Genomic DNA, 72,089 nt, shown 5'->3' with positions numbered 1-72,089 from the left:
GTTTATTTTCTCGCATTCTGGACTATATTATGGGCCCCTGTGGGGGCACATATTTTTCTGCTTTGTTTTGCAGGTAGGGGGTTTTGTGAGGTAAAAGGCCCACTACCCAGGCCAGTGACACATAGGATTAGCGTGGATGCTCATGTTGACTCCCGTAGCGCTTGCTATGATCGAGCTTGACATGGGGTACCACAATTGGGCGAGGTTCTTTCATGGAACACTGTGTCTGGCACGCTTGTTGCCTCAAACACTTTGTACCCCATGGGAACTGTAGACCCCAGTGACCATTAGGGACCACTTGTCCGTGTCTAGACTACATACCCGTGAGATTGGGATGGGACAGGAAACTTGGCCTTCATCATACCCGGATTTCTGCAATTCAATAAAAGGCGTCGAACCTTTGATCCTGGGACATTCGACTTATACAGAAGTTCTACATCTGTTATCTATCAGAATCAACGTCGAACCTCTGAATCTAGAAGGTTCGGCCTTATTTGACTTATGCAAAGGTTATCTATCAGAATCAACGTCGAACCTCTGAATCTGGAGGGTTTGACCATCCTTGACTTATGCACAAGCTATTTATCCAGAAAGCAACATCGAACCTCTGAATCTGGAGGATTCAACCATATCTTATTGACCATGAGAAGCTGTTATCCAAGAGGCCTTGATCCTTGATCATGATTTATGATACATTTGCATCTTCATTAACATTTTTGCATTCATGCATGTGCATCCATGGTTACCAAGACTCTTACCACTCTTCCTCTCCATCAGATCAGTCAAGACGATTCCTCCACACCGATATCTGACAAGAGCTCACAGAAGAAGAATCATGGAGAACTATGAACAAGATCAAACTGCTATTAGAGAAGAGATGGATCAAATGAAAGGCAAGGTTGATGCTATTTTGGAAGCCCTCCAAGCTTTGAGAAATGAAAGGATTCCTGTTGCACAAGAGATTCCTGTTAGTGCTAATCAAGCTGCTGCTTGTCAACCTGATGTCATTCCACCTTCTACTAATCCACTTGAGTTCCAACCAAGGACTAATGCTATTATTGGGATGTCATTTAGCTTCATGACTACTGATACTCTTGGAGCTTCAAACCAAGGAGGACCTATGCCTGTAACTTTTGGAGTGCCAACTATGACTGGGCCTACTTGCCCATTTCCTATTCCACCTCCTCATTCAGAGATTCCTTATCCCGCTTTCTGTGGTCCTCAGTTTGCTAATTCAGAAATGCACCCAATACCAACTGTTGAAAGAGCTCAACCCGTTGAGAGATCTGCTGAGAGGTATCAAATTCTTGAGGAGAGGATTCGAGCTGTTGAAGGTTTTAGTGTCTATGGAATGGATGCCGAAGAGATGTGTCTAGTTCCTAATCTGGTTATTCCGCCCAAGTTCAAGACTCCCGACTTTCAGAAGTACAAGGGTTTAAGTTGTCCAAAGAGCCATATCATCATGTACTGTCGTAAGATGGCTTCTCACATCCACAATGACTCATTGCTCATCCATTGCTTTCAAGATAGCTTGTCTGGGGCATCTTTGAACTGGTATATGAACCTGGAGCGTAATAGGATCCGATATTGGAAGGATTTGTCTGATGCCTTTCTCAAGCAATATCAATACAACATTGACATGGCACCGACTAGGTTGCAACTACAGAATCAATTGCAAAGGACCAATGAGACATTAAAAGAATATGCCCAAAGGTGGAGAGAAATGGCTGCTCAGGTTAATCCACCACTTTCTGAATCCGAACTAGTTGATATGTTCATGAATACTCTTCAGGGGCACTATTATGAAAGGATGGTGGGTAGTGTTTCTTCTGGTTTCTCCGATCTAGTCAGGATTGGTGAGAGAATTGAGAATGGCTTGAAAATTGGTAAGATCCAGAATCCCGCCAATGCTGCTGCTGCTAATCAATATGGGTACAAGAAGCCTCAAGGTAATTTCATTAAGAAGAAAGAAGGCGATACTAGTGTTGTTTCTGCTCAAGATCAAGCTCTTTGCTATCAAGTGACCGCCGCCGCTCCTCAAGCTTATGTGGCACCTGTTGGTCAACAACCTTGGGTCCCTTATCAACAACAAGGTTTCCAACAACAAGGTTATCAACAAAGACAAGGTCAACAGAGGCAGAATAGGCCAAAAAGGGTGTATGATCGTGTACCAATGTCTTATAGCCAACTTCTTGCTCGCTTGCTCGATCTCAAACTGGTTCAATTAGCGGAAGCTAGGCCTCCTCCCGATCCTCTCCCTCCAAATTACAAGATTAATGCCAAGTGTGAATTCCACTCAGGAGGATCTGGTCACACTACTGAAGAATGCAGAGTTCTCAAAGACAAGGTTCAGGATTTGCTTGATGCAAAAGAGATTGAGTTTGCACTTGTGGCACCTAATGTGATCAACAATCCCATGCCACCTCACAATGGGGCTTCCACCAGTGGACCATGAAGACTTTTTGTTTGTCAGAGAACTTTTCATTTGCATTAGAATAAGGCCAATCTTACCATTGTTAAATTTCTCAAGCACTTTGAATTGTATTACTTTTGTTGTTATCAAGTATTTCTCATTGTAAGAAACTCATTTTGTTTGAATAAATAAAAATAATGTAATATACATGTTTTTCTCAAATCATTTCATCTTTGTCATTATGTTCATTGATATTCAACTCATTTGTCTTAAGCAACTAAAAAAGGAGAATGATGAAAATAAAAAACACATGAACCACTAATTGTACGCTTTTGGAACAAAGATCCTGCTGACGATGTACAGGCATTGTTTCAATTCCCAAACACCAGAGTTATAAGGGAGTGAAACCCTCGTCAACCCCTTTGAGCCTAAGGAGTAGTAGTTTCTTTTCAAAAAGTACAAAACCCTCAATCTTAACCAGGGGCAGGGTAGTCTTCAGTTAGTGCGACCGAGCGCTCAACTTTCAGGTATTCCATCAGAGGATCAATCATATCTCAGATCTCACAACAAAAAAAGAAGAGCACAATCCACAATGGATGTCTCCCATTCACTAAGAAGAAGGCAGTCACAACCTTTTCATCAAGTCAATCACCAAAGTCATACAACTTGTTCCCGAACGAGACAAAAAAAAAAGAATGAAAAGAAAGTTATGAATCATGATAAAAAGAAAAAAAGAAACAATAGCCCGCTAAGTCAAGAGAAAAAAAGAAAAGCTTTGAAGCAATTGACTTAGGCAAAAATTAGGGCATATCCCGCTGGACAACGAAAACCAAAATCAAAAGAAACTTTCTGTCCAGGCAAAAGTTAGGGAAAGCAAAAGACAAAGCAAAAGAGAAATCCTCCAAGGGACAAGTTGTTGTGATCATCAACAAAAGCACCAAAGGGTGGCTGCCACCTCCATCAAAGCTATAAAGGATCCTCATCCATCATAATCCTTCCCGAAAGGTGAATACTCGTGTCGAACTAGCTGAACGTAGGACTGGAGAACATCACGAAGAAGGGGTGGGTTAAGTAGAACTTGAGCCTTTATCCTTTGTTTCTTAAACCATGAACCCGGCCACGTTACAACCCTCACAAGTCCTAATTGAAGCAGGATTCGTTCCAAAAGCATACAAACTGTAAAATCATGTCAAACTGACTCCTATTGTTGCTGTGTCATTTGTGTTAGTATCAGTACAACATTGTGACAAATAAAAACTTTTCTTTGAGATTAACATGTGCATTGCATTCTCATTATTTTTTTTAAAACAAAATTGTCTCTAAACTTGAAAGTAAGTACTTGATACCAAGGAAAGTTCAACATTGAAATTCCATCGAGTAATCTTACAAAGGCAAAGGTTGGTCATCCACTAAGAAAATACCTGAAACATCCATTAGGTGGAAGAGTTCCTTTTAACCTGGGGCATCCATTCCATGATCTACACTGGGGCAGACCATCGCAAATCTCCATGATTCAAGCATTATCAAAGTTCTATCTCAAGAGATCATACACGCTGGGGCAAGCTAGTAACAATTCATCTCTTCATCTTCAATCAAGTGTCAGATATCGAGACAAGTGTCGATGAGTCAAGCTAAACACCTCACCTTCACAAGGGCTATCCTTCAAGCTATGACATTTCTACAAAGGCACTCTCCATCCATCCCTGGTACCTTGGAAACAAATCATTACATTCATAGTCATGCATGCATCATGCATATCATTGCATTCTCATTGACATTTCTCCCACAATAATCCAATCATCAACAAATCAGGGGCATCCACTCTACCTTGATTCTCAAACAGAGTGTCAGAACTCCACCTAATATATCCCCCACACAAAGCAGAAACCCTGATCAATCAGTACACTGCATATAGAGTTCATTGCATTGCATCTCCAAAAGTGCATAAAACAAATCAAGCATTGCATATAAAGCATAAGCCAAGTTACTCATCAGATGAGGTCCCTACAAAGCATTCAAGTCGATATTCCACTGGATCACTCAGAGTTACCATTGTGGTGTCATCTCCCAAGGTCAATCATGTTAATCTTTCTTCAACCCAGAGTTGATGTTTTTGTGTTCAACCCAGAGTTGACTTTCCTTTCATCTTTTAACCCCGAGTTAATTATCTCTTCCCACTCAACCCAGAGTTGACGGTTATCCCTTTTTCAACCCAGAGTTGATGTTTTTGCGTTCAACCCAGAGTTGATTTCCTTTCATCTTTTAACTCCGAGGTAATTATCTTTTCCCTCTCACCCAGAGTTGACGGATATTTCTTATCTTTTGTCCTTTCCCACTCAACCCAGAGTTGACGGTTATCTTTTGTTCAATCCAGAATTGATGAGTCCTTTTCCCTCTCACCCAGAGTTGAAGAATATTTCTTATCTTTTGCCCTTTCCCACTCAACCCAGAGTTGACGGTTATCTTTTGTTCAATCCAGAATTGATGAGTCCTTTTCCCTCTCACCCAGAGTTGATGGTTATCTGTTGTCCTTTCCCACTCAACCCATCAACACACGAGGCATACCGAAACGCGCAAAAATATTCTTTTTCAAAAACTTGATCACGGTTTTACTGTTGGCTTTAGGTGAAGCAATCGCTTCCACCCACTTTGACACATAGTCGACCGCAACCAAAATGTACTCATTAGAAAAAGATGATGGAAATGGCCCGACAAAGTCAATACCCCAACAATCAAACACTTCCACCTCTTGGAAGCTTTGTACGAGCATTTCCTCACGTCGACCAATTCCACCACTCCGCTGACAATTGTCACAACTCGACACATGATGATAAGCGTCTTTAAACAACGTGGGCCACCAAAAACCCGACTAAAGGGCTTTGGTTACCGTACGCAATCCATATAGTGGCCACCATATGGTGAATTGAGACAATGCCACAAAATGCTTTGAGATTCTTCACTTGTGACACATCTCCTCAAGAGATTGTCACTACTCAACTTGAATAGATAAGGCTCATCCCACACGTAAAAGTTAGCATCGGATAAGAACTTTCGTTTTTGGTTCCAAGTTAGATCTTCGGGAATCCACCCGGTTGCTTTATGGTTAGCCATGTCCGCGAACCAAGTTCTAACTTGGACCTTAAACAGTTTCTCATCCGGAAATTCTTTTTTCACCTCACATTTTTGTTACCTCGGTATTCACTAACCGAGATAAATGATTAGCTACCACATTTTGGGACCCTTTTTTGTCTCTTACTTCAAGATCAAACTCTTGAAGCAAGAGAATTCACCTAATTAGCCTTTGTTTCGAGTCCGGCTTTGTGAGCAGGTATTTGATAGATGCAAGGTCAGTATAACACACAATTTTTGAACCAATCAAATAAGAACAAAATTTTTCCAATGCGAACACAATAGCGAGCAATTCTTTTTCGGTAGTTGCGTAATTGACTTGCGCTTCATTTAAAACTTTGCTCGCATAATGAATAACATGAAAAATTTTGTTCTTCCTTTGTCCTAACACGACACCCACCGCATAATCACTCGCATCGCACATGAGTTCAAAATCAAGGGACAAATTAGGAGCGACAATTATGGGTGCGGTGACCAAATTTTCTTTAAGCTCTAGGAATGCCTTTAAACAAGATTCATCGAAAAGAAATTTCGTACCTTTGTTGAGTAGATTACTCAAGGGCTTTGCAACTTTGGAGAAATCTTCGATAAAACCCGGCATGTCCTAGAAAGCTTCGAATTCCTTTCACATTCAAGGGAGGAGGCAACTTCTCTATCACTTCAATTTTTGCTTTATCCACCTCAAGGCCTCTTGAAGATACCTTGTGGCTGAGCATAATTCCTTCGGTAACCACAAAGTTACACTTCTCCCAGATTAGAACCAAATTCGACTATACACATCGACTTAGCACGGTATCAAGATTTTTCAAACATAGATCAAAAGAGGGACCAAAAACCGAGAAGTCATCCATAAACACTTCGATGCACTTCTCAATCAAGTCGGAAAAGATAGCGTGCATACACCGTTGAAATGTTACCGGTGCATTACATAACCCAAAAGGCACCCGCTGATAAGCGAAAATACAGAAGGGGCATGTAAAATAGGTCTTCTCATGATCCTCGGGATTGACTACTATTTAATTGTATCCCGAATACTTGTCTAAGAAACAATAGAATTGTTGACTCGATAGCCTCTCGAGCATTTGATCCATAAAAGACAAAGGAAAGTGATCTGTACTCGTAGCTTGGTTTAGCCTACGATAATCGATACACATTCTCCAACCCGTCACGGTTCTAGTAGGAATTAGCTCGTTCTTTTCGTTACGGATAATCGTCATTTTACCTTTCTTGGGCACCACATGAACGGTGCTCACCCAAGCACTATCTGAGATCGGATAAATCATCCTGACTTCTAACATTTTCACTACTTCCTTTATCACCACCTCTTTCATTACCGGATTCAATCTTCTTTGTGGTTGAGCCACCGGCTTAAAGTCATCCCCCATCAAAATCTTATGCATACAAAAGGAGGGACTAATTCCTTTGAGATCGAAAATTGTCCATCCCATTGCTTCTTGATTTCTTTCTAAGACCACAAGTAATTTTTCTTCTTCGCCCTTAGAAAGGGCGTTGCTAATGATAACCAGCTTGTTTTCATTTTTCTCAAGGAACACATACTTCAAGTGTGAAGGAAGCATTTTCAATTCAAGCTTAACTTCATCCTTTATAATAGGTATTTTCAACTCCTCAACCACATTTTCCAAAGGAGAACTTTCTTCTAATGCTTCCAATTCCTTCAAGCACTCCTCAATTTCCTTTTCTTCATCTTCATTTAGAATTTGAAGAGCTTTTGTGAGAGCTCTCTCAAGAGGAGTAGACGCATGAATTTTCTTCTTCACTTGCATGATAGCATCATCGGTCGCATCCACTCGAAAGCAATCACTAGAATCTTTCTTATGCTTCATTGCTTCAAAGAGATTAAAACACACTTCTTCATCCAAAACTCTCACTTTCATTAGACCATCATCGATATTGATCATGATCCAAGTGGTCTTCACGAAAGGTCTTCCAAAAATTAGAGGTGTGTCAAAATCTTCCTCCATATCAATCACCACAAAATCGACCGGGAAAAAGAACTTATCAACTTTAACTAACAAATCTTCCGCAATCCCTATAGGATGAGTGGTAGACTTGTCGGCCAATTGCAAAGTCATCCTTGTAGATTTCAACTCTATATTTCCCAATCTTTTCACAAGAGATAATGGTATCAAATTAATGCTAGAACCCAAATCAATTAACCCTTTTCCGACATAGACACTTCCAATGGCCACCGGTAGAGCAACTTTTCCCGGATCGCTTTCTTTCTTCGGTAGAGTTCTTTGAATTATTGCACTACAACATGAGTTCACGGTTACAACATCTTGATCTTCAAATCTCCTCTTCTTGGTGATAACATCTTTGATAAATTTAGCATACATAGGCATTTGCTCCAAAGCTTCGGAAAATGGAACATTTATTTGCAATCTTTTAAAAATGTCCATGAACCTAGCAAAATGCGTAGCATAATTTTTCTTTGATGTAGCATGGGGATAAGGTAGATTTTGTAAGGGGATGGAAGTCTCTTTTTTCTTTCCTTTCTCTTTTTATCTCTTTTTCTTTTTCTCTTGTATCTCAAGATTTTCTTTCTCAACTAATTCTTTCTCTCTCTCATTTTAAACTAAGTCACCCTCAACATTTTTTTCTACTTCAATCACTTTATCTTTTTCAACTTCAACAATCTCTTCCTCAACTATCTCTCCTACCCCCATATCAATAGTTCTACCGCTACGGGTTAGAATAAACTTACAATGCTCTCGAGGATTTTCTTGTGTATTGGCCGGAAAAGGACCTTTGTGTTGGTCGGCAAATTGCTTTGATAATTGACCAACTTGAGTTTCAAGATTCTTTATGGCCGCATTTGTACTCTTGTTGTTTGCAATTGACAATTGCATGAATTGGCTAAGAGTGTCCTCCATTGAAAGCTTTGTTTGTTGAGGTTTTTGAGGTTGTTGATTGTAACCTCCTAGATAAGGATTTTGACGATTCGAAGGACCCACATCCGACCTCCATCCTTGTTGATAACCTTGATTACCTCTTTGTTGGTAACCTTGGTTATTGTTGTAAGGTTGTTGTTGTCGCCCACCGTAGCCTTGATTAGGATTTGAAACATAATTCACTTCTTCACCGGGTTGAGGACAAAAACCAGTTTGATGATCACCCCTACATAATTCACAACACATCACTTGTTGATTTTTAGTAGGGATCTCATGCATTTCTTTAAGTTGTTGAGGGAGTTTCAGCATTTGTTGAGTAAGCAATTCTACTTGTTATGTCAATAACTTATTTTGAGCAAGTATTGCATCATTCGTGTTCAACTCGAGAACTCCCGGATTTCTTTGTAATGTACTACGGTTGTGCTGCCCTTGATGACCATTCAAGGCCATTCTATCAATGATAGCAACTGCTTCTTCAGCACTTTTTGACATTAAAGACCTACCCGCGGTAGCATCTAAAAGTGTTTTTGGTTGTGGTTAAAGTCCATTTCTAAAGATATGGATTTGAGTCAATTCATCAAATCCATGCCCTTTGCATTTTCAAACCATAGATTTGAACCTCTCCCACACTTCATTGAGAGCTTCATTAGGACCTTCTGAGAACATAGAAATGGAAGTTTTCGCTTCCATGAACCTATTATTTGGAAAGAACCGATCAGGAAATTTCTCCTCTAACTCATTCCAATTAGTCATGACATTGTTTGGTTGATCAAGATACCATTCCTTAGCTTTTCCTATCAAGGAATGAGGAAATAGTCTCTTGAACACCTGTTCTTCTTCGGCCTCCGGAGCACCAATGGTTCCGACTATCACATAGAACTTCGTGAGATGAGTAAAAAGATCCTCGTGATCTAATCCCATGAAATGATCTTGATATAACAATTGAATTAACCCCGTTTTCATCTCGGAGTTCCTTCCATTGTTTTGATCACGAGCAAATTGAGCATTCAAACAAGGGCTATTAACACAAGGCCCTCGAGGTGGAATATTAGGGATAGCATCTGCCGTCTCTCCTTCAACTAAGTTTTCAACCGTAGTTGAAGAAGAAGAAGCTTATTGTGGTTGTCTTCTTTCCCTATCTAGTTGTCTCTTTCTACGAGTCTTGCTATTTTGTCTACGCGCAGTCCTTTCAATCTCAGGATAAAAAAGGAGTTGATCTGCATGTACACTTCCTCGCATAAACTGTATTCTGAAAAGCTAACCAAGCAAATTAACAAACACAAGGAATAAGAACTTAGAAATAAGAGATTAATTATAAGACTCAATTCAAAACAAACTATAGCAATGCTTGCAATGTCTAAACAACAATGCCCGGCAACGACGCCATTTTGTTGAAAGTATATTGGAGTACTTTAAGTTTATCGTTTCCACAAGGATTGGTGCGATATCACCGTCGTTCTATAGTTTATGTTGTCTTGAGTTAAAGTTACTTTGGGTTTAGTCTGGTAAAAGATCATTCACAAGTTTAGTAGCAAAGATTAAAATAAGGAAAGTTCTAAGTTTTAAAGAAAAGTATCAAGACTTGATTTCATCGACCTAAAATTGTATGTCTTCCTACAAACATGCGTATGAAGTCGTTATCAATCAATACTTCACGTATTGTTCGTCTATACCGTTCGTTTCTGCAACGTTATAGCAAGATTTACTTTATTGTTCAACCAACGATTTCTCAACTTATTGAACAATACAAATCTACTATCTAACATATAATAAAAGATTGACCAAACTCCCTATATTGTCCTTCTTTCAAAAATAATTTACACTACAAAATGAACATTTTGGTAACTAACAAAATAACACTTCACCTTTTTAACTTTTGCACCAAGTGTTCCACTTTCATTGGTCCACCCACTTTCTACAACATAATACACTACCACATTTATCTCTCTCTATAAAGTACAATTTCAATTTATAATATAGTTGCATATTTATGTTTATTATTCATTTATAATTGACTCATTCATTTTAAATTTACATGTTTTTAAATATATTTTATACAATATTAAATAAATTTACATAATATTAGGCTATAGTTTACGGGTCACTATCAACATAATATATATTTTATTTATTTTTTCAAATATTAAAATTCTTTTTATTCTCTTTCCGTTTCATAGATCAATTTTTTTAAACATATACTAAAAGATTGACCAAACTCCCTAAATTTCCGTTGCCTCAAATTTATACTACAAAATGAACATTTTGGTAACTGACAAAATAACCCTTCACCTTTTTATCTCACGGGCCACTAACAAGACAATATTTATTTTAATTTAATCAATCATTATTTTAATTCAAGAGACAAAATCTTTATTTTTAAATATTAATTTTTTCTTCATCTCATAATTATATTTTCTTCTTCTTTGTGTATGATTAGTTAATATAATTAAATCTGTTCATTTTTTAAAAAAGTAAATCATTTTAATTTTTGCATTTATATCTAAAATTTTACATTTGTATTTGATACTATCTAAATGGTATAACATTAAAACTCATTCATGTGTTATAACATTAACAGATATTTTGTTGTTATTTTTTTATTTTATGATTATTATTCGAAGATTCTAAATTACTACATATTTTTTTTAGTTATTTACACAATATCATAATTAAATTACATGTCCTCAAAATCCTCGGTGTTGGAATTGCAAAGCATTATGAAATTGCCTATGAAAATTTTATTAATAAAACTTTTTTCTAATGGTTTATTTCCATTTTATATATATAATTTAGTCAAACTTTTATACTTCACATTATTTCGTATCATTCAAAAATACTACACCACAAATAATGCACCCGTGCGACAGCACGGGTCTCTGACTAGTAACATTTATAAACTGATACAAAGCGATTATCAACCATTAATTCTATGTGTAGACTTAATGTTTGATAGATGATAGAGTTAGGTCAAGATTGAAATATTATATTTTACAAACATTTAAACCATAGAAAGTTAAGATAAAGCAAACTAGATCATATATATTGATTAACAACTTGTTCATAAGAAAAACATACAAAAAGTAAGGAAGATTACATCAAAGCCTTGACACCAAAAGTGTTTAGCTATCCATTGACATGGTAGCTTGCACAAGAAGGAAGAAAGGAAGAATAGCAAGCATCAATGGTGATTTCTCGACGATCAATGCTTCGATTCTTCGATTCTATGTTGAAATAATGAAATTAGGGTTCCTTGGCTCTCAAAATGGTGTAACCCCTCTCAAAAACAGAACTGACCCTTAAATACAAAAATCAGAATCTGTCCAGCGCGCGTCGCACGCTCTAGCTCGCGTCGCGAGCCCTTCATTAATGATCAAACCGCCCTAAAGCTCGCATCGCGCGCTCCTCTGCTCGCGACGCGCGGAAGTCATTAGATTTTGAACTTTATTTTCTCTTACAGCGCACGGCGCGTGCTCCAGCTCGCGACGCGCCCTTGAGCAAGATTTTGAAACTTTGTCTTTGCAATTGGTTCATCAATCCAAGCCTCAAATTCCATCCAAAAAAGAAAATCTGCACAAAAATCACTAGAAAATAGATTAACAAAAAACAAAAGCTTAATAAACTAAACTACTATTATTTACTTCAAAATAAACGAGGATCCAATGAATATGCGATCAAAATAATCGAAAGGTACCAAATATAAGAGCAAATATTAACATAATTTGGCACCTCACAACTATGTATATAGTTAATTAATTAATATCTTTTAGAATTGTTTGATATTTTGATTATGTTACTAATTCATTGTTCTATGACATTTGTTTTAAAATGAATGTTTTTCCATGTTTTATTTAGGAATTAAATTGAGTTTGTAATTTGTTTTTTTATATTTTTTTCATAGGTTACACAAGCTTCTAGTTCTCCCGGTCAAACAGGTTCACCAAGTCCATACACTAACGAAAATCGAAGAGGGAAAGATTAGAAGCTTATTTTGTCTTTGACAAGTCTTTTGTCATGTATTGTGTTTTTTGTTGTTCTATTTGATTGATTTTGGAAGCTGCTACTTTCTAGTTGAATTTGGTTGCAAGCCACAATAGTTTATTGCTTGGAAGAATGTCATGAACATGTTTATTTTGGTGGTTGTTAGTTTTTAGATTTGTAGTTTTATGACATATTAGAAGCAAATTGTGATTGTCATATTGTTTTCTAATTTGTATCATTTTTGTTATGCTAAATTATTGAGAATATATTTCTTCACCTCCCTATGGGGCTGACCCCCAGCGAAAACCCCTAAATACCCCTACTTCGGAAATGCATTTCTGAAGTAATTTTTTTTTCCTAAATTTTTCCCTACTTCGGAAATGTACTTCCAAAAAATCAAATGTGGGGTGTTTTCGGAGATGTATTTCCGAAAACACCCATTTTTAATGGGTTCGGAAGTATACTTCCGAAAGAAGGCAAAGTTGTTCACGTCCATTCTACTACTTTCTTTTTAGCTTCTACCTGCAGTTTCTGACCTAAAATATATCAAATATTTTACTATATTACTTACTAGGGGTGGACAAAGTTTTAAGTATGTTAGACAAAGTCTTTAGTTTTTATTTACAATTTTAATAATAATATGAAAAGAAAAGATAGACTCAAAATTTTCACTATGCCTAGCCTATGCATGATTGACGATACACATTAATTATTATTAGTCCTATTTTTGAGAGAGTAATTAATGTCATTTGCTTGGAAGAGTTGAAATGACAATTTATTATTTTATTAAATGAGTACTCTTTTTAGGGAGAACTCGCCCCACTTGATGCCAGAACTCGCCCCCGAACCGGACTAAACCGGCGGTATAAAGCAAAAAAAAAACAGTACTCTTTTAAGGAATGCATTTCCCTAAGCTTTTCACTTCAGCTTTTCAACTTTCTTCGACACATCATCACACAAACAAGGTAAAATCAAATGGAAACTGAATTATTTAAAGCATATATTTCTTCTCATCAATTTTTTATTCCATTGCTATTTTTTAAAATCAAGAAACAAATGAACTCTTTTTTCGGAAGTGCAATTCCGAAACCCTAAAAAATGGGAGTTTTCGGAAATGCATCTCTGAAAACACCTTTTTTTGGTGTTTTCGAAAGTGCATTTCCAAAATCAACTTTTTTTAATAAAAAAAAAAGTGATTTCGGAGATGTATTTCCGAAATAAAGGGGTAATTTGGGGTTTTCAGCGGAGGTGACCAAGAAGACTAGGAGGTGAATAAAGAAATTTCCAAATTATTTGGTACATCATCAGTGTAGAGAGATTTATTTTAATGACAATATTTTGATGTTTTAAAGTACTTGTTAATTTGAGACATATTAGTTTTTTAATTTAATTGAAAATTTCGTTTATAATTATAATGGGCTACAAATTGGAGAGTTTTTATTATTATTAAAAAAATGAAGAAAAATAATAATAATCAAAGCTATACCAACGGACAAAGGCGTGAGAAAGCTTATTAACTAAAGTGTCAAAATTCATGGGTATAGGTATGAGATATTGACCAACGGCCTCAAAATTCCGTAGCTATAGGCTATTGAAACGGAAAATTTCCATGGGTATTGGATAATCAAAGTGCACGGAACAAAATATCTATCGGTATAGGATTTATGGCCCATACCCACGGTTTTATGACCTTTACCTACAAAATTGGGCTGTCTCTATAAGTCAAATTTCTTGTAGTGCGCCCACACTATATTTTACTGCAGAAGACCATATTGCAACTTCGAATCTTTGTAAGCAAAATTTCATGAATTCTTCACTAAACGGCCTTTAAAAAGAATAATGTCTAAAAATTAGTAATAAGCTATACGACTTGGGATGAATATGCATATGAAGTAATCAAGAACATGAACTTTGCATACGAGTAGACATGGCAATAAAACCCAGACCCATGGGTACCCACCCGAACCCGCCCCGAAGTTGACGGGGAAAACCCGCTTTGACTGGGTTTGGGTTCGGGTTTGGGTTTTCCCCGATTAGAAAACATGGGGATGGGTCGGGTAATGGGACACTAGTACCCACCCCGAACCCGTCCCCGAACCCGCCCCGTTTATTTCAATATGTACATTATTATTTATATTTCGTAATTTATATTATTAAATATGTGGCTATTGTTTTAATAATTTGATTTGTATTTATTATTTTAAATATTTGAAATATATGTATGAATTTTTTTGAGATTGTTTTATTTTGTTATTTATAATGTAATTTGATTTTTGAAAAAGTAAATATTTTTATTAAAAAATTGATTTTACGAAATACATGGTGGCGGGGCGGGGATACCCGAACCCAACCCGAACCCATTAAAGACGGGTTTGGGTTTTAATTCCCCATCCCCGTTTGGGTTTGGGGCGGGTAACGGGGATTGATTGGGGATTCGGGTTTGGGTTTGGGGGAGGTAAAAACCGTCCCCGACCCGCCCCGTTGCCATGCCTACATACGAGAAAGCCATTAAAATTCAGATTAAGCCGCTTTTTCTTCTTCGAATCGATTTGAAGAGGAAGACTCGATTTCGGTTCCTCATCTTCTTTCCCGTCCAAGTCTTGTCGATCATCATGGTAATGATCATGTTCTTTGAAATTTTTTATTTTGATGAGATTTCCATACTTCCAACTTATTGAAATCTTTGTAGACTTTTTTTATTGATGCAATTTGTTTGAATTTGGTTATCCAAGAATTAGTAATTATGGCTTCTTTCAAATATCTATGGACAATCAAATGCATTGTCGAGCTATAAATACTAACATCCTTATGAAAAACACTAAAAACACATCACAAATGAGAAACAATAGAAACAATCCCATCAATTGAAACATACAAATACAGAAACACCATAGATGAGAAACAATAGAAATAATATATGCAGTAAAATTCAAAGGAGATTTTAATACAAAAATTCAGTTTAAACTGTAAATCATTGCAAACATATTAATTTGATCTTAAAACTGTAATCATATACAAATTAGAAAGAAAAACTTGTAACTAACTAAACAAGAGTAATAAATGCAGTACCTTCAAAAAGAGAAAATAGATATAATAATCAAATTTTCATGGACATTCACTCACTTAGCATTATTAATGGAGAAGAAACAAGAGAGTTTGAAAAAAAGAAAAAAAAACACACAAACCTTGTATCACAAAAACAATAGATCCATCGATAAAGAGAAAGAGAAATATTCCAGGTTTAGGATATGAAACAAAAGAGAAATAAAGAAATATTGATATAGGGTTTTTGAACTAAAACCTATCACAAATGAGAAACGGGGAGAAATTTATTTATAGTTTAAGAAAACTAACATATATAGATTGGTTTGGAATTTGTGGTGTGAGGTTTTGGTACTGGTGTTCCGACGATAGAGATACCAAAGCAGCGGTGACAGTGTTAGGGAGTGATGGTGTAGTTGTTGTTTCGTGCTTTCCACTTGTGAAAGAATGAGTTCTGAAATATTGAAGAATTTGATTCGTTTTTGATTGAGCGGGTCTTTTAGGTTGGCATCACGACAATACTTTTATTATCAACCATCATAAATTTTTTATCTTTTGAACCAAATAAAGAGGGCGGTTAGGCGTTGTCGCAAAGCATGATTTAGGACGATTTGGCTTAGAACCATCACAATCCATATCTTTTTAAAAAAAATTAAAGGGCGATTGCAAATAACCGTCGTAGTAACCGTCGTAGTAACCGTCGTAGTAACCGTCGTAATATACATAAGAGGACGGTTTTCAAGAACCATCGCAATCTATATGTCGTAAAATGACATTTTTCTTGTAGTGGGTTGTGATAAATTCTACAATCACCAGCATGCTACATGATATCATTATAAGACTGTCTCCTCCTTCAAACCCCTAGACCCTTTATTTTTACCTTTTTAGAACTTAACGTTTTTATGTTTTCTATATATTAATACTTTGTCTGTTAAATCAATGAAGTTATGATTTTGGTCTACTTTGTTTGTTTTAATCTTTTTGATAATTGACAAAGGGGGAGAAAATATATCTAAGGGGGAGCTTTATAGCTAAGTTTGATTTGTTTTATGTGATTATTAAACCCAATGTAAATTGTTCATCGAAATACATGGTCTCGTCACCATCAAAAAGGGTGAGATTGTTAGAACGAGATTAGTTTTACCTATAGCCTTTAGTTTTGATAATAACAATACATTGTTTCTTAAAGAACAATTTAGTACCCTAATGGTTTTTGTCTAGTGTGTAGCTTTTGCTAACAAGTTATAACTCTAAATAAAGGGCCTGTGATGTCATCAAGTTCTAAACTCAACACACTTTGACTCTGGAAAGATACAAGTGCGTGTTACAAAGATATAGTCAAGTTTTGGAACGCTTATAAACAACGGTTCTAAAGAAAGTTTGTGTTAAAGCTTTTGATTGTGACTCTGATGCAAGATCTTCGGAAGACTTTTCAAGCTCTGAAGATTTTACGCTTTCTTACACAAAGGTTATGAAGACCAAGTTCTAAAGATTATGAATACAAGGTTCAAGAGAACAATTTCTGAAGACTCTGAAGAAAAGGTTCTAAAGATCAAGTTCTGAAGATTCTGAAGACAATGTTCAAGAGAACAAGTTCTAAAGACTTTGAAGACGAGGTTCTAAAGACAAGATTTTTTTATCCTTCTAAACATGTTTCAATAACACTCATTCTGAAGTCGTCGAATATTAGAAGATAATATCAAAAGAATTTACGTGGGTGAATAATACATGGTTCAAGATCAACACTTTTTCCACTACCCTGATATGATTTTGTGGCACAAGGAGTGTACTATTGTACAATGTAGTCTACCACTCTCACTGGCCGTTAAGCAATAATACAACTGGAATTTAGTATTCCTATTCTACCCCCAACGAATTTCTTTGTGGCTATATAAAGAAGACTTGGAAGAATTGGAAAACAACAATTACCATTACGCTGCTAATTTCGCTACAACAATCTTTTCATTATAACTTTCAAAGTTAATATTTTTTCATTTGCAAAGATTTGTAAAGCAAGGAACTTTTGTTCGTTAACTTGTTATTAACACTTTTATGTTATCTCTGTATTTCAACTTGTGTAAATCTACTTTCTTATAAGCCACTTTGTAAACACACAATCTTTGCATTTCAACTTTTGAGTTGATTTTCCTTTAGAGACTATGGTATAGTCATGGTATCTCAAGAAGACATCAACCGACAGCCTTTGTGGTTTGTAATCAATTTGGTTATAATGGATTAAGTCCTTGTTGAGAAGACAAAATCACATTGGCGGATGGACTGGACTAACTTCGTTAATAGTGAACCAAGGTAAAAATAATTGTGTTAATTTATTTTTGTTTTTGTGTCATCTTTGATTATCTTTGATGGAGAAAAGTTTGACTATTGGAAAGAAGAAATAAAAAGATTATTTATTGGACACGATGTATATCCTTGGGATATGGTAGTTGATGGCTACAAACATCCTATTAATGTTAGTAGTAACAAAGTGGAAAAAAGAGTGATGGCATAACAACATTAGAAATATTATAAGGATTATCACAAGGCTAAAACTATCTTGCTTAACGCTATTTCTCATGCTGAGTATTAAAAGATCACAAATTGAGACACCGCAATGTCTATTTTTGATTATTTGAAAATTACCCATGAATGAAATGCTCAAGTCAAAGAAATTAAGGTGTTTGCCTTGATTCAAAAGCATGAGGCGTTCAAGACAAAAGATTATGAAACTGTTGAGAACATGTTCTCAAGGTTTCAAACTCTTGTTACAGGACTAAAAGTTATGGAAAAAGGTTATTCAACAACAAATCACGTTAAGAAAATTATCAGAAGCTTGCCAAAGAAATGGATGCTCATGGTAATCGCACTCAGACTTTCTAAAGATCTGAACAACACTAATCTTGAAGAACTTGTTAGTTCTTTGCAAAGCCATGAAATATAGCTTAATGAATACGAGCCTTAAAGAAAAGGAAAACCAGTAGCTCCAAAATCCATGAGAAGACCAGTGCTCTTTAAGTTGAAGATGATGAGAAATATGAAGAAGATTCCGAAGAAGATAAAGATGAGTCGTCACTTCTGTAGCAACCTGCCCTAAAAATTAGACTTTTAGAGTCGCCACCTATTCTACCAGGGCGAATAGGAAACCCCACGCAGTTAAGAGATCGGGGTAAGATTATTATAATCAGGTTGAGGGAAGGTGTTAGGCACCCTCAAACTTTTCCTAAGGTAAAGGGCAAAATGAGATTTTATGGAAGGGGACTCGCCTTGGTTATCCAAGTGCCTACGTATCTCCTTACGGAGAATCAGAGTCAACGTAGTTCGAGCACAGGGTTGTACGCCTTTGAATTTGATATGAAGGTGTTAAAGGTATTTTAAGTTACCTTATCGTAAATTTGAAACTCGCAGTATTTGAAGGGATGCAAATCCGTAGTGTCGTGGTTTAGTGTGTTTTAAGATTTGGGCGTACAACCCTGATTTGATGTGTCACCGTTAGTTGCGATGATCAATAGATTTGATCATTATAGTTAACAAATTACAGGGTAATGCTGGTTACTCTGATTGATAGGTTCGATCGTCGCAGACAACAAATAATATGTATTTTAAGTTTTATATATTTTTCATCTCTCGTCTAATGCGACTAATAGATTTAGTCGGGTCGAGAAGAGAATTAAATTGAATTATTATTAATAAATTAAATTGAATTAAAATTTTTTCTCGCCTAATGCGACTAATAGATATAGTCGGTTCGGGGAGAAAATTAGATTGGATTATCAAAAAATCGAACAATTAAACAATTAACATTTTACAAAATTAGTTAATTAAATGTTATTTTTAATTTTGTATAGGGGATGTATTTCGTTATAGGTAGAAATTAAGGGGGTGTGGATAGTAAAAGGATTGGCCCATTAGAGTTTTGGTCCGGTTGGTTCAGTGTGGACGCGTGCGTGAGAGTGTGTATGCGCCAGATGATGTGTAAGGCCAGGATCTGTTTGATTCGAATCTCAATGGTTTGTATGTGTTGGTAATAAAGGCGTATGGTATGGATGGCGCACTGAATCATGTTCAGTGGCGCAAACAAGTGGCCATGGATGGGCCACTTGTCATCATCCGGTGAAACGAAAATAGGATTATAAAAAGGGCTTTCTTCTGATTCCCCTTCTTTTTCTTTTCTTTTTTTTTCGCTCTCTATTCTCTCCTTTCTTGTTCTCCCTCTACTCTCAAGAACAAACCCAACCCCACCCTAAAACCCCACCATGAACCACCCTCCCAACCACCGTAAATTCACCACAAAACCCATATAACCGATTAATGTTCATCGGAACATTCATCTCCTAACCCAAAACCAATCGAACCCTTAGAACCCTATGTTAAACATGAAGAACCCTAACCCTAACTCGTAAGAACCCCAAGCCCTAATCAATTTCCAAAAACGCAATCGAGAACCCAATCGAACATGCAATCGCAAATTTAAACCCTAAGCTAAGTGATCCTTTGTGTTTGCCTCCTTCTCTTCAATTTCTGGAACGTGTGTGCTCCGATCTACCTTCTGATCTCCCTTTTTCTTATCTGTTCGCAGGTACAGGATGAAGATCCAAGGCTTGAAGTGTTCGTTCACGGTGTTCTCTCCCTTTCCCCAGAAAATTTCAACCCCCTTTTCAATTTCTTTTTCTTCAATTTATATTGTTAGGTTTAGATCTTAGTTTAGAAAGATTAGATTAGGTTATTTCATTTATATTTTGATTCGACTATCCTCTGTAACTTGTAAATGATTTGAATCTTTAATAAAAATCAGATTTGATTTTGTTAAGTTTAGATTTGGTTTGATTTGCGTTTTATGTTTGTTATGATTCAATCTTGTCTTGCTGAGATTCTGTTTCGTTTGATTCACTAGGCCTGGGTATGCATCACAGAATTAGGGTTTGTGTTGCTGGTGGCGGCTGCGTTAGGGTTTCAGCGTGAGGTTGGGGAAAGTGAACAGTGACTGGGTTGGGTTTGACCCGGTCCACCCCCTGATCCATACGACTTGGCCCACTGTTATGTAACTATCCCACTTAATCAAAACTGGTTTAATTTAACTCAAATACTTAATTAACAAAGTGAATGATAATAATACTAATTAACGATAATGTTTACAACCACACTAATATTAAATAAATACTAATAATAATTAACTTAATACTAATATTAAATAAATACTAATAATAATTAACTTAATACTAATATTAAATAAATACTAATAATAATTAACTTAATACTAATATTAAATAAATACTAATAATAATTAACTTAATACTAATAATAATTAACTTAATACTAATATTAAATAAATACTAATATTAAAACAATAATTAGCAATAGTATTTATTTAACATTGATAATCCTAAAACTGAATGGTAAAATGAGTAAAATAAAAATGTGATAGAAAATCCCAAAAGGATAAAAGCCAAAGGGATAAATGAGCCAAACATTTGGGCATAGATAACTGCTAATTAGACACCTGAATTTGATTAAAGGTTTCATAAGAGATCGGGTTTAACAATGGATATGTTAAACCCCATGACTCTTAATTTTAATACCCTTAAATAAGTTAAAACAAGAATTAAAACGGGTAAATTTCGGGGTATGACAACTTCTTTCTAGAAGAGTCAATCACTAGTGTTTTAAAATTAGACCGATCATCAAATCAGTGAAAGTATTGGATCACTAGTAGAACCACATAACTAAACCAAATTAATCTAGACAACGCACTTGAATAAACAAGTCTTTATTAACAAAACTATATAACTATTAAACTGATTGAACCAAATGACTTAGTCTCTTGAAAAATATTATGATATCAACAATTTTTCAAAATATCATTATTTTACAAATTCATTATTTATACTCAAATTCTTAACATAATCACCACACACTACAAAATAATATAAAATAAAAATAAATTTTTAAGTCTAATTATTATAATTTAAAGAGAATAACAATTATAAAATTAATTGTAGGATTTAATAAAATTTAATTTCAAGGAGAAACAATTGTTTTAAATAAATTTTAAATAAAATTTATTTATATTTATATAATTTTGTAAATTTTTTTAAAAACGACCTCGTTATATTCGAAAAAAAACATTTAAAATGCCAATATATTTTATTATTTTTTAGTTTGTAGTATGTATTATTCATTTTTCTGTTTCATTTTCTCTTCTTCTCTCTCTATACGATTAAAACCCTAATTTGCCCTACGCTCGCTTTTCCTCGAAGTTCCGAACTCATTTCGATGGCGACGGAAGGGAATGAAAATCCCTACGAAGGCGGCACCGGCGGCAAGTTCCGTAAACGTCCCCTCCGCCGGACTCAAACGCCGTACGATCGCCCCCCCACAGCCCTCAGAAACCCTAACAGGAACAACAACGGCTGGCTTTCGAAGCTGGTTGATCCCGCTCACAGACTCATCACTCATGGCGCACACTCTCTCTTTTCGTCTCTTCTCCGAAAGCGTCTTCCCCCTCCCCCTCCTACTCCCATTTCTTCAGGTTTCCTCTTTTCCTTTTTTTTGTTTGAATTATTATTATGCCCTTTGTTACCTTTTCAAAAGAGAAAGCTTCTAATTGGTTACTTTGTTATTGAATTATCCCTCCTAGATTGAAATTTTGTATTTGGCTCAGGTAGATTGTTTTTTTAATTGTTATTGACATTGTTGTTTTAGGGTTTATGAAGAGGTAATTGTTTAGTTCATGCTACAGTTATTAACATTTTATTTATTAATTGTCAATTACTAATTATTTATTAATAAATGTTCTGAGAATGGTTAACATGGTTGTTTGATTGTCATCACTATCGTCATTGTCATATACTTTCTAATGTAATTCAAATTTTGTGTCCGAATTGTTATTTCCGGTGTACAACTTTCCAATACTAATTGTTTAATTGTCTGTTGATATTCCTGGCTTTAGGTAAGTAGTATTATATAGTAAATGCTGTTATCTATCTTGGATAACGGCGGGGTATAGGCCAACCTGACAAATGTTTTAGTGGGATGACCAAGGTGGCATGGTCACTATTCTTAAATAATTTATGCAGTTTACAAGATGCATATTATACGTATAAATACTAATATAGTGATAAAACTACTCAAAGTTCACTGTAAGTACATATTTATTCATTAAAAATCAGTGTCTTAAATAAGACTTGAATCCCTACAATATCTTAAATTATCATGAATATTCATGAGGTAGCTTTTCTGGTGTGTTTTAAGGCTGAAATTCATGAAGTACCTCGACCAAAAAGCACTAGCATTTAGTTTGATGGATTCTTCTTGCGTTTCAGAGGTACTCATTGGGGCAATGTGATAGCAATGCCTTCTATTTCTGCTGCAAAAGCAGTTCCTATATCTGCTGCTCTGAAATTCAATGCGGGTGAGGGTGCTGTAGCGGTCACCCATCGCTCTGCTTTGTTGCTATAGCACGGTATTGATATTAGCTCCTATTCAATTATGTTACATAAGCCGATGGACCGGAAGTGCTACAGTATTCTGTCAACCAAAATAATAATTTATCTTAAATTTTTTATGTGTCGGTCATAATGAGCATTCAAGTGTACAGGGGCAAGGGCACAAGTGCAGCTTGACTACTCTTCTTATCTTGATTGATGTAGTGAATGCTGTGTCTTACCTGTGGATGCAGGCCTATAGTTTACTGTAGGTTTAAACATGCTAAAGACCATGTTTATCTATTATTCTAAGTTCTAACCATTATATATATATATATATATATATATATATATATATATATATATATATATATATATATATATATATATATTTTCCTTGTTTACCTCAAGTAACTTGTTGTTGGTTGTAACTTTTCTATGGTTTACCCATTCCCCCACTTTTCATGTCATTTATTGTTCTTCTCTTCTACGACAGTAATCATGCGGCTCCATGATTTCTTTGTTATCATATACTTCATTGATATGTGATCTTTTTATGATACAGAGACAGAACAAGAAATGAGGCTGGACAGTCTTCAAGAAGAATCTGTATGTATGCTTGCTCTCTATTTGTTGTAACACCATTTTCATATCTTGAGGATTGTTTTCCGGTGTGTGATGCGTGTGCATTTGATTTGACAAGACATTGTGCTATTTTTGTTTTATATTTCATCATGTCTGGTAATTCTCAGATTCATTTACAGCTTCTTAATATTGTGTAAAATTACTACACTATTTTTAAATGAAAGAAAGCCAAATTTATGCTTTTACTTATTTTTACATTTTCTATTCCTATCTGTATATATGTTTAGTTGTGGTGGGAGTTGATAATTTTAAAGGTCGCAATATGCATCATGTTGAGAGTCCTGTATTGACTGTACACCTGGTTATGGCTTAAATAGTGCTCATAAGGCTTCAACAATCCTCACATTAAAAGCCGGTTGCGTGTTTCATTGACCTGCTTGCAGTGCTTGTGAAATCAATGTTTATTTATATTGGTTACTATATTGGCTATGAAACATTGGGGCTGCAATATTCCCTCTTGGTTGGTGTTGCAATGTTAATATTGATACCTCACTGTTTACTCGTTTCTTATATCAGAGACAGGTTGCAAAAGATTCTCCTGGCAATCAACAAGGAGCAGTTGGTGAAAGTAATGTTCAAATTAATTGTTCTGACTCAGATCAAGGTGGATTAACTGAACTTGAGAAACTGTTAAAGCAGAAGACTTTCACCAGGCATGTTTTGTATCTTGTGGATAAGGAATAATTGTTGTTGGTTCTTAGTTGTTAACATAATTCTCTTGAGCATTTGATAGTTTTATTTACAGAGAAGGCTGAACATAACTTCTTTTTCCTTCAAATCTTTTTTATATTTTTAGTTGCTTTCCGTAATTTGTATTTCATGTGTAAATTCATGAAGTTCATTCTGCAACGAGTATAACATTGCCTCTTCCTGATATCTATATCAATTGCATTTCATCGAGTTCTTTGATTGTGGTATACCTTTTATGATGTTTTTTGGTTGATTCATTATGTGTTTTCGATCTATCCAACAGGTCTGAGATTGATCATTTGACAGCCCTTATGCAGTCAAGGACTGTAGATGCACCTATTAGGGGAGAAGAGAAGAGTCCAGAAGTGGTTCCCTTAGAACCTATGTTACCTTCTGGACAAAAGGAAGAATATCCCAAAACACCTACTGTAGAAAATGGGATTGAAAACAATCTTGTATTATCTCGACATGTTGCTCCGAGTGTATGTGAACTTGCCTTAATATTTTATGCTTGAATATATATTTTGCTTGAATATACATTTTGTTTGAATATATATTTTGCTTAGAGTTTTAAAAACGCCTCATCATATAATATCTCGATATTATGCTGGAGTATCTATAATATTACTCTCATGCTTTATTTTCCTATATAGTTAGGATTCGGAGCATTCATTGTAAAGGGCCAATTGCTTAGTATTTTTTGTATCAAATCATAACTATCAAACGATATTCAAAATTCAAAATCTTTTTTCTTTTTCTTTTCTCATTATTGAAACCCTAATCTATTTGTTTTATAGTAGTTTGTGCATTTGAAATTACTGATTTCTCCACTCTGATCCATCTCACATGGATTGCTTGGTAATGTCAATAGGTTCCTATTGAGGGTGTTGCTTCACCTGCAGAGCTTGCAAAAGCTTACATGGGGAGCCGGCATTCCAATGTATCCTCATCAATGCCGGGTATGCGATATCATGCTCGCGAGGAAGACTCAACTCTTCTAAAAAGTGAAATTTTTTCATATAAATCCCCTATTATGTCGATTGTGCCAAGGGCTACTAGACATACTGCAGCTCATGAAAATGGTTTTGTGACCCCAAGACCTCGTGGCAGATCTGCAATATATGGTATGGCACGTACACCGTATGCCAGAATTTATCCAACCTCTACTCTCAAGGTTTGCCTTTTCCTAACTGATTTTGTATCATAATGTTTATTGGGTCATATTCCTGATCTGGTCGATCTAATTCTACACAGGGTGGTGGGCATGCTGTTCAAGACGAGCCTTCATCTTCAACTCAGTCTGCAATAGATCATGGCATGCTTTCTGGATCTACACAAGGGGTATAAGTACTTTTAGTTTTAAGTCAGGTCTTCCTGTGTATATTACAGGTATTTAATTTGATTATGTGGTGTGTTCTCCTTATTTTTTTGCAGGGGATAAAGCGTAGAAATTTAGCAGTGGATAATAATATAGGATCTATTGGTCCTATACGCAGAGTCCGTCATAAGTCTAATCTTCTATATTCTAAAGGCTCCAGCTCACCTCTTTCTGGCAGTGCTTTATCTGTCTATAGGAATGGATCGGGCATTGATGCTGCTCAGCAACCCTCATCTTCCTCACGCAAGCCTGTTCTGCTAGATGAAGTTAAGCACAAGTCTGAAGAAAATGTTAACGGAACTAAACCCAGTACAAGCTTTCCTCCTTTTTCCTCAAAATCCAGTGAGATGGCTACAAAAATATTGCAGCAACTTGACAAGTTAGTTTCCCCCAAAGAAAAATCACCTGAATCAAGGCTACCAGTTGTACAAGGTAATAAATTGGATGGCGCATTTGGAAATTTGTCTCCAAGTTCCAAGAATCAGAAGTCAATTTCACCTAGAGATAAGGATGAAAATGGTCCATTGAAGCTTGTTGCCCCTTCCAATGAAGTAGTTCCTGCTCTAACCACTACAGATACCACAAAGCCAAGGAATCAAGTCTTGTCTAGTGAAAATTCTTTTATGATGAAATCAATTTCTTACCCTACTCAAAAGAAGAGGGCATTCCATATGAGTGCACATGAGGTATGAGATTTTGTATGATATCAATTTGAGTAATTTTTTTTAAAATCTTCAATTTGCAGTTTCATATGCTTTACTAAATTATTGTTGTGAGAATAAATGGTAAAAGTTATTCCAAACCATCTAGGTTTGTTGCTTATGGACATTTGTTTCTTCCTTCGATTTTACTCAAATAGTTAGGTGTAAGTTTGTAACACAATTGACTTTTTCTTTCTTAGATCTTTATTTGGCGGTATGTGTTTTATCTTATTTGATAGTACGGCTCAATCTCAGATCATGATTATATTCTCTTTTTGTTTTGTCTCCTCTCTAAAGAATTCTCTGGACCTGGATGATAAAGCTAATGGAGCCATCTCTTTTTCTTCTGCGGAGAAAGAAACAAGAAGCTCCACGGCTATGGTAGATAAAATTTCTCCTGGTTCTGATGTCATTGCACATGAAAGTCCCTCAAAGCTATCTATGGTATTGCCATCCACAAGTTTTACGAAAGTTGTTGAAGGGCCTAAGGCAGATGAGAAGTTTGAGTTGTCACCTATCTCTGATCCAAACAATAATGCGGCTACAGTTGCAACTACTGCAGTTACAGTAACAACTTTTGGTTCTGACAAGCCTGCTTTACCAAATGGGTCAGTTTCTAATCCTTTGTTTAATTTGGCGAATAAGATTAGTTCGCCAGCAGAGTTATCAACTTCTGTTGCTTCATCAAAGGAGACAGCCAAGTCAGATTCGATATTTGGTTTGGAGAAGGTTGTTCCCTCAAAGGAGGGTGGTCCTGATGCTCCACCCGTGAACTCTGACACCAATCAAAATGTTTTCAAGGTTCCTGCAATACCATTCACTACTTCATCATCCTTAGTTGGTGGTGAATCTTCTCGTAAGTTTGGTGCTTCTTTTGACTCTCAGTCGGGAGGCTCAATCAGGTTAGTTTGTTAGTTTATTGTGCTTTTGAAAACCTTGCTGAACACAATTCTCTTTACATCTAGACTGTTTTTATGGGGGTTTGTGTCTGTTCTGCCATTTGTTTTTTACTTTAACGGAGGTTGCTTGGTATTTAGTGAAGATATTTACACTCATTTTACTGAAAAGATAGTGTGGGAAATTTGTTGTTACTCCTGGTCTATTTAGAAAATATAATGTCTAAGTGATTTTTGGTGGTCTGTATATCTTTCCGTTCATTTAAAACCTTTCACATTTCCGTTTCATATGTTTAGCTACCCATACTTTTTATCTGGTTTGAATTTAAATTACGTTTTTTACTAGGGCATATATTCTTCAAACTCTGGATAGTGTAGACATTTGTTATTTAAAAACATATGCAATTTGGCCATATGATTCTAATGTGCGGTACAATGAGATTTGAACAGAGATATTTATATTTAAATATTTATAACAACTACTACTATTAAGTGTTGCAATTATTCATGTACTAAATGCTTGCTTCGTCTGCAGCTTCACTCCTGTTGCTGGTTCAACTGGTTCTATGCAAAAAGTTCGTGAATCTGATGGTGGTGATGCTGAGACTAATACAAATACTGGATTTTCTGTTAGGACATCAGAAATAGCGGTTTCATCTGCAGCACCGGCATCATTGTCGACACCACCAAACAGTATATTCAAATTTGGCCATAGTTCAAATCAAAATAATGGGTCCCTTGCTTCAGGCCCTTCATTCTCTTCTTCTTTTCCATCTCTCATATCAAATAACTTTAGCAACAGTTCAAATCAAAATACTGGATCCCTTGCTTCAGGCCCTTCATTCTCTTCTTCCTTTCCATCTCTCGCATCAAATAACTTTAGCAACAGTAGCTCGTCCCTTTCAGCAATTGGTGGCTTTAGTGCTACTTCTGCTTCCACTGGAGTTAGCTTGGCAACTTCCTCCTCCCCAGTGATGGCAACTTCATCTTCCACGACTTCCTTTTTCAAATTTGGTTCCTCTCCTGTCACATCATCAGGTTTATCTGTATCATCTTCTGTCTCAAAAACACCGGAAACTAGGAGCAGCCAGCAAGATTCAGGAATTGGTATTTTTAGCAGCACTGCATTTGGCAGCTCATCTGCTGCAGGTGGGAGCACAGGGAGTTCCATTTTTGGTTTCAGCTCTTCAGCAATGGCAACTGGAACGAGCCAGTCTCAGTCTTCTTTTGGTGCTGGTAGTGGTTCTATGTTTGGGGCCCATGCTTCTCCTTCTGCTGGTGGATTTGCAACTTCTAATCAGACCCAGTCCGTTCCATCACCTGCATCATCCCCATTGTTTGGATTGACTGGTAAAACAGATTTTTCTTCGGGGAGTTCTTTTTTTCCTTCTTCAAGTTCTGCCGCAAATATATCTCTTTCTTCTGGAAGTTCGATGTTTCCTTCAAGTTCTACCACAAATGTTTTCAACTCGAGTACAACTTTTGGACTCAGCTCATCCGCTTCCTCGACAGTCAGCACTATTAGCTCTAATAGTGGTACAAACTCTGCTTTATTTGGGGCTTCTAGTTGGCAGCCCAGCAAGTCTCCCTTTGGTTCAACATTTGGTTCATCAGCTTCATCCGGGTTTTCCTTTGGAACGCCCAGTGCTTCTGTTGCTTCCACCACCAGTTCACCCACAATGTTTGCATCAACCACCGGTGCATCAGCTCCTCAGTTCTTATTCACTTCAGCTGCAGCCTCGACCTCCACACAGCCTGCTTTTGGAAGCCCTAATCCTGCCTTTGCTTTTGGTTCAGCTCCAGTTAATAATGATCAGATGAGTATGGTGGACAGCATGGCCGAGGACAGTGTTCAAGCGACTCCGCCATCTAGTCCTATGTTTGGTCAACAACCTGCCCCAGTTCAATCAAATTTTGTGTTTGGAGCATCCACTCATTCAGGAGCCAGTCCTTTCCAGTTTGCTAGTCAACAGAATGTTGCTCCACAGAACCCTTCTCCATTTCAGGCTACCGGCAGTCTGGAATTTAATGCAGGAGGTGGAAGTTTTTCATTGGGCTCAGGTGGTGGTGATAAGTCTGGTCGAAAAATTATTAAAGTTAAACACAGAAACCGTAAGAAGTAAAAGACCATTGTTTATTACAAATGGTGGCTTTCTATCACCTGCTTCTGGCTGCACTACAGTAGCACAACAGATAAATAAGCTCTGAAAAGCGAACGCAGGAAAATGCCTGCTCATCCGTGGGCGTGGACAAGTGGTGCTATTGCTAATCTATTGCTAGTCAGCATATTGAAATTTGTTAGTTATTTTTCACCTTTGATAAGTAAGGCATAAGTTTTCCCAATTTTGTTATTGTATGATATGATAGAACATAAGTGCTGTACGTGTAGTGATTCTAGGCCATACAGTTCACGATTTATGATGATACCGAAAGATCTTTGTATTCTCCTCACTTGTAACATTAGCAAAATTAGGGATGAATTTATAGCTTACCTGGTTGTAACTTTCAGTTCCAGTGAGCGACCTGTTGAATATTTTCTGCATTCTATCTTGTATAATGAATTTTTGTTTACAGACGGACAAATTGTTCTAGTTCTTCTAAAGCTAAGGAAGCAAATAACTCACAATGATAGATTCCACACCATTTTTTGATGAGGATTTGTATTTGAGATCAGAAGACATCACGCAGAATTAAGTACTAAATAAAATGGTGAATTCTTATCTACCCAACTTAAAAAGTTGGGTAAGGTTACCTCCTGTGTAAAATGCCTTGAAAACAACAATCAATTGTAATATTTAATAAATAATTAATTATGTTAAAATTAAATGGCATCATATGATTGGTGGAATGTATACTACCCAACTTTTTGTGATGGGTAGAGAAGTTGTCCCCAAATAAAATTATTTAACATCGAACCAATTTTATACCCAAGAATTTAGTTTTTAATCTATTTGATTTTAATCTACTTTTGGCAAGAAAACCAATTGTACCATGCCATCTCCGTCTTTAAATAGTCCTTTAAAACTAATCACGTACTCTTGAAGGATAAAATTAAGTAAATAATATCAATTATTGACAAATTTTATATTAATTAATTCTTTCAAAGATTGATAAGTCAGATATTCATATTTATGGGTATGTAGACCAAAGGAAAACCTCATAAATGACTTTAACAAGTTAATTTAGTTGAAGTGATGTTTTGAACATTCCAATAGATTTGAGGAATCATTTAAAATTTAGTGAGCCTAGAGGACTTAACTTTAACCTGCCACCTCTCAAATTATAACTCGCACCTCCCCATAATGAATTATTTCAAAAATGTCCTTATGTTGAGCGGACAAAATTTTCGAATGAAATTTTCCATAGAGAAGATAAAATTTTCGGTTTTTGAAATTTTTGGTATTTGTAAACTACCGAAAATTTCAAATATATCATAGAATACCGGAAATTTCTGTTATACTAAAATTTCCGGTAGTTTTATCATTTGTATTTTCTCAATGATCAAGATTTGCCGACATATTTGAAGGATTTTGATTGCACCGACAGATTTGTGTGGTCTAGAATCAATTTTCTTTTTATAAATAGGGACATATGTTATAGAGAAAAACATCTTAAAAAATGTCTCTTCCTGAATTCTTGATTAAGGCAGAAGTTTATTTCAACGGAAACAACCCTCATGTTGATTCAAGCTTCTAGATGGTGCCACATCCCTCGCCAACTTGACAGGCAAGCTGTGAGTTCGTGCCTGATACCGATAACAGAACAATGAGAAAGATCGAGTTTCGTGAAGATTGGATTGATTGTAATGGAAGCGTGAAATACAACCTGATTGATTTGAAGACCGACAAAGATGTCAAGGCCATGTGAAAATCATTTTTCCGTAGGATAATTAAAGGTCCGATCGAGTTGGATACGCAGATAACAAAATCAGTCGACGACATAATAAAGATGTTGAAACATCTATAATCATTTGGTAGTATATAGGTTTTCATGTTTAGTGTTTTTTAATTTATATTTGTTGTGCTGTTTTATGCTGTGTTCATCTATGAATCATGTAATCCACAAAATCATTATGTAATAAATAAGTACGGCGATAACAAGTCGGTGTCACAAAATATATATTATTCAAACAAAATATAATACACCTACACAGGCCCCACGGGTTATGTCAGTTATCCTAGATAAACTTGTAAACATTTCACCATTCGGGTTTACGAAACCCGTGAGGTTATCTGCAAAAACAACAATCAACAGGAACCGACTATCGTGGTCACCGACAGGAGGTGGAGGTAGTAGTGGCCGCACGTCGTCAGCCCGTACCTCAGCAGCAGAAACCCTAGCACAAGAAGGTCTCAAAAACATTAGAAGGCCCTGGAGTCAATGGTATGAGTCAAGGGTGTGGTATACTGCGATACCACTCTAAGTAACCATCATCGCAATGTGAAGGATGTTGTATCGAAATTGCGTTAGATCTAATCTCACATGCATAACTTATGACGCGATTCTGAAACCATTTGTCAATCCCACCAGGTGCAGCCTTAAGTAATGGACGAGGGATGGAATGATCGGAGCACTTGATGGGACACACTGCAGTCTCTTATCACATATGTCGGGGAACTGCTCGTATATCAAGCACTGAACAAATAAAAAAAATGATTAATATGACTTTTAACAAATAGGCTCAAGTAACAACGTAAAAATCAAAGAATAAATGTCAGTATACCTGTAATAGGCTCAAGTAACCATCTAGCTATCTGGCATCAGGCTTGGAAGCAACTCCAAGGGCCGTGTATAACATAGTCGACACCGCCACTCCCCAAGCCCAGTTTGGAGTGTCTAGGCTACTGAACAACAAAAGGTTGCGAATATCTATATAAACTCCAGACTTGTTCGCAAAGATAGTAAATGCCATCAGTTGTAGTATGTACGTCCTATCTGCAACCTCATACCTCTCGTCGCCACAAGCACCTCGTACATGTCTCTCAACCAAGACATCCTAAGATGCAACCCTCTGTTAGTGGCAAACTCCTCGATCACCATACCCTACTCTACCTCCAAATCCTGTACAACCTGTGCCAGCACCGTCGCCTAGTTAATATGGGGAGCAGTGAAAAATTTACCAACAATGAGAATATGAAACAAAGATGAGACATAATCCAATGTGATAGTCATCTCCCTAAATGAAAGATGAAAGGATGATGTTTCAGGGTGCCACATAGGCATGGGATAAAACCCATATCCACAGGTAAAACCTGCTTTGACTGGGTTTGGATTTCCCCCGATTATAAAATAAGGGGACGAGTCTGGTAATGGGGACACTAGTACCCACCCCGAACCTGTCCCCGAACCTACCCCGTTTATTTCATTATGTACATTATTATTTATATTATTAAATATATGGCTGATGTTTTAATAATTTGATTTGTATTTATTATTTAAAATGTATGTATGAAATTTTTTGAGATTGTTTTATTTTATTATTTATAATTAGGGGTGGCAAAACGGGTCAGGTCCGCCGGGTCGGCTCGTTTGACCCGCCATTTTTGGCGGGCTGGGCTGAGGTTTTCGGCTCGGTACCTTAAGTTGGCCCGTCCCGCCTAACTCGCTTAAAAAAGCGGCCCGAGGCGGGGCGGGGCAGGTTTTGCCCGCGGGCTTTTTATTAAAAAATTATTTTTTATTTAGAATTAAAACAACTTTAACTATAAAAATAACACTCTTCTCTTATAATTATGTTGATTGAATTGTATTCTAAATTATTATACATACAAATTGAATTATAATTGTAACGTTCTTTCTGTAATTTTTTAATACATGTGTTGATTGGAAAAGCTTGAAAGAAAAGAATAGTTGTATAACATGCATAATTATTAAGTTGTTAATACATTAGCTCATATGTTTTCTTTAGAAATAGATGTTGATTTTAAGAAAAGGAGGGATTTGATGAGTCTATAAGTGTGACAAATTTTAGATTTAACTATTAAGGAATCGGTCAATATAAAAGTCTATATGAAGTAATTTGTGAGAAAGTTAGGTGTTGATATTTTATGAACTACTATTTTATGCACCGTAATGTATTATGCAGTGTAATTGTTATCAATGTCTGTCTTATGTAAATTCTTAATTGGGTTTTTTAGAAGTTAGTCTTTAAAGTGGATTAGAGTGATATGTATTCTTTATTTACTTATTTTGATACGTTTTTTTTATTATGGTTAAGTTTATTTCGTTATTTTTTTTGTTATAATTGATCTTTATTTGTTTTATTTTTTGAAGTGTTTGGACTTAAGACATGTTGAAGTTCTATTGTGCGTAGTTAAAAAAATATTTTATCGACCTTTTTGGTAATAATTAATTTTTTTGTAAATTATGTGGTAAATCAAATTGTAAAATAAAAAAATAAATGTAATTTAGCGGGCCGGCCCGCCAACCCGCCGACTCGTTAGTAAACGGGGCGGGCATGACTTTTGAGCTCATACACCTAAGTAGGCCCGCCCCGCCCCACCCCGCTTTTGGACAGGCTTAAATGGGGCGGGCCTAAACGGGGCGGGCCGCCCACTTTGCCACCCCTATTTATAATGTAATTTGATTTTTGAAAAAGTAAATATTTTTATTAAAAAAATTGATTTTACTAAATGGATGGTGGCGGGGCGGGGATACCCGAACCCAATCCGAACCCGTTTGGGACGGGTTTGAGTTATAATTCTCCATCTCTGTTTGGGTTTAGGACGAGGACGAGGATTGATTAGGGATTCGGGTTTGGGTTTGGGGGAGGTAAAAATCATCCCCGACCCGCCCAGTTGCCAGTCCTAGTGCCACCGCTCAACAAAAGCTGACAAGAGGGAGGCGTCGAGCATGGTAAGTGAGCACTCGACGAAATCCAGCAGGCTAAAGTCGGTAACAATATGCTATGGGATGTGACTTTCAGCGTCAGATGCTCATGTAAGAAACAAAATAAAAAATAATCAATAATCTTTTAGATAGACAATCGAGCCAAAATAATCAATAAATAATTTGCAATAAAAAATATAACATGTATACCTCACCCTATCATATACACAATGCGACATGGTCACCATTTCCTGTGAGCACGAACCTGTCAGTATGTCCTTCTGGATAGGCTCCATCAGTATGAACTGATGACTCTGTAGACGCATGTATCGTGGCATTTGTATCAAAATGAGATACCTCATCAACTGCCACAAGAGCTTCCTCAACAACCACCTCTACCGCGGGTACCTGCTTCTCCATATCGGGCACCACCACAACTGCATCCTCCACAACCGGTACCTCCACAAATGGCTTCTCCACAGCTGGTACGGCCATAACGGGCTCCTCCACAGGCACAATCACAACTGGCTCCTCCACATGTGCCTCATATGCAGTAGCAACTCTAGCATTCCGGCGTCTGGATGCGCGGTACTGCGTTTGATAAGTCAACCGTTTCCGATGAGAACTAGTTGGAGGATGTCTTCCAGCCCGTAGTTGAGTAGCCTCTGCATCATCCCTCCTGGCTTAAGTGTCTGCTCGTTACGAAACCATCTTTACCTCAAGTCTTCACTGAAACAAATAAATAAGCCAAAAAAATGAACTTCCGAAAAATTTGAAATTTCCGGTATTTTTCAGAAAATTTTGAACTACCGAAAAATTTGAAATTTCTGATATCTTTTTTAAAAAATTATACTACCAAAAATTTCAAAATTTACGATACAAATTTGTAATACGGTGGGAGAACTGACTTTTTGAAATGTTGCGGATAGCAAGAGTCGCCACCGACTTTTATTTTATCCAATTTATAGAAAGGCTAAAAGAACAGGAAAAGACCTTTTAAAAAGATTTTAAATTCGGGGGGTAAGTTATACAAAGGGAAGGTGTATGCACCCTTTGTATCCATGGTTATCCACGGGCTCTTAATTGCTTAGCTCACTTTGTTTGTTTTCAAAATGTTTGAAGTGTAGTGTGTGAATAGGAAAAAGATTTGAATAAGAACTTTAGCTTGTAAATAAGCATAGTCTTTTTGAAAAGATTCTTTGAAAATAAGTGGGAAAAGATTTTGAAATTTGAATTTGAATAGAGCAAGCAATCAGGAGCACCTACCCTAAGTTAGAAAAATCGTTCTTTTAGCTTTTCAGTTTGAAAAGGCTATCCATACCATGAGAGGGTAGGAAGTCCTTTCATTGGATGTTAAGGGTCATTGAGGAATTATCGTTCGCCATAAAACTGTCCCTACCATATAGAGGGTAGGTAGTCTCAAGGAAGGATATAATAATCATTTTAGACAACAAGCGAGGATACCTTAGCAATGGGACAATCATCATTTACCGAGGCAACTCCTAGGGGCAAAATCTTATGATGATTTCAATGAACTGAGGGCAACATTTGCTTTAGGTATCCTCAGAATCGAGGGACTTGACTATTCAGAGTTATAGTTAAAGGCAACAAATAATCAGGCAACAGGCAACAAGGCAACAAGAGAGGTTACCCCAAAGGTGAGTGTGTGGCGCAATCACGTGGTTCGATTCAGATATTTTATCTTGTAATTAATTATTCTACATTAATTCAAGGCTGTCACTCCCTAGGATTACTAACCACGCAGAAATGTAAGGCAGAAGTTAAATGTCCTACGCTATTACAATAAACACCTGTAGGGCAGAAAAATAAAGGCAGGAAAGTAAACCTAAACTATTACATGGCTTTGGGGCAGTTACATAATAGTGAAGATTTGAGCGCGAAAATAAAAGTCTAATTAACTATTATAAGCCACAAGGGCAAACCACAAAAATAAGACAGGATAAACTCGCATAATTGAAAGGTAAATTAAAAGGGCAAAATAAAAAGATGGCATTCGACAATCACAGGGTATGGGGTGAGGAGAGAATTCGCGCATAAAAAGGTAACAGATCAAAAATTAAAAGGTTTAGGAAAAACAATGATTAATAGTCATGATGAAAATAGTTAGCCAAAAATAAAATCAGGGCTTGAAAACCTAAAAATAATTAATTAACATATAATTAAATTATTATCCTAAAAATAAAACCCTAATTATTTTATTAACCTAAAACTAAATAATAAACCTAATTTAAACTAAACTTAATCAAAAACTAAAGTTAATTATTAACTAATTAAACGGCTAATTCTATTATTAAAAAATAAATTTTGTTATTATAAAGAAAAGTTAAGTTTTTTTTCAAGAGGATTAAAAAAAAGTTTCGTTAAAAAGAAAATATATAGAAAATAATTATAAAACAAAAATAATAAAAAAAAATTAAAGAACCTGAGCGTGTGATCCTGTATGACTCTTCGCTGGAGGTACGCGCATGGTACGCGCTGTGGCCTTTCCTTACTGAATCTGCAAGTAATGTTAATGTTAGAAAAAATAAAAGGGAAAAAGTGAAAAGCCAAGGATCGAACCATCCCCCTTTGAATTACATGTTCCTGTCCTTTTCCAGCTGCACTGTGTTAATTAATCATTAGTAGATTGATTAGCGAAGAATAAATATAAAACAATTGAAAACCAAAAGGAATTTTCAAATAGTCAAACGCGTGGGTCCCAGATGCCTTGGACGAACCAATCGCAGATGGAGAGAGACTCTTGGGTGGTTGACTAGCCAATAAGAACGCGCTGCGTGTGGTCCAAGGTCTCCCCATCTGGCACAGACGAATCATCACGCGACACACTGCAACCGCCTGAGCTTAAAAAATTAGAGACACCGGAGACGAACTCTGGTCGTCTTCTCCGACCTGCAACCACTCTAAAACACACGAAAACATACCGTTTGACATGAAATAAAAACCCAGATCCACAAATTACCACATGGCGAATCCAATGATGTAGTTTTTTGGTCTCAAGGATAGTTGGATCCTGTGTTTTGAAGCTTGACAGTTGGTGAGCCCTAACAATGGCGTATCCTAGTTTAAGCGTTCAAGCATTGATTTAATGGCTCCAATCTGTTCTAAGCTTCATCAAAAACTCATCCAAAGCGTTAAATCTGAATAAAACATATTGGAACAGGGAAAACGAAATGCAAACATATATGGAATGACATGAACACAATGCAACCGATTTACCTGTTATGGGACATCATTAATAGACCAGTACCACTCTATATTACCTTGTGAAGCATTTGGGATGGTTAGCTGGTGTTGAAATAGGCTGCTCTTGAGAAAACGTTTTTGCCCTAGTTTTTGAGTTTTTGTAACTTAAGAAAACCTTGTTCCTTCACCTCCTTTCGTCCCCCTTTGTGGCTTCCCTATTCACAAATATATATGAGACAATATTAGGATAACTCATGGGCTTGGATACTTGCTTTTCAATCACTTGAAGAATTTGGAAAAAAGATTGATATATTTTCTATTTTTGCTCCAAATCCAATCTTGTTCATTCAAACTTATTTCTCACGAAATTTTATTTATTATGATGTATGATTAATGATTGAAATTGATTATTATGATATCTTCAATCAAATCTTTGATTTACATGAATTATCTCAATTTTAAATAAATGAAAAATTCATATAAAATTAAATAAATCTCAATAATTCATGGCAATTAGATTTGAGGTCTTGGATAACTTGAGGATCAAGAATGAATCTTAAAACTTGGGCCCATTTGCAAGAAAATCCATTTTGCACCACATTTGTTTCACATTTTCCTTTCACAATTGTCCAACTTTGATAATGCATATATCCCTCAATTTTTTAGAGGTGGAAGAGTTCTAAGACTTTTTGAAAATCTCAAGATGTCCTCTATAAGCCACTTTAGAAACTTTTTTCCATTTGAAGATTTTATCTTGATGATATTGACTTTGACAAAAAACTGCTTTTGGTTGACTTTCAAAAATGACCCATAATCTTTTGATCCATATATCTCAAATGAAGCACTTTTAGCCTTTGGCATGTGAGAGACAAAGTTGTAAAGAATTAAATTTCCTTGAAAATGAGCTTTGGATGGAAAACTTCTGACGTTCCATGTGAAAGTTATGGCTGGTCAAAGTTCAGTTGACTTTAGGTCAAAAAACCCTAATTTAGAAACTTTTGGTTTTGTTGATTTCTGAACTTTCCTTGATGAATCATGATCAATCCTTGATCAAATGATGAATGATACCTCAAAATAAGGATGTTGACAAAAAAATCAGGAATTTTGACTGTATTTTGACCATAGTTGATTTTTAGGTCAAATCAGTCGACCGTTGACCATTTGAGTTGTTTTGTGAATCAAAGCTTGAAATATAGTGGGCAAATTTTGGGATATGACAAAATTCCTCTAAAAAGTACCAGAAATTTTGCAGAAATACTTATTATTTGGTAAAATTTCCTGTATTCGCCTTGAAGTTTTCAAGGGGAGGGGGAGGGGGGTGGGAGAGAAGAGGGTGACAGGTTAATTCCTCATACTTTGTTGTAGATGATTTCATTTAATTATTCAAAAATTATTTAAATTGCCATCATTGAAATCAATAAGGAATTTTGTTTGTATTTTTTCTTATAATACTTTTAACTATAGGAAACGACATAATTCTACTTACTAATGTATATCTTAGAGAATTTTTAGGGTGGTGAACTATAAACTATTAAAAAATTAATTTTGGTGAGACCAAATTGCCACCTAAGATTTAAAAAATATTTAATTGATCTAATTTATTTTTATTCTAATAGTGATTGTTTATAAATAATTCACCCATGACTTCTCTATCGCATTGTGCAAAAATACAAAAATGCCCCTAGGTTTCAGAGTTGTATCTCCGGACGCACCAAACGTTTACTGAAAAACCAATTATTCCAGAGATGCATATCCAGAATAATGTCGGCAGAAGGCAGAAAACCAAAACTGAAAAATACCAACTTAAGAAAATCAAAATACCATTGATATCATAAAATCAACAACATATAAGGGATAAAACATTAACTTCAATATCCAGGTGGATGTTGTAACATCCTGATAATATCATTGATTGATCTTGAAACAGTCGCATCCAACTCGATCGAAAATTTTGATTCTAAACAGAAGAAGGTTCTCCACATAGCCCATAAATCATCAGCTGTCTTCAGCTCATGGTTGCTGAAGGATGGCGAGTGATACTCGATCTTCACAATTTTTCAATTGTCGCCATATGGTAGAAGGTACTACAGTCTATATTGCAGATATTCAAGAGGGGTGTACTCGGTGATCTTAAATTCTCTTGATGGTGTATTGTCGGTAAATTGAACATTTCCAACATGTCAAATGATGTTCATTCTAGTTTTTGATGTTTTGGTATGCGACAATATGCTAAGTCAGCTTATTTATAGTCGTTGGAGGTTAACATGGACCTAACAAATGGTATCTTGTGATATAAAACATTATGAAAATCTAACTTCAAAACGACCATTTATTCCTTTTTTCTAGAGATGTATTTCCGAAATCTTCCCTGGCATAACAAACAGAAGCAGAACAGGCAGAAACTTGTATTGAATGTAGAATTTTGTTGACATACTACAAAATGTATATATTAAACACCATAACACATTAATAAAATGTCACTTACAATAAAATAATAAATAACTACTTAAATGAACTGAAATAATTGTCGTCGGTCAAACCTATAAGTGGTACCCTCTTTGACTTTTCTTTATCTTTTTTTTGTTTCAGTCTTGCTTAATTGGGTGTACTCTTGCATCCTTTCAATAAATTGGTCCGATTAAGTCTCAAATTTGATTGTATAATGAGCAACCCGTTTCGGTGATGCAAGTGGTATATGGCATCCTGATTTCAAATACACTTGAACAAAATATCGCGGATTTGAAACCCACCCAACATAGATGATACGATCACTGGAGATTTGGTGGTGGAGCAGTGCGCAATGGGAAAAAAGTTTCCGAGAATTCAATCTTGTAAGATCAATACATACTCTCTTATATGCACTTGCTATGAGATGACCCATCTTAGGGAAACACATACATTTACCCTACATTCAATTGGGTTAAATGTAATACAAATGGTGCTGCTAAAGATAACCATGCGGTCATAGAGCGTGTGGAGTTATATTCATAGATCAATTTGCAATATGTAGCTAAGTTGTATGACTTTGGCTCAAGACACCATCATTGTCAATAAAATTTTCAGTGAAGACAACAACTGTGTAGATAAGCTTACAACTTTCACTTTTCGATAAAGCAGAGAAAAGGCTACTAGATTGGATTAATCTATTAGGAATGATGTATCTTCTGAAATAATATTGGTATTTTTACAAAGGGTTGGATGAGATTTAAACCAAGCATCCAAATTTTCTAAAGAAAGTAATTCTGGATTAAATTTGATCTACCATTTAATAGAAAACTTTCTTACTAACTGAAAGGTAGGACAATCTTGCCATAATTACTCACAAGTAGAGGTCCAAGAGGTAATCCAGGTAATAGTAATACCAAAAGTTCCACAAAAAGTTAACAATGCCTTATGCGGAGGACAAGTAGTATTTAAAGTAAAGTATGAAATTTCCTTAGAGGCATGAGAAGGGAAAATATCCAGATTTGGTCCAATTAAGTGAAACCACTGGATAAACCAGTAAGGAAAATTTAATGATATATCTTTATTGAACCAGATAAATTAAGTGTGGTTAAAAGGACCAACGACTAAAAAAATTAGACCAAACATCCATGTAATAAAGATAATTAAATGTTTTTGGAGTATAAGACCTCGAAAAGGATTTTACTTTAATGGGAAATACTTTTACAATTTTAAACTTTGAGAACTTAATTTTTGTTTTATCATTCTCATCAACTTGATGAGTGAGAGATATAGAGTCCGCATCTACCAGAAGGAATTCATAAATTTCTCTGGTCTTTAAATAATCTTTTGGTAAAAATAAAAATATCGGGGAGAAATTCTTAGACAAATGTTTAGTAATAGAAGTAGATTTTATAGTAGATGGAGGAGTATAATATGATAATTTTGAAGAAGGTATAATTTGAGAGGATAAAGGGGTAGTGATCTTCTAAGTAAATGATAGAGGAGATAATAATGCAGACCTTATTATTAGTTAGGGTGAGGAAGGGTAATGGAGAGGTGATTTTTTATATATAAGAATGAGATTCTAAAACTATGGATTTATCGTTTGAAAGTAATGGGGGTCGATATTTGTATCTTGGATAGGATAGACGAAGAGCCTTGATGGGATGCTACTATCATTGAGAACCTACACATTAAGTGTCTTTCTTGGAATATGTAACATTTTGCAAGGAGTCTATGACGTGTGTCCCTATACCACTAATGCGCTTCCTCTACCTCAGGATACTCGGGTATTTTGAATAATTTTTTTTATGAAATCTAGATCGTTGGTAGTGCATCTCACATTTCCGAACATAGTAAATTGTACTGCCCCTAGTGGCTAAGGCACACATAAAGGGACCATGAAGTACCATTTTTCCATTTCTTCCATTTGTGAACCTCAAAAGTTCTTCTTCCTTGTATTGTCAACTTCACTCTTTCTTGTGTGCTCTTATGCACTGATTTTTTAGTAGATTCATCTTTGATATCTTGTTTGGTGGTATCAAAGACACACATGCGATCAACTCATCTATTTTTAAGGTAAGGTTTATATATTTCCTTCTTCTTTCGCTTCCTCTATTTTTAGGGTTTCTAGAGGGCATGTTTTTATGATGTTATAATGTTCGAATTTATGTTATTGCCATGTTTAATCACTGTGTTGAACCTTTACCCTTTCATGTGTATTGCCCTGTTTTTGTATATTTTCCTTTTTGATATTAACAATATTGTTCAGAATGGAGACTCCACCTACCTTGCTTCATAAGTCAAGGGGAGAATGCGTCTGATTTGGACCAAGCATTCAATGAGGCGGGACGTTTGATTAAATAGGGAGTACTTGTTCTTGAGGATGGTGAAAGGGTGTGTAAAAAATACGAGGTGCATCATTCCTCTTCATAAGTGTCTATTTTCCTTGATAGGTTTTCTTCTCCCCTTTACAATTTTACCTTTTGAACTTTGGTACCCTATTATTGTTGGGTCCTTTAGGGTTAGTAGGTTTAAGGTGACTCAAGTCATTAGATTTAAATCTATTTGACCACTTTATATTTCATTTTGCTAAAATAATAAGGCTTAAGATGGTCAAGCTTACAACAACAACAACAACAACAACTCCATCTTTAAACACAATGATTGATTTTCTTTTTAGTATGACATATGTTACTAAAAAATTTAGAATTGGTTTTAGGTTCATAACCTAAACCAACTTTACTATATGACGCTCTTCGATTACCTTGAAGAAGATTCAAGTTAACTTTTCCTTTAGTGATTTTATCAAGTGTGTTTTGTAATTCATCATTTTTATTTTTCAAAACATTACATTGACCACACTTGATAGATTCAACTTAGAATTCTTTAGAAGAGGAAGAGTTATGAATTAAAGTATTTTGTCTTCCTTTTAGACTTTCTATTTCTTTCAAGAGGTTTTTATTTTCAAATTCAAAGTAAGAAGTAATGTTTTTAGAGTTGGAGACAAAATGTTTTAACTTACCGCTTTCTTAATTTAATTTCTTGCGAATTCTAAATAAATCACGATAAGAGAAATGTGAAGTTACCTCGTCTTCTTCTTGATCTTCCACGAGACAGATGTTAGTTACTTTATCATTTGAGAAATCCATTTCATTTTTATCCTATGAGATGTACGCTTTTTTTTTGCTTCTTTTTTAGGTTTCTTGAACTCTATGTGATTTCAACGAACCTTAACTTTTTCTTACTTTCCTTAACCTCTCCCAATTCAAGCTTTTTGAAAATAGATAGTGGCATTAAACTCACACTGGAACCAGAATCAATGAGTGCCTTTTTGAACATTCGATTCCTGATAGTGCATAGTATCTCCACAGCTCCAGGGTCTTCCCTCTTGGTTGGGATCTTCCTTACTGACGAGACTAAACCGCACTTCTCAGTTGCAATCTTTTGTTCTCCTTCCACTGATCTCTTCTTTGTCATTACCTCCTTCAGAAATTTCTTATACAATGGCATGTGCTCAAGTGCTTCGAAGAAGGGTAAATTCACCTCTAGCTTTTTGAACAATTCAGTAAATTTCTCAAAGTCTTTGTCTTTTGAATCCTTCTTTGTCACTCTGGAAGGGAAAGGTAGTTTGATCGTCGGTTCAGCCTTTTTCTTAATTTTTTCTTCAACTGATTTAACCGGTTGTATCACAACTTCTGGCTCTTTTGGGTTTTCTCTTATTTCCAAATCCACCTCTATTACCATGGGGTCATCTATTTCCTCATTTTCTTTTTCCGATTCTGCCACTTTCTTACTTCTTGTAGTAACAGCATTAATCTTCTCTTGATCTTTCGGATTTTTCACAGTTGCGCTCGGAAAGCTACCTTGTGCCTGTAGAGTGAGATGTTGTGCTATTTGACCCACTTGAACTTCTAGATTTTTGATTGAAGCTGTGGTGTTCCTTTGGTTGTTTCTGGTTTCTTCTTGAAACTGAGAGCATTGTCCAACCAGTCTCTCAATAGCTACTTCCCACTCTGCCTTCTGAGGATTTTGTTGTTGATCTTTCCAAGCAAAGTTGGGATGATTCTTCCACCCTAGATTATAAGTGTTAGAATACGGATTGTTTTGTCTTAGGAATTTGATTTCTTCAATCTGCTTGGGCGTAGCAACACAGTATACAGTTTGGTGAGGACCTTGGCAAATTTCACAACTTACAGGTTGAGCTTGTTGAACTTGAGCCACCTGTTGTGTACCTATGTTCATAGCCTTCAGTCTCTTTTCAACTTCTGCAGCTATAGCATCTTCAACCCGGATTTTTGAAGTTTCCAATTTAAGGTCAATGATTCCCTCCGGTTTGCTAGCACACCTGTCATACAACTCCAAATGTTCATTTGCAGCTATTGCTTCAATGATTTTGATGATGCCGGAGGCTGTTGTGAAATTTGTTGAGCCTCTAGCGGCTGTATCAATCAACTGCTTTGTTTTCATTCTGAGCCCATTGACAAATACTTGCATTTGTTCAGTCTTGTCCATATTATGAGTGGGACATGCTACTAGAATTCTTTTGAATCTTTTGTAGGCATCTCCTAAGGGTTCACCCTCTTTCTGCTTGAAGTTCAAGATATCATACCTCTTCCTTATAAATACAGATGCGGGAAAATACTCATTCAAGAAAGCCTTCTCCATCTCTTCCCATGATGTGATACTACCTGCTGGAAGAGAATAGAACCACTCTTCTGCTTCCTCGGCTAATGTGAACGAGAACATTCTCAGCTTCTTTGCCTCTTCTGTATGCCCTTCAATTTTTAGAGTTGTACTCATGGTCAGAAATCTCTGTAGGTGCTTGTTTGCATCTTCATTAACCTTTCCGGTGAAAGGTTTTCGTTCCAGCTCATTTATTGTACTCGGATGCAATTGAAAATTTGCCGCATTTACCGGTTGGTTGACAATTGTTAGTCTACCACCCGGTGTGTTCGTAGCACCATAGTCTCCGAGAAGCCTCTCAGGTGGCGGTGGATTCTCGCCCATAACTTCTTCTTCACTTTCAGAATCTGAACCAGAATGAACTGAAATAATCTCTTCTTTAGATTCCAGTTTTTCTCGACGAGCTTGTATGTGCCTTGCGTGCAAGGTTCTTTCAATTTCTGCGTCAAAAAGAAATTCAGCTGAGGCCTTACCTCGCATAAACAGATTAGACAATTATTAGAATAATACAAAAAAAATAAAAATGCAGAAAATAAAATTTTAGTCGCAGAGCAACAAAATTTCAATTGAAGTTAAGTTAAAAATCTGTATTTTGGCAGTCCCCGGCAACGGCGCCAAAAACTTGACTGGAAAAATAGCAAGTGTACTATTTTTGCCTCTGTAGTAATAATAGGGGAAATTCCCCGAATGTCGATCTCAAGGACTGCGTAGGAAATACAGATTTGTAAAATATAATTCAATTGAACAAAAACTAATGTTTTGGTTTTGGGGAATTTAATCCTTGCAAAGAAAAATAATGAGAAAAATAAATTGAGTTTTGTTATCAAATATATGAGATGCTAGGGTGAGTGGTTGATTTGGCATGTAACACTTTCAGAATTAAGATCTCTTCAACAAGTTCATAACATTCAGTTACCACATCCTTAGGGTGTTTCCTCCTAAGTCCTTAGTGAGGAAACCTTTGGTCTTCCAACCTAAATCCTAAGTCCTTAGGAACCTAAATTGAAACCAAGCTTTTATATAATCAAGATTATGTGGTAATTATAGGGTATCCCTAGTCCTAGGTGATATCTACTATAATCAAATTATACACAAACCCTAACAACTACAGTCCTGTATTTATTAGCCATAGATTAATCCTTATTTGACCGATAAAGAAAACAAGAAGAACATTGCATAATTTAACTGAATAATATAAACCAATATATTGACGAAATCACAAATTCATCGTTATTACAAAAACCAAATCAGGACCACCCCCTAGCATTGGGGGGTTTAGCCTCTCATAATATTCAAGAAAGACAAAGTAAAGAATTTAGACATTACAAAGATAATTGGGAACTTTGATCTTCAATGGTGTCCACCGTTGAATCTCTCCGTCTCCGAAACCCTTGATGAAGCTATCTTCTCTCTTCTGTGATTTTCTATCGTATGATGCAAAAGTCCCAAAATAATTCTCTCAAACTCAACTAAATAGTCTAGGTACAAATCTCAGGTAAATGAAATGTCTAAAGTACCCTCAAGGTGGAGATTTAGTGAAAAAGCCCTAAAATTGGAAGTTTTCACGCTCACAGCAGCACTGGCCGTGCTTGGACGCACGGGCGGTCGTGCTGCTCTTTATTTTTATTTTTGCTCCCAGCCATCCTGACACGGGCCGTGCGTGGTCCCTGGATTTTGTATGGAGAGTGCCATTCTCCTGACACGGGCCGTGCGTGGAAGCACGGGCGGCCGTGTTAGACCCCAGAACCTTGAATTTTCATCTTTCTCTTGCCTCTCCTTCCTTCATAGTTGCTTTGACACTTAAGATGACTTGTTCAAACCTGAAATTCGTACACAACTAACCAAACGGCATAAAAAGCATCTAAATAACTTAAATTAAAACATAATGCAAAGTAAACATAAAACCAATCAAACATGAAATACTTAAACAAAAACAATAAAACATTGATCAAAGTGTTACCGAATCGACAAATTTAGACCGAATCCATGATAGAAATTAGGTTGAAATGGTGACCGATCGGTAGTCACTAAATTTATTGAACATAAGTGATGATTACTCATAAGATTGCATTGAAGATACGACCAACTCTAGTTGAATCACCAAATTCTACCTCTAGATGTTCCACTTTTAAAAACTAGTATTATCCCAGTAGTGTGTGTTAAAGAAGTTGTGTTTCCATGTCTTTTTGCTGAATCATAGGCATTCCATTCAATAGATGCAACTAATTGTATTTTTAGATCAAGTTAGACAACAATATATGGTCAAAATGACTTGCATCACATGAGACTAACACATTGCGCTTCCAAATCTCTCCAATTTTATTAAACTTTGATTAAATCTAACACCCTTCCAGTCTTTCCATACATCAATAAACTTTAAAAAAAAAAAAAACTAAATCACATTTAGATGTGTTATGTATTCATCTGAACTTCCTTCCACTAAAATATCTTTTTATTTGTAAATGCAAACAGATTCCATTTACGCATCTTCATTATTATGTTGGTAAACACTACATTCCCGTAAAATTAGCCACATTCATTCAATAAATAAAGGTGGGACAGATATTTGAGTTTAAAAAAAATAGTTGAAAAAGTGATTCCACCTACCATTTGAAACTTTAGGCATGTTCCACCAATAGTAATAGTGATAAATGGTCTAGTTTGGTGGAAAATGACTTAATAATAAATTAAAAGATACACTGACCTTATTTATAAGTAAATATTTCTTTTTTTAGGTTCATTGAGTAATAAATGTATTTTATTTACATAATAGATCAGATACATTCATTACTCAATGAACCGTAAAAAAGAATCTTTACTTATAAATAAGGTCGGAGGGAGTATATTGATATAAGTAGTATGAAACATAATTTTTTGACCGAATATAGTAGGCCACATCAATGTTATATTTGTCGTTTTTACATTACCTAAGCTATAATATTCAAATATCTCTCTCTCTTATTTTTCTATAGAATTTTTTTCAAATATAGCTATCCATATAAGAGACTTACAACTAATTATTCTTATATACACTTGTACTAGTATATAACTAGCATAAAGATTTATATTTATATAGTAATATATTCACATGTGGCATATTAAAAAGTCTCATTGAGTGAATGTATGTGCCATGCACTTTTTAGCCACGCAAGCTTCATTTTCAGTCTATAATCTTTCTTTGGTTTTATTGCATGCTTGTCATGAAGAAAGACTCTACAAGTATGCACTAACTTTAATTTCTTGGTCACTCAAGCAGTATGCCACACTATCAAAGGCCTTCATTTTATCCACGTGAGATAATATATTGCTGTTTTATGTAAATAATAAATGGCAAAAGGATATGCACCATTAATGGTTAAAGACTATATTGAATGATATCAAAAAAGTGAAAGAAAGCAAATTTGACGGTGATTTATAAGAATATACTAAATTGGATTCTTTGCACTCGCAATAAAAAACTTGAATAAGAAAGATTCCGAATCTTGTCGACCATAGCATGAAAAGCAAAAGAGATAGATGGTTCCACGAAGGCAGCTATGAATATATGGTGCATTTAGGCGTGAAAAAGTCTCACCTCGGCCATTAAACCCTAAACCCTTAATATATATATATATATATATATATATATATGTATATATATATATATATATGTATATATATATATGTATATATATATATATATATATATATATGTATATATATATATATATATGTATATATATATATATATATATGTATATATATATATATATATATATATATATATATATATATATCAAAGGTTGTCAGAATGACAACCCTAGTCATATATTAACTCAATAGTAAATCTAAGCAAAAACCTTAATTCTAATTTTACTAATTTAATCCTCATAAATAATAAATAATAATTATAAATATGATGTTAATAATAATAATAATAACAATAATAATATAAATAATACAAAATCATTTTAAAAAAAAACTCCTTAAAATATATAAATCCTTATGGGTAATCTTATTGACACTACCTTATGAATAAATAATATTATGATATATTACAAAAAAATCGTTGCGAAAACTAGCTAAAATTGTTGTCAAAACCAAACAAGGACTAAAAATGAAACTGCAATATTTTTAGGGACTAAAAATTTATTTAACCCTATATCTTTATCTCTAATATCTTTATTCACCACATTGTTGTTACTATTGTTTCATTTGTTACTATTGACAGGTATCTTCTTTTATTTATCTTTAATGTATAAATAATTAAACTAATAGTTTTATATTCAATCTAAGAGTAGATCATGCATGTGTTCCATAAGGTAATATTGAGAAACTCTACCTACAAAAAATGTGTTTGAAGAATTCTGATTTACTAGGGGTTAAACAAAGTAATAAGCCTTTGGAGTTTTTTGATTTAGAATTTAGAGCTAAATATATTTATGTTGTTAGAAGATCTATTATTGTTTTAGGTTAATGTTACAAAAAGTGTATTTTTTTTTTGTAGGTTATTGTATTTGGTTCCAATTTCATGTATGACTTAATTATTTGGTTATTTGGGTTTTTGTAATTTGGATAAAATCAATTTTTTAATTAATTTCTTAAAATAAATTTTTATTGTCTCTAAAAATAATATCAAACTTATTTTTGATGAATAAATTATAAGTTTATTACCTTTTGTTTTTATATACATTAATATTTATAAATTTTTACTTAACAAATAAATTTAATAACTAATTTTTTTTATATCTTATTATTCTTAATGAACATAGAACATATAAAAAAGAACATAAATTATTTATTTGGGTAAATGATGTGCATAATGATATTTTTAAGAAATCATGAAATTTATCTTATAAATTTATAAGATAATTAAATTTTACGATTTCTTACAAATAAAGGTCTACATATTTTGAGTAGGTAAGTTGTTATAATATAAATATGTATTATTTAATCTAACATATTATTAACTAAAAAGTAAAAAAAAAAATTCTTTCACATTAAAAATTTAATAGTATAATTGCAAATATAACCTAAATGACCTACACGATAATTTTATATGCAGATAAACAATTAAATATCAACTATTTTAAAAATATGTAGTTTTATTTCTAACATACCCGTGTGAAGTACGGGTCGGCGATCTAGTTTATTTAATCTTTCACTAGTAAAATACTCGTGCTTTCATATAGATTCCATCTCCTGATGTATTGAATGTCATAATTTTTTATTGTCTTTCAAAAATGTATACGTCAAACACAAAATCATTCTCCACATTATATTGATTTATGTTATCATCGTCTTTCCCCTTTGCAATATATTTTTTTGTCTTCTTTGTCTTATGTTTCTATTCCTAACACTCCAGGTGAAGAATTATCCCACCTTGAGTGGAGGCAAGCAATGATAAATGAAATGTGTACTCTTCAAAGCACTGGTACCTGGGAACCGGTACCTCTACCTCCTGATAAATATGTAGTAGGCTTTTTATAGTGAAGGTTGGACCAGATGGTAAGATCAATCGTTTTAAAGCTCGTTTGGTAGCCAAAGGATACACTAAGATTTTTGGATTGGATTATAGTGATACCTTCTCGCCTGTAGCCAAGATGACATCTATTAAACTTCTTCTATCTATTGCATCCATTCGGCATTAGCCTCTTCATCAACTAGACATCAAAAATGCCTTTTTACATGGTGATCTTGAAGAGGAAGTATATATGGAGAAACCACCTGGGTTTGTTGCTCAGAGGGAGTCCTCGAATATGGTCTGTAGGTTATACATGTCTCTTTATGGTCTTAAGCAATCTCCGCGAGCTTGACTTTCCAGATTCAGCACTGTAATACAACAATTTATTATGGTCCGTAGTGAAGTTGACCATTCTGTGTTTTATCGTCATTCTTCCCAAGGATGCATATATCTTATTGTATATGTAGATGATGTTGTCATAACTGACAGTGATCAACAGGGGATACTCCAGTTGAAACAACATCTTCCGAATCAATTTTAGACAAAAGATCTTAGTAAATTCCGCTACTTATTGGGAATTGAGGTGGCCCAATCTAGAGATGATTTGGTGATTTCCCAACGGAAATATGTTATGGATATTTAGGATGAAATAAGGCTATTGAATGCCAATCCAACTGATACTCTTATGGATCCAGGTGTCAAACTGTTGCCCAATCAGGTGAAGCCTCTATCTGACCTAGGAAGGTATACGATATTGGTTGGAAAATGGAATTATCTCACAATCACTCATCCGAACATCTCTTTTGCAGTTGGTGTGGTAAGCCACTTCTTAAAGTCTCTTTGTCAGGAAAACATGGATGTTGTTGTCCAGATTCTAAGATACATCAAGTGTGCTCCAAGAAAAGGTATTATGTATGAAGACAAATGACATACTCAGATAGTTGGATACTAGTCCGATGCTGATTAGGAGGGGTCACCGATTGATAGACGATCCACCTCTAGGCATTATGTACTTATTGGAGGAAACCTTATATCCTGGAAAAGAAAGAAAAAATGTAGTTGCAAGATCAAGCGCGGAGGCAGATTATAGGGCCATAGCATTGGAAATAACTTATTTGGTTAAAATAGCTGCTCAAGGAACTTCAAATTGAAGAAGTAAGATCAATGACACTTATTTGTGATAATCAAGCTGCATTGCACATTGCTTTAAATTCGGTCTTCCATGAGAATACCAGACATATTGAGATAGATTGTCACTTTTCCAGAGAGAAGATCGAGTCAGGCGACATCGCCACAAGCTTTGTCAACTTGAATGATCAATTAGCAGATGTGTTTACAAAGGCTCTTCGAAGCCCCCATAACCAATTATATATGTAACAAGCTTGGTGCATTTGACTTATATGCTTAAACTTGAGGGGGAGTATTAGTTATATGTTTACAAAGAGAATATTCCTTAGCGTGTTCTAAAATAGAATAGGATATCTATGTAATTAATACTAGGATTTATATTTTATCCTATATGATGCATCTTTCGTTGTGCTATTCAGACACACGATTTACCTAAATGTATATTAGTTTCTCCTAATTCAATAAATACAACGACACATATATCGATCATCCAAAAAGTGACCAAATGGGATTATCCCATTTGGGCACAAATCGTAAAAATGATCAACACCACAACAGTTCCAAAATAAGGTTTGTAATATATGATTAACACTTATGAGATATTATCATACAAATTCATGACCACAGGGGTTAAAGTAAAACCTCATGGGTTAAAAATTACACGCATATTATAGCAAAATATGTGGAATTAATCAGACACATCATATCAAATATATTAGAATAAACAATTACCACAATCATACTATCAAAGGTTTTAAATACCCATGGCGCTGATGAGAGGGTAAAGTAACCCTCATCACCCTACTTCCTAAAATCCACCATATAGTAAGTAATTTCCCCTTACCTTAATCAAAGCTTTTACAATGTTCTTGACGTCCCTCCCTCTCCCTTCCCAAAGTTTCCCTCTTCGTCTCTCAAATGCGTCACTTCTCACAAATTTGGCATTTCTGTCGTACCCTAGCCTCAACCCTCACGTTAATTATTATTTATAATCTCAATTAATCTTATTTCACCCTTTCACCTCCTACTTACTCACACACCCATTACTAATATTTTACCGTTTAACGTGATTTTCCTAACGGTAATATAATTTTGTTATTATTATTATCCCAATTAAATATCACCATTATTGTTGTTACAAAATAATTATTTAAATTTAAAAAAATATAAGGTTAATTGTCACACCTAAAAATAATCCAAAATATATTTTATCTAATTTAAATTAACCCCTATATTATTATTATTATTATTATTATTATTATTATTATTATTATTATTATTATTATTATATCTTCATAATATTAATATAACTAATTTTTTTCTTTCTAATATATATTTTTTCATTAAAAAAACTAACGCTCTCACCTCGACTATTTTAGTAATTATTAAATTATAAAAATATCCTTACAATATCCAAAATAATTAAAATAAAATAAATCATCAACTGAGACCAAACAACACACAAACAAATTCTTAATATTTAGGTAAAATATTAAAATTAAAGAAAAGAAAATAGGGGTGTTACAACGCTTAGCAAGAAATTATGACTGAGTTACTTCAAGGTGAAGTAAGGGTTTAGTGGCTAAGCGGTCTTGGATGGTTTGCTTAAAGAGCATAGGTGGAAAGGCTCGGTCTAAGGTGGTTAGCATGACTTAACCTAGAACAAAATAGGTGCGCTAAGCGAGTCTGAGCGGTGCGCTTAACGAGACTACCTTTCCCGAGCCTATAAATATGGGTATCATGCCTTCATTTAATTAATCTATTCAAGAGGATCAGATCACATTCATTGGAATTCAAGGTGGTTCCTTAGTGAAATTAGGTTCTCATCATAAATCACAACAAGAGAGAATAAAAGAGGAAGATCGAGGGTGAAAACACTGTCTGAGAAATCATCAAAAGATGCTTCTTAACTTCCTTATTCTATGGCTTGATTGTAATGCTACGATGAGTTAGCGTAGCTAATTTTCTATTTTATTAGGGTTAGATGTAGTTGTTATATTACTTATATTTTTATTTTGACCATGGAGTTTTATGTAATTCTTCTTAAGTTTTAATATTGATGGATTCTTCGTTCTTAAGGTTTATTTTGGATTAGCTGCCTAAACATGTTTTCTTGGTATGACTTGATATTAGAAATGGGTTGAACATGATACACAAGAAGGGGTGAATTATGGAGGTTTGAAAAAAAATATTTTCTGAATTAGAGTTTGAAAATATTTTAATAATAAATATTTTGATAAGCACCAGAAAGTAAAGATAAAGAAAATATGCCGAAAGTAAAAAAAAAAGAAAATAGAGATAACATAGGAGATTTATAGAGGTTCCATCTTAATGAAGTGACTTACTCCTCTCCCCAAGAATTGATTTTGAAAGTATTCAATAATATTTGAGAGCTTTTAGAAGGTTAAGCCCACGAACTCCCAGGAAGATGAAGTTACAGGTTAACTTTTAACCAAATAATGAACAAGGAAATGAAGTGGTTAGTCTTCACATCAAACATCGAACAAAAGCTTCAAGAGATTAGTCTCTAAGCCAAACAAAGATTTTGTACGAAATTATCTCGAACCAAGTTGAAGTTTTGAATTGGCTATCCTTCGGACCGAATTGAAGTTTTATACCAGGCTAACCAGTAACCACGAATTGAATTGAGATTTATATCAATCTAATCTCGAACTGATTGAGCTTTTGTACAAGGCTGAGCTCAAAACCAATGTGAATATTTTTCACTAGTTATTCTTCACGAACCTAGAAGAAAAGCTTTTCTTCAAGTGGCAAAGCTCACGAACCAAACTGAGACTTACACTGCTCCAAAAATATAAAAAAAAGCTTTCGACGGGTTTATCTTTAAACCTAAACAATTACTTCCTAAGAAAAAATAATTCTTTCAAGAGAAAAAACAACTTCTTTACTAAACTCAATAATGTTTTTCAATGCGCTATGACTAAAAATATGTGAGAGAAAGAGAAATAATTTAGAGAGTTGCGAAAGAAGTAAAATATCTGATATTTTTTATATGATTAGACCTGAAAGAGAAAACTTCTATAAAATAGTTATTTTAAAAAACAATTCATAGACAAAATTAATATCTTAATTCATATAGTACATCAATACTAAATTGTCGGTTTTCCCATTAGCTAAGCTATTATAATCAAGGGTTAATGAACTTTTTGGTCCCTCTAAATATTGCAGATTTCGTTTTTAGTCCCTCCAAAATTTTCCTTTAAGAAATCGTCCCTTCAAAAATTTTCGTCTAAACTATTAGTCCCTAACGTCAAATTTGCTAGAAATTAGCTACGACTTTAGCCACCGATTAGCTACGAAATTTGACGTTAGGGACCAATAGTTTGGAAGAAAAATTTTGAAGGGACGATTTCTTAAAGGTAAATTTTGGAGGGACTAAAAACAAAATCTGCAATATTTAAAGGGACGAAAAAGTTCATTAACCCTATAATCAAAGATAGCTCTCTCTTTTTTCTATAGAAAAATATTCCAATATAATTTATCCATATAACTTATGATATTTACACATTACAACTAATGATTCTTATATACAGTTGTACTAGTATAACGACTTATATAATAATATAAATTCACATAAGGTATATTAAAAAGTCTCATTCTCATTCTAAGTCTCGTTGAGTGAATATAGGCGTCATGAACTTTTTAGCCACGCAAGTACCTATGCAAATTGTTGGTGATTTTAGTATCATCAATGTAATTTTGGTAGTAATGTGATTTACTGAAGGCCGATGCAATTATGCGTTAAGCTTGAAACGAGTTAGGGTAGTGCGGAGTGCACGCTCGTGGAGCGAAACGTACAATTGAATAAGAATAATAGAAACGGGGTTCCAAGGGGCGGAGCCCCTGGCGGGGTGCGGGGCAGCGCCCCGTCGGGGTCCAAGGGGCGGAGCCCCTGGCGGGGTGCGGGGCAGCGCCATGCCGGGGTCCAAGGGGCAGCGCCCCTGGCTGCCCCGAGCAAAATTTTCGTTAGAATAGTTGCACCCTTTCCCAACGGACATAACCGTTTTACCGAACAGGTGCTTCGTTTCCAACCAACATAACTGTTTTAGCGAACAGGTGTGTCTGTTCGTTTCTATTATTGGTCTCCTATATAAGGAGTCTTTTGGTCTCGATTTGATATACGAAATTATATACTTCCTCTACATTCTAATCTGTTCTCCATTGTCAGAAACAGATTGATTCTTCAAGAATTATCCCCGCAAAGATTTCGTGAACCCAGACAAGTATAGGGTCGAAATACTTTGTTCGGAAAGTGAACGAACACGATTCTTGAAGATATCCAGGATTATCACACATCTTTTCTAACACAAATTACTATCAAATTTTCATTTTCATTATATAATCTTTCTTTTGTTTTATTGCATGCTTGTCATGAAGAAAGACTTTACAAGTATGCACTAACTTATTTTTTATGATTACTTTAATTTCTTGGTCACTACTGAAGCAGTATACCACACTATCAAAGGCCTCGTTTTATCCACGTTAGATAATATTACTGTTTTATGTAAATAATAAATGGAAAAAGAAGGTGCACCAATGGTTAAAGACTACGTATGATAGCTACATAATAAGAAAGTGAAACAAAGCAAAATTAACAGTGATTAATAAGAATATACCAAGATGGATTCTTTGCACTCACAATAGAATATTTGAATCCGAATCTTGACCATAGCATGAAAATCAAAAGAGGCACATGGTTCCACGAAGGTAGCTATAAATTTATGATTTATATTTGCATTAAGTGTGTCACGTCGGCGGTAAAAAGCAAAATATTGAACATATAAATAAGATTACTCGTATACATATTTACTATTTTAAAATTTTAATATGTGACGTCTTTTCTCTCTCTTGTGATCTCTCGTTCAAACTTCAAATATAAAATTTGTTTCTTTGATAATATTAAGTTTTTCAATTATTAGTTTCAGAAGTGACAAAACGGGTGTCTGTCGGGTCAGATCGGACACTCGCCAAAAAATGTGGGTTGAGTTAGAATTATGAGCCCGCCGCTTATCAAAATCTATCGTCCGCCAAAACTCGTCTCGCCTATTCGTTCATTCCGTCCTGTCTTAAGCAACACTTTTTTAATTAATTCTAATAATTCTAATTTATACATTTATTTGTGAATATATGCAATATTTTTTTAAGTAAAATTTGTTGAAAATATGTTTTATAAAAAACTTTTCTAAAAAATAAGTAAAAAATTTAATTAAAAAGTATAAAAAGTCAATTTATTTTCGCCAACCCGCCACCTTGACGGACAGACTAAATTTTTATGCTCATTTTTACTTGACGGACTTGTCTGCTCCGCTTTTTTTGGCAAGCACATTTCACGTGTATATATTTGGCTAAAACTATTCTTGGATGATTGTCTTTGGCACGTCGTTAGCCAATGAACTTTGGAAGAAATTTAAAAGATTATATTAGTCAAATGGTATTTTAAATCGGTTGTTGAATAGATAGTTTCATAAAAAAGTATATGCTCATCATTTAAGTATTTTCAACAATATTATTTATGAATTAAAGACAACACAAAAACTCATGGTCTCTTTCGCCTTCCTATGAGCATATCAAACTTCAAACATGTTAGATACTTATTATGGAAGAGCAACGTTAGAAAATGAGTTTGTCATGAAAAACAATCAGTTATTACTAACAAGGTATAATGTGTATTTGGTCAATCTTAATGCAAGGTGTGTTATGCACTATAGAATAAAGTTCTATATAGACTGACCAAATACAAAAGTTATTAATACAATATTTAATAGGATTTTGAACCTGAAACCTTAAGAAAAATACGCTCTACCCATTAGATGAATATTTTGCATGATGCCAAAACTTAGGAAAACCTTAGTATTTATGTACATTAGACGGTATCTCTGAATCATTATGTGTACCTTTGCATTAGGGATCGTAGAATGCACCTATATCATGTTTGAAAACGGTATCATGCATAAAAAATGAATTACATGGCATTAAAAATCAGTTGCATACTTAAAAAAAATAAATTTTGCTTAAAACACAAGTGTATGTGTCGACACATGCATTGTATAGGTCGACACATGTACTACAGTAATAAAGCCTATAGCTTCTATTTGAATGTGTCGACACATGCAGTCTTTTAGGTTGACACATATTGAAAAAATATCTTCTATGTGTCGACACATACAATTTTCAGGTCGACACATGTACTGCATTTTTAAAGCACGTAGCTTCTATTTGAATGTTGCGACACATGACCTGATACAGGTCGACACATGCATTTATATGTGTCGATACATGACTTTTATGTGTCGACACATGTTGTTATTTTTTTTGTTTGAAAAATTGCATTCTTTTCCAAATTTCTAGGTTTACCTTTTGCCTCAAACTTGCACTACTATAAATACTTCATACATGCATCATTTTAAAGTTGATGAAACTTTACATCCAGACATATAAATATTGTTATTCATCTTTAACCTTCCATCTATGCATACACACAAGCAAACTACACATAATCATTTTTTACTTGGGTGCCATTTAGACTAGGTTGGTAACGTCCAAATTAGGTAGGTGTACCGGGTAATTGGGTTGAGAATCTTTGGGGGTTTCATTAGAAAAATTGTGAGGGTTTCTCCTCCAAGATCAAGGTGTTGATTTGGGGGTTTCGAAAAGAGTTACGCAATTGGATTCAATCGAGTGAAAGCTTTGAAGAATGGGAGGTTCTTGCAAAGGAGTAGCGTGAGACGGTGAGTCAATTGGTAATCTTGGGTAACAACAATTCGCAATTTGGATTCAAACGAGTGAAAACTTTGAAGAACGGTGGTTTCTTACAAAGGAGTAGCGCGAGACGGTGAATCAATTGGCTTTGTTGGGTGACTTGATCAAACTCAGAGCAAGAGAAGAGAAGTGCAAGGATAAACATCAAACATAGGGTTTATAGGGTTCGATTGCTACATTTCTCTTGTAAATAATTTTTTGCATAGTAAGATTGATATCTCAATTCCACATTGAAATTGGGAACAGACGTAGCTGTAGCGAGGAAGATTGGTGAACTGACTAAACAACTCCTCATGTCCTTTCTCTCTCATTTACTTTTCATAAACCAATTGTTAAATACAATGGTAAAGTAATCGATTCATAGAGAATTTTCCTTGATTGTTTGAAAGCTAACTTGGTTTGTTGATTGCCTTATAATCTAAGTGATTGTGAGATTTTTGATATCAACAAACTCAAAAGGAAAATCCGAAAAATCGAGTGCACGCCAAGTGTTCGATAATTTGTCAATTTAAGTTTTTCTTAATATTTTCATTGGAGATAGGTTACCATAATAAGCCTATTGAAACTATTGATTGAGAATTGTGTGTATCAACTCGCTTATCGTTGATATCCATTTCTTATAATTGTGCGCATATTCGAGTTTTCAGTAATCAGTTCGGTTTAGACGACTTAACTGATCTAGGTTTTTTCTTTACCCACCTCCCTATGGGGGTCACCCCTAGCGAAAACCCCAGTTTACCCCTGCTTCGGAAATGAACTTCCGAAATAATTTTTTTTTAAAAATTTTCTCAGACTTCGGAAGTTCATCTTCGAAAACACCAAATGGGGGGTGTTTTCGGAGACGAACTTCCGAAAACACCTTTTTTTAGATTTTGGGGATTTCGGAAATGAACTTCCGAATTATGCAGAAACTGCGTTTTTTTTATGATTTTGGAAAATACCTTTTTTATGATTTTGGAAAATACCTTTTTAATTAAAGAAAGATGGCAAATAAAATAAGCGATATATAAACAGAAAATACTAATATACTAATATGATAAGAATAGTGATATATACAAACCGTTCCGATCCAAATCCAAATAATAATAGTGTACGAAAGATACAATCCGAAAACAAAAAAAAACCCGACCATTATTGGGTATGCCTAGCCCTCTCTCCCTGGGCCCTCCTCTGCCGCCTGTATGCCGCCGCACGGCCCACATCAGTGACGATCATCTCCATCACGGCGACTGCCTCTGGACCGCCCTGATGAACGACACCTCGATCCAACGCGTCCCGCCCAAGCATCTCTATTCGCTGGCAGATCGGCAGGAGATCAATGGCGTGGTCATCCTCGGCCTGCTGGTTCTCCAGGATCTCCTCGTGTGCTGACATAGGAGCTCCGGGAGCGTCGGGTGTCAGCAGAGGATGTGACACCCGGTAGAACCATGTGACGTACCCCTCCACACTGTACCAGTCCTGGGTGACCCGCATGCGACGATACTCCTCTGGTACCACATGATGCTCCCAATCCTCAAACATGGCAGTGAGCTGCACTCTGGTCACTGTGTCGGGAGCAGCCTCAAAAGGTGACCTGGGAATCATCTGCACGAATCCGAACTGCTGCATGCACTGCTCAGGGAGATACCGGACCATGATGGTAGTCTCGCATGCCAACCAGCCATAATATAGAGATATATTGTCAAAGGGGACAACCTGGGTGTAGTCGCTGAATGGCCTCCAGGTGACGTCATCGTGCGGTCCAGGTACCCACAGTATGGTCCCACCGCATTGTTCCCCCTCTGGAGAACGTATCTGGCGGCCCTGGGCATGGCGTCAACGTACTGAGGATCAATGTGAAAGTCGTGGATCCGGGAGAAGTAAGAGATGATCCAGCTCTGAAATAAAAATAAATACGAAACATAAGTAAATACGAAACACAAATACGAAACATAAATAAATACGGAACAATTAAAATGAAACGTACCGTGAGTAATATGCAGGATCTGGTCAACTGCCCCGTCCTCTAGTTGGAGGCCTCATTCAGCTTCTGGTATAGGTATGCCAGAGTAGCTGCCCCCTAGTTCCACTGGTGAACGGTGGTCAAGTCCATGAAGTAGCGGAGGTAGGTCACGTCAACGTACCTCACACTCTTGTCCACAAAGATCGCAGCCCCTACCACATGCATGTACCAGCACCGGAGAGCGCAGCCACGGTGATAATGTGTAAATAGCTCGTCACCCGCATCCTCGGCCTCGGCCGCCGCCACCAGGTGGTGCTCGAAGTAGCGGCTCAGTGTGGTGAACCGGATATGAGGCCCAGATGTCGTGGCGCACTTAAAGTCAGCAACTTCGGGCTCCATACCCAAATAGAGCGCCATCCACTCAGTGGCTTCGACCCTCTGGATCCGGGAGTGGGTCAACAGTGGCCCCTTGATCGGCAGGTGGAAAAGACACTGCACATAATGCAAGGTGATCGTCATCTCCCCAACCGGCAAGTGGAAAGAAGACGTCTCCTTGTGCCACCTCTCCACAAAAGCCCCCTGCATGTCGTGGCTGATGGTGGTGTACCCCGTCATGCAGAGCCCACTGAGCCCTGAACCTCTCACAGCGTCGTTAAACCACTCGGCAGTCGGTTTAAACAGACTGGAAATCTTTCGGGAGTGGTTCACCATTTTCAACGGCTCTCTCTCCTGTTACAAAAAAACAAATAAAAAAGTATGTTAAATAGACGGTTAATAAAATATTGAATAAACGTCTAAATTATAAACGGTTAAATAATGTAGTCGGACAAATTAAAAAAAAATACCTCTCCCTCCTAGATCCGCCGAGCGACGTGATCGCGGTAGGATATCAGCACTGAAGTGTCACTGGGCCCTCCCGGGAAGCCCTCCTCCTGCTCATCCTCCTCCCCGAGTGGAGGGTCAACATCCGGTACATCCTCTGTTAGAACAAGATTTGTTCTTATCAATTATCTTAGTTTTGATGATAACAATAATATGAATTTTGCTTAAGATAATATGGTACTCTAATCCAATGCAATTTCCCTTTCAGGAAATATATAAAGAGTACGCATAATTCAGCGCTCAGAAGTTGTGTCTCAAATGGTTCAGCATGCAACATCAGAACATGGTCTGGCAAGACATCAGAAGATGGTCGAAGCAGAATCAGAACATGGGTCTATGGAAGCATCAGAAGAACATGAGATCAGAAGCACTGAAGATCAGAAGATGGTATCACGCAACAGAAGCACTTCAAGGTCAGAAGATCAGAAGATGCTATGCACCAAGCTGTTTGACTCTGATGATATTCAAACGTTATATTCACAAACATCAGATCAGAAGGAAGTACAGGTGGCAGACTACGCTGACTGACAAAAGGAACGTTAAAGCTACTAAAGGCAACGTCAGTAGACATGTCATACCCCAAAATTTGCCCATGTCATTTTTCATACACAAAATCAAATCAAAAGACAAAGCTCCAAAACACAGTCTCCTATACACAAGCTCTGAATTAGGGTTTGACTAGTTCAAGAGAAAATCATTGAATCAATGGCTCAAGGTGGTTCCATATGGTCACTAACATCCCAAAGTATCTCCATATAAAGTTTCAAGTCAAACAGAGCAAATTTAGGCCCCAAATCCTGATTAGGTTAACAGTCGACTATCAGGGGCAAAACAGTCATTTCAAGTCAGAATACAGTCAAAGTTCAAGATACTTGGTCAACAACATCCTCATAACCCTAAAATCATCATTTGATCAAGGGTTGATCATGATGATACAAGAAAAGATCAGAAAAGTCAAAAGTCAAAAGTTACTATTTTGGGCATGAACTGAAGAAGTCAACCAAACTTTGAAAATTCACCAAAAATTCATACTTCATCAGAAAAATTCCCACCAAAGCTCATTTTGAAGGGAATTCACTCCTCTATCCAATGGTCCAAGAATCAAAGCTCACAGGTCAATGGTTTAAGAATTATGGCCTCATACATTATAGGTCCTTCTCGAAAGTCAACAAAAAGACACTTTCTTCAAAAGGTCATAAAATGAGAATGAAAATTGATTTTGACATGGAACCAAAGACATTGGTTAGAGGACTCTCTAAGGTTTCCAAAATGTCTGAGAACACTTCCATACCTCAAAAATTGAGGGAGATACACCTTGTCAAAGTTGGACTATTTTTGGGAAAAAGTGTGAAAGAAAAGGTCCAAAACTTCAAAATTTCTAAATGGGCCTATATTTTCTTCATCCAAACTCCATCTTAGGCCCATGCACGTCCTAAAATATATATTCTTATATTTTTACTATTTTTATTGATATTTATGGTTTTTATTTATTAAAAATTATAAGTTAATCATAAAAATAATAAAAATAAGATATATGATTTTTCTCTTCAATTATGAGCCAAAGATTCAATCAATATACACTCCAAAGCAAATCAAATTCGTGCAAATCAGAATTAAAGGAGATTGGGTCATTATTGGCCAAATTTGGAAGCTTTTACAAAGATTTTTAAATCAAATTTGCATGATTCCAAATCAAAGATTCAAGAGGATTCTTTCTATTTTGATAACCCTAATATATTCCCCTATAAAGGCATAAGGATAGCAGAGTATCAAGGACGAAAATTTTTGCCTCAAGGAACCCCAAACCCGAGTGAAAAGTTCCTAAAAATTTTCAAAATCGAATTCTGAATTAGGAGCGACTTCAGGGTTTCTCTTTGATTCTAACACGTTCCTGAGTTTGTTTGGAAGCTATCCAGGTCTTCTCCATCGATCAACAAGTCCAGAACCGCAAGCAATAAGCCACGGTTTGCATCACTTTGAATTTCTTCGATTACGCTAATTTACAATGCATAAGCATAATTTGAATGCATAATCTTGTTTGGCTTGGTGTATTGAATGTTTCTGGATCTTTAATTGCACTAATATGCACGAATAAGCATTTTGCCATTATTAGGGTTTCTTGGTTCCGTTTAGGGTTTTTCTGTACAGGTACTATTAAGACAAATCAAGGCCATAATTGAATTCACGAGGGTTGGACGAATCCAACAGTACCCTCGCGACAAATTTCCATGTTTGTTTGCATGTATTCGTAAAAATTGCAGGTGTGAAAGGTTTGGACCTTTTATAGCGTCGCCAAAAGAAGCGCTGTGAAAAGCTTTTCTGCAGATTCCCAAGGATGAAGATGACTGCGTGTCATCGTGTCATTGGCTGGGAGAGTGGCGCGCAGAATTCTTGTTTAAAAGGGGATCTAGTGCAACATGACCCATACGTGTGTGATGCGCCTCCACACGCCAGCCGTTTGATCATCATCGTCCTCAATCCAACGCGCTACTGCACGCGAGTCTATCATACACCACACGCGCGCGTCACACCGAATCAGACCAGCTAAGTTTTCTATTTTTTTTTTATTTTTAATTATACAAATCCTTTTTATTTATATATACACATATATATATATATTTTGTTTTGTTTTGTTTTATTTGTTTTTACTAAGAAAAATTTTATTTAGTTTTCTAATAACTTTTGTTTTTTTTATATATCATAATAATTATTATTATTTTATGTTAATTATTTTTTAATTTATATTTAATTGCTTAATCACTTTATAAAGTCATATTTATGTTATTTTAACTCCAAAAAATTCATAAAAATTATTTTTACACTCGATTTAATTTCTTTATTCCGATTTAATTAATTAGGTCGCAAGACCAATAATTAATTAAATCAATTTGTCATTATAGAGAATTTGAATCCTAATTAGGGTTTACCCTACACTAAAAAATCTTCTTCTTCTGTGCTTTTTTCAGGGTTATCTTTTCAAACGCCTTCCGACTACGCGCCTGATCCAAAATGCGAAGTTAAGTAATTTAATTTAATTTAATTTAAATTATATTTGATTTATAGTTTAAATTAGGGTTTGCCTTGCGTTCACCCTCTCTTTCTGCCATGTCTTTTCAGGGTTACCTCCGAGGTTTCCTCCGACTCCAACCATATCAGATCAAATTCGAATCGAAGCTAAGTATTCCCTATTTATTCATTATTAGTTTATTTCTCTTTCATTTTATTTACGTTAACCCTGATTATCTTCGAATTAATAATACACTCACGCCTTGTCCGTTCCCTTGTCTGTTCTAATGATCAGAGTCAATGTTTCTGACAAACCCTTGCCCTCAACCCTGTCAGGCAAACACCAAAGCTAAGTACATTCTCTCTGTTTTACCTTTATTTCATTATTTTATTTTTTTAATTAATGAAGTCTGCCCTCGAATCGATTATGCACTCACCTTCAATTTTCTGTTTCTTCTTTCTTGTCAGGTTTATCAATTGTCAAAGCTACGTTACTGGTAACCCTGTCTTAATATTTTCTCTGTTTTATTATTACTTGTATCAAACCCTATTAAGGGATCCGCTGGTTGCAATTCCCCTCTCCTCCGCTGGTTTCATTTTCCCCCTTCCCTTTATTGCTTTATATACTGCGTGGTTAGTAATCTTAGGGAGTGCAAGCCTTAAACTGAATTAGAATAACTAATTAAAAGATAAATATCTGAATATAATCATGTGAATGTTGCACACACGCACCCTTTTGGGGTAACCCTCTCTGTTGCCTGTTGCCTGTTGCCTTGTTGCCTTGTTGCCTGTTGCCTTTGTGTTTTTGCAGAATAAGCCACGTCCCTCGAATTCGAAGATACCTCAGCCATGTTGCCTCGATAAAAAGGTCACGACCCTAATGATGCTGCCTTCGATACACAAATGACCTCGACCCTCGGATGTCGCCTACGGAAAAAGGCTGAGGTATCTTCTGGCTGCCTACGAAAATGGCTTATTCTGATCCTTGCCTTAGAATACCTGCCCTTCTATGGCATGGGACAGTCTTATGGTAAAGGATACTTCGATGACCCTTCAACCTCCAAACGAAAGGCTTCCTGCCCTCTTATGGCAAGGATAGACCCTTTCATTCTGAAAGGCAAAAAGAGACCTATCATCTGAGTTTAAGGTAATTGCCCCTAATTGCCTTGCAATGCTCAAACCTTTTTTATTATATTCTTTCTCATAATTTTTCAAAAGGGCAACGCTTATTCACAAGCTAAAGTCCCTATCTCTTTCATCTACTTTTTCTGAAAACGAGCAAGCAAAGCAATTAAGAGCCCATGGAAAACCATGGATGCAAAGGGTGCCTTACACCTTCCCTTTGCATAAATTACCCCCCGAACTTAGATTTCTTTAAAAAGGTTTTTTCTGTTTCTTTTTGCCTTTCCGAATTTGTTTGGATAAAATAAAAGTCGGTGGCGACTCTTGCTTACCGCGACATTCCGATTAATAAAAAGTCAGTTCACCGTATTACAGAACTGGCGACTCTGCTGGGGACAAATTTCGATAAAAGAGGGGTTACCTTAAAAGTTTAGGATTCATTTAAATGTTTTCTATTGTTTGCTTTGTTTGATTTAATTTTGCAGGGCTGTTTTGGGTATTCTGTTGTGTGAAAGATCCTAACCCGGATCTGAGTACCTTAGGTATATGGCATGAGATCAAGGAGACTGCACAGCGTATACTGATGTGGTTGATCTGATGGCCATCGTTAGTGTGACACATTGGTTTGTCCTGGTGTTCCTTGGGATCCGACCTGAGGAAATGCTTGGCTGCCGCGTGGTGTCATTAAGCACTAATTCGCCCTTAGAACCTTAGTCGAACTTGACTTTGGCCTTTTAGAAAGTAGCGAGATGGCTGGCTTTGGTTCCGACTGAAGTTGGTTGATACTCGAAGCTACACTCATATGGACTGGACTTTCAGGACCTTTTCGGTTGGCGATTCGATTGCCGAACTGAGATAAGCGCCTTCGAGAAAGGTCAATGATATGAGCTCCCTAGAACCCGATCTGTATATAGGACAGGTTTGAACCGACTAAACTTCAGGGGGAGGGTACGCACCTCTGGACTACATGCAAGCCTAACCTTAAGGCAAAATTGTGTGACTTGTTTGTGTTTGTTATCTACTTGGCATTCATGACATCATAAACATCATGAGCATCATAACATCATGACTAACCATTCGAGGACCAAGGAATTCATCTTTGTTCTGTTTTGTAGGTTATGGAGACTAGAAACACCATTCGAGTTAACTTTGTGAAGATACCTTCCGAACTGAAAGAATTGGTATTAGAGATTCCTGGAGGTTCCCGATTCTCTGAAAGACATGGTCTCTTGCCCAGTTTAGTTACTTCAGGCTTTGACGAAGAAATGATGAGTGTACTATTTCAATTCTTCGATCCCGAGCATCATTGTTTTACTTTCCCGGATTATCAGTTGGTACCTACTATGGAAGAGTTTGCTGACATACTTGGACTCCCCATCCGAGATCAGATTCCGTTCACTGGTTTGGAAGAAATTCCAAAATTAGAAGTTATCGCTCCCGCTTTACATCTTAAGAAGTCTGATATTGATGGTCATTGGGAAACCAGAAGTGGAGTCAAGGGATTCCTCGCTAAGTTCTTACTTGGGAAAGCTCGCATGTTTCTGAAGTCCATGAGTTATCAAGCCTTCGAAGACATCTTAGCATTACTCATCTATGGTTTGGTGTTGTTCCCTAATCCTGATCAGTTCATTGATGTGCACGCCATAAAGATATTCCTGACACGCAATCCAGTTCCTACCTTGCTTGGAGATATCCTACACTCTCTTCACACTCGTACTATGAAGAAGCGAGGGACTCTTATGTGTTGCGTACCTTTGTTATCTAAGTGGTTTATTTCGCACTTGCCTCGCTCAGTAATGAGGAACGACCAAAGGTTGAAGTGGCACAAGAGAATAATGTCACTTTCACATTCTGACATCCGTTGGCTTTCTTTATCCAAGGAAAGTTTCACCATGATCGACCGTTGTGGACAATACCCTAACGTGCCTTTACTTGGCATACGAGGGGGTATCACTTATAATCCCTGCTTGGCTTTACGACAATTTGGATATGCTCGAAGAGATGGTCCTCACCATATGCTTATACAAGGGATTGTGTTTGATTATGAAGATGATACTCAGAATCACCGCCGGAAGTTCATACGAGCTTGGGATATGGTAAATAGAGTTGATAACAAAAGCTTGGGACAAAGAAACTCCATTCCTTTGGGGCCTTACCTTAGATGGGTACGCACTCGTGCTCAACGTCTCATCATGCCTTATCCGTATGTCTTACCTGTGATAGTGGAGCCTGATTGCGAGGAAAGAGTTCCTCAAGTTATTACTCATCCAGACATGCCAACTGACATCGAAGAATTAAAGAGATCCTGGATTCAACTAAAGGAAGAAAGAGACACTTTCGAAGCTCAGTTTCGTGACAAAGAAAAGAAAGTGTTAGAACTCACAAGATTGCTTCAAGCAGAGCAAGGCATCAACAACTTCATTGGTTCAAAAAGGAAGCGTCCATGGGAGACTTGAAGACTTTATCTTTTCTAAGTTTTATTTTATTTTCTAGTTTTATACTCTCCTTATTGTAAAAGACAACAATAAAACAATTTACAATTACTTTTTCTTAATTATTATTAATAAAGTTTCTTTTTGTTTTGTTTTAAACAAATTTGAATTTTAAGGTCCTCGAAACATTGCATATGCATAATCATATCATTCATAAACATCGCATCACAGGTTTCATAAAATCAAATGCCTCATCTTTGTTGCTGTTTATTTCAGTAAGAAAGATGAATCTCGAACAATCTGTCAAAAATCTCCAAGCTCAGAACAACCAGTTCCAGAAAATAATCTTTCACTTGGCCAAGGGGCAAGAAGAATTAAAGGCACTTCTGTCCGAGAAGGAGAAGGACCAACAAAGGGGGCAAGGTGTGCAAGATAAATGGAAGTCCAAGCCTAAACGGTCATTCACTCCGTTACCCATGCCGCTGTCTCAAGCTCTGCAACAACTGCTCAATCAGAACTTGATAACTCTATTGCCTCCATATTCACTTCCTACTAATCCCACTCCTGGGTACAAGTACCATGCAAGATGTGCTTATCATTCAAACAGTCCTGGTCACGATACAGAGGATTGTGGACCATTGAAGCACATGATCCAAGACCTCATTGATTGCAAGATCATTGACGTCATTTCACCTGAGAAACCTCATATGGTCAATACTGGGTACAATCGTAAAGGTCACAATGAACCCAACCAATCTGTGGGGACAATTCTGACCTTTACACCAGTTCCACAACAAAGACACAAGTCAGATACACCTAAGCGCCAATTCGCAAAGATCAATATGACTCTGGCCGAAGCGTTGCAACAATTGCTGAAAAAAGGGCTAATCACTTTGAAGGACCCTCCGAGGAATCCCAGTACTTCCTCTTCTCGTTATAATCCTAATGCAAGGTGTGCGTATCACTCTGATAGTCCTGGACATGACACTAATAACTGTTGGACATTGAAGAATAAGATCCAAGACTTAATCGATGACAAGATCATTGACTGCCACCCTCCTGAGGAACCTCACGTTGTGTACGACCAGAAAGATCACGATGAACCCAAACAATCTGTGGGGACAATTCTGACCTCTACATTAGCTCCGCAACAAAGACGCAGGTCAGAACGTCAGTTTACAAAGATCAATATGTCACTGGCTCAGGCATTACAACATTTGCTGAGAGAGAACTTGATTACTTTAAGAGATCCTCCTGTAAAGCCCAACACCTCCGCCCATAGCTACAAGCCCAATGCGAGGTGCGCATATCACTCCAATAGCCCTGGGCATGATACGAATGATTGTTGGCCATTGAAGAACAAGATTCAAGACATGATTGATGCTGGTGAAATTGAATTCTATCGTCCCAAGACTCCTGTGGTGATCACTACTCCTATGCCTAATCACAAAAAGATTGATTGATACCCAGAAGGATGAACTGTTTAGATCATTAGATTTACTTTGCAATTTCTATTCTGTTTGTTTAAACATTCAAATTATGATAGACATTATATGTTTTAATAATAATCATTAGTGCACTGCATATGTTTGTCTTGAATAAATTATTTCGTCATCACTCATTTTTAATTATATCTTTACTCTGCATATGTTTTGTGATACTCAACTCCTGCTAAGCCGTAAGCCTTTTAAGGGAGGATGACGAAAACAATACCGCAACCTCATACAGTATGCTTTCGAACAGACTATGCTGACGATGTACAGGCATTGTTTCAATTCCTAAAACAGTGGAGATATAAGGATGTTAATCCCTCGTCAACCCCTTTGAGCCTAAGGAGTAGAAGTTTTTTTTTTGTTACTAATTAAAGACCTTGATCATAACCTGGGGCAGGGTAGTTCTCAGTTAATTTGGCTGTGCATTCTATTTTAAGAGAATCACTCAGTACACCTTTCAACAAAGGTCTCAATCACAAGCGTTCATCCGCACACATCAAAGAAGTGTTGGAGACACCAATCAAAAGACAATGACGGTTCATCAATCATCAAACAAGGCAGTCAATATCTTTCAAAAAAAAAAAATGAAAAATATATATACAAAGAAAAGCCTGCTAAGTCAAAAATCAAAAAACGACTTAGGCAAAATCAAGGCATCCCGCTGACTGTAAGCTCAAAAAAGACAGTTCAGGCAAAAGTTAAAAAAAAAATGATGAAAAAAGAGAAGTCAATAAATTCCTGAACAACACAATGTTGTGACTACCAAAAGGAAGAAGTGACTGCTATCTCAAAAGTTATCTTTGTTGGTGAACCATCATCATTATCAAAGGCGTAAATCCAAAAGTCTCTTGGAACCTGAATGCATAAGTTTGATTTAGCTGAGCTTAGGACTGAAGATCATCACGAAGAGGGGTGGGTACAATAAACTTTGAGCCATTATCCTTTGTTTCTTAAAACCGTGAACCAAGCCACGTTACAACCCTTGAAAGTCCTAATTGAAGCATGGTTAGTTCGAAAGCATACTGTCACCAAAAAAAGGTATCCTGACTCCTTAAGGTTTACCAAAAACGAGGAGTCGGTATTTCATTCTTACAAACATTATTACAAATATCTTTTTTTTACAAGTGTCGTGTTTTTGCATCTCATGTTTTAAAGGTTTTTCAAAAATTCAAGACAAACGTATGCATTGCATCTCATGAATTCATTATTAAACATATTCTGCTACATAATTTCAAATGTTAGCATCAGAAAGAACTTGCACAGGGTACAACTAATGACTGAAAGTTATCCCGACAGACAAGATTACGCCAAGAAGCAATGTATCCTACGTATACAAGGGGCATGGCATGCTTTGCCCAATCAATCTGGGGCAATCCAGTCAAGATTATAAGAATCTCTCAAAAGCCAAACAATCAAAGGCATACACCTCAAGTGGGTTTCAAACTATTTGTCCAAACAATCTGGGGCAATCAAGTCAAGTTTCCGAGAATCTCTCAAGGATGCCAAAATAATCAGGGGCACACATCCAAGAAGATCTGAAGCTACTTCTCAACCAACATAGGACATCATATTGGGCATATGATTACTAGGGGCATGTCTCCTAGAGTGCGCATCTTATGACGTCCTCGCAAGGCGAATCTTTCCAAAGTTCCTGTTAACTGGGGCAAATCTATGCAAGTCCAGTTGACATCTTGATCAATACTCCGTGGTATATCCTAATCAAATCCAGGGATGGTAGTTACTATAATACTGGGGGCAACTTTCATCCATGTCTCCTCACAGAGCCAGGTTCACGAGATCATATCCCCACAGAGTAATCACTAAGAAGATATCTTCAAATACTCTTGCCCTGACAAAGACATGGCGGCCCAACAGAGTTTACATCTTCAACACTGTCGCTCTCCTCCAACATGATTTATCAATATCTTTATCACCAATCAGGGAACATCAAGTCACTGATCATCTCCAAGCAGAAATCATAAATTCCCAGCTGAGCATCTCCAAATAAGATCAAACATCAAAATCACGAAGACATAGAGATTTATTTTCTCAATCAAGACAACATAAATCATATTCACATATCATATGTCATAAACATATTCATACATTGCACGCATTACCTCATAAAAATTCATACATAACATGCAAAGCTTCTCATTTATTTTGAGAGACTCATTATGTAATCCATGCATCATGACATTGCATAAATTTAATCTTACCTTTTGCAGAATACAGGTACAGAAAAACGAACGAAAACTCCAACTTTCCAAAGATCTAATTCATCTACCACGAACGGTAATGACACGATCAATTCCCAAGATCTAATTCAGCTACTACGAACAGTACTGACACGATCAACGCTCGAAGATCTAATTCATTTACCACGAACGGTAATGACACGATCACTTTCAAAGTCTAATTCAGCTACTACGAACAGTACTGACACGACAAAAGATCTAATTCGGTTACTACGAACGGTACTGACACGGTCAACTCTCAGAGATCTAATTCTCTCATCACGAACGGTGTAGACACGATCACTGACCTTCTCAGTCTAATTCAGCTACTACGAACGGTACTGACACGACAGAAGATCTAATTCAGATACTACGAACGGTACTGACACAGTCAAATTTCAGAGGTCTAATTCTATCATCACGAACGGTGTAGACACGATCACTGACGTCCACGGTCTAATTCAGTTACTACGAACGGTGCTGACACGACAAGAGAGTCTAATTCTATCATCACGAACGATGTAGACACGACTATCTCTCCAAAAAGATCTAATTCATTTACTACGAACGGTAATGACACGATCAACGCGCAAACAACATTTCTCAAAACTTCAACTACCGGATGGCATCTTTAAAGCCCATCTCCGACAAAAGTCCCTACTTCAACTAGGGCAAATTTCTTGGTATTCTAGTGTTCAATCATCTTCCACCTTCAGATACCGACTGGCATACAAACCACTCTACATCTTCAGGTTTAAGATAATTGAACAGGGGCAGCTGTCATACCCCAAAATTTGCCCATGTCATTTTTCATACACAAAATCAAATCAAAAGACAAAGCTCCAAAACACAGTCTCCTATACACAAGCTCTGAATTAGGGTTTGACTAGTTCAAGAGAAAATCATTGAATCAATGGCTCAAGGTGGTTCCATATGGTCACTAACATCCCAAAGTATCTCCATATAAAGTTTCAAGTCAAACAGAGCAAATTTAGGCCCCAAATCCTGATTAGGTTAACAGTCGACTATCAGGGGCAAAACAGTCATTTCAAGTCAGAATACAGTCAAAGTTCAAGATACTTGGTCAACAACATCCTCATAACCCTAAAATCATCATTTGATCAAGGGTTGATCATGATGATACAAGAAAAGATCAGAAAAGTCAAAAGTCAAAAGTTACTATTTTGGGCATGAACTGAAGAAGTCAACCAAACTTTGAAAATTCACCAAAAATTCATACTTCATCAGAAAAATTCCCACCA

At 36.0% G+C, this 72,089-nt stretch overlaps 1 protein-coding gene across 1 annotated transcript; it reads left to right on the top strand.

The window, feature by feature from the left end:
• The first annotated feature begins 21,642 nt into the window (after positions 1–21,642).
• LOC131643862 (nuclear pore complex protein NUP1-like) lies at positions 21,643–29,785 on the top strand. Its single transcript, XM_058914199.1, has 9 exons — positions 21,643–21,997; positions 23,458–23,501; positions 24,054–24,190; positions 24,511–24,709; positions 25,099–25,401; positions 25,482–25,568; positions 25,662–26,291; positions 26,604–27,208; positions 27,738–29,785. Exons 1-9 carry the CDS (start codon positions 21,742–21,744, stop codon positions 29,323–29,325), a joined length of 3,849 nt encoding a protein of 1,282 aa, XP_058770182.1. The 5' UTR covers positions 21,643–21,741; the 3' UTR covers positions 29,326–29,785.
• Positions 29,786–72,089: the final 42,304 nt, after the last annotated feature.

This window comes from Vicia villosa, linkage group LG1, assembly GCF_029867415.1.
Source record: "Vicia villosa cultivar HV-30 ecotype Madison, WI linkage group LG1, Vvil1.0, whole genome shotgun sequence".
NCBI lineage: Eukaryota > Viridiplantae > Streptophyta > Magnoliopsida > Fabales > Fabaceae > Vicia > Vicia villosa.
This window is presented reverse-complemented; position numbering and strand designations above follow the sequence as displayed.

Coding starts and splice junctions, on each gene's coding strand:
- LOC131643862 (XM_058914199.1), top strand. CDS start 21,742: ATGGCGACGGAAGGGAATGAAAATCCCTACGAAGGCGGCACCGGCGGC. Junction 21,998..23,457: donor TCCTACTCCCATTTCTTCAG/GTTTCCTCTTTT, acceptor TTTATGATACAG/AGACAGAACAAGAAATGAGG. Junction 25,402..25,481: donor ATCCAACCTCTACTCTCAAG/GTTTGCCTTTTC, acceptor AATTCTACACAG/GGTGGTGGGCATGCTGTTCA.